This window comes from Pseudorasbora parva, chromosome 3 (assembly GCF_024679245.1).
Source record: "Pseudorasbora parva isolate DD20220531a chromosome 3, ASM2467924v1, whole genome shotgun sequence".
In the NCBI taxonomy this organism is placed as follows: Eukaryota; Metazoa; Chordata; class Actinopteri; order Cypriniformes; family Gobionidae; genus Pseudorasbora; species Pseudorasbora parva.
Window position 1 is genome coordinate 15,009,087 of NC_090174.1, and position 53,169 is coordinate 15,062,255.

At 38.4% G+C, this 53,169-nt stretch overlaps 1 protein-coding gene across 1 annotated transcript; it reads right to left on the bottom strand.

Annotated features, from left to right (window-relative positions):
* Positions 1 to 2,475: 2,475 nt before the first annotated feature.
* LOC137070605 (interleukin-31 receptor subunit alpha) lies at positions 2,476 to 45,241 on the bottom strand. Its single transcript, XM_067437897.1, has 16 exons — positions 45,047 to 45,241; positions 44,885 to 44,920; positions 44,471 to 44,527; positions 43,841 to 43,949; positions 43,495 to 43,655; positions 40,246 to 40,403; positions 36,337 to 36,469; positions 35,938 to 36,035; positions 29,493 to 29,703; positions 29,163 to 29,339; positions 14,766 to 14,894; positions 12,810 to 12,956; positions 7,143 to 7,286; positions 6,893 to 6,986; positions 6,727 to 6,808; positions 2,476 to 3,512 (listed from the first exon to the last, which is right to left on the bottom strand). The coding sequence occupies exons 1-16, from the start codon at positions 45,081 to 45,083 to the stop codon at positions 2,898 to 2,900; spliced, it is 2,388 nt and encodes a 795-aa protein (XP_067293998.1). The 5' UTR covers positions 45,084 to 45,241; the 3' UTR covers positions 2,476 to 2,897.
* Positions 45,242 to 53,169: the final 7,928 nt, after the last annotated feature.

Below are 53,169 nucleotides of genomic sequence, written 5' to 3' on the forward strand. Positions count from 1 at the left end.
ACTCTAAAATGAATGGGAGTCAATGGGATGCTAACAGCAGGTGATGGCTTGGTTAGCAATGGCCGCCCCTATGGGTGGAATGCTTTCCGAGTGCTAGATTACCCCCTTGGTTTCAGCAGCAGTCAGTTCTCACCACATTTTTAAAAAATGCTATAAAAGCTTGCGTGGTTTAGCGGCGGAGTGCAGGGGGGTGAGGGGTGACTGACAGATGACAGCACAGCAACGGCCTTTTCTGATTCAAACAGTTTTATTTCGCTCTCATTAAAAGCATCAAAGCTTTCCTACAAATGCAAGCTGCAAATGACCATTGCATAACATGCAACACAATTGAATGCACAGCCATTCTTCTCTTCTTTGAAAATATATGTGAACAAGCTGTTAACTTTGATAACTTCTGAGGCTTATTCTGTGGTTATATGTGCAGTTTGGTCGGTTAAATAGCCATGAAGAGCGGTTACACTCACAGCACAAAGAATCGTGTGCGTGTGTGAAGACTCGGGATCTATTGAAGAGAACGCAGACACTCATACAAAATGGGAAAAACACTCGTTTTTGATCCATTAATGCATCTCGCTGCTGCGTCAGTCAAGGGAAATGCCTGTCAAACGCGTGCTGTCATGAATAATACGCACGAAATACGAATCTCTACGCACAGTAGAGAAATTACCGTATAGACAGGAGGAGACGCTCAGAAGCAATCTTTTACTGTCTATGAGGCAGTCGGGGGGACGTGGAAACATGAAGTCCAATAAAGTCAAGGGAGAAGAATGGGGAGAAGCCGATAGTGAGCCAAAAGCAACGGGAGATTCAGATTTCACTTTCCACAACTACTAGAAGACCTACAGCTGTCAGACAGGAGGCTCACGTCACATCTACGTCGTCAAGCTCAGTCTAAGCCTGCGCAGTTCGCTCAGCCATCAGGAAGTGAGTGCCTCTGATTGACCTCATTTTTCCGCCGTTGAAGTCAATGGATAGCTCTGTCCATTTCTTTTACTGTCTATAATCGCAACCTATGACGTTGACATGAAGATCAATTTAAACCAGGATTTTTAAATTGTGCAAAAAGGCTTAAAATGAACTACTTGTCTCCCACATTCAAAAATAACAGATAGCATTGACAGGTAACGTTGTCTTCCATGATGTTCAACACATACTTCTGTTAAAATTTGGTTTAGGGTTTCATGAACCTTTAAGTCCCAGAATAAAATGCATGTTTGAGCAGTTTTAACTGAAAGTAACTTGCACTGACATGTCTTAAAATATATCAGTGCCATTGTTTTGTCTCAAGATGCACACCAGTAATGTGTTTTTAGGTAATGTGTCCTACTTAAACTAAGGCCTAATCCTAGCTTAATCTAAATCCTGTCTGAGAAACCAGGCCTATAACTCACAATTGCGACTTTATATCTCGCAATTCTAAAAAAAAAAGTCAGAATTGCAAGACTCAATTATGAAAAGTTACAATTGTCTTTTTTTTCCTTGGTAGAAACAAGCTTCCATACAGGAGCCAGGGTGTGAAGCTAATTTTGGATTCAGACAGTAGATTACAATTTGTAGTCAATTACATGAGTGAAATTGCATTTTATCTATTACATTTGACCCTGGACCACAACACCGTTCATGAGTCGCACGGGTATATCTGTGGCAATAGTGTAAATATTTTGTATAAATAACTAGTTTATATGGGTCAAAAGGATTATTTTCTTTTATGCCAAAAATCAGGATATTAAGTAAAGATCAAGATCCACAAAGATTTTTTGTACATTATAAATATATCAAAAATGTATTAGTAATATGAATTGCTAAGGACTTCATTTGGACAACTTTAAAGGTGATTTTTGTGCACCCTCAGATTCCAGATTTTCCAAATATTCTCCTATCCTAACAATGAAAAGCTTATTTATTTATCTTTAATATGATGTATAAACTTAATATAATCTCAATTTTTAATACCCTTATATCTGGTTTGTGGTCCAGGGTCACATTAGGTAATATCCTCTGATTACTTTTTGATTTTGAATGTGTTTATCACGTTGATTTGAATAGGATAATCTTGTTCCATATTATTAGAAAAATACAAAGAGAATGTATTCCATTCTTTTTCGACAACATGAAATGCATTAAATATCAGGGGTTTCCCAACTGGGGTGTGTGGGGAACTGCAGGGGATTTGTTAGCTGATTCAAAAATTAAAAATAAATATAATAATAAAATAAATAAATCATTTTAAAATCAAATCAAAATAAAACACAAACAAATGATCAAATGTTGCATTTGTTTATGCTGTGAGACCTCTCAATTCTTTGAGACTTGTGGCTGGTCTGTGTGTTCAGTTCCTCAAAACTGGAATTTTGTAGAAAGGAACATAAAAGAGAAAATATATATTTTAGGGAGAATCAATAAATTATGAAACATTTATTGACATTTTGTAAATATGTAAACATGTAATCAATAAAAAAAAGAAACTGTAGTCTCTTAAAAAGTAATACAATCTGTTTATATAATCTTTGATCAGTATACCAGCACCTCAAATAGGATCTGAACAGTTGTAATACACAGTGTGGATAGTCAGTCATATAGATCAAACTCCACTCCAATACACAAAAAAGTGGATTTGGACTGACAGTATGAACCTAGCTTTTGATGGAACATCCCTTTGAGGTACAGCTAGAGCTGTGTCATTGACGTAAGAGCCTTTGTCAGAATTTGGAGCCTTGGGTCCAATCCACTACCATTAAAAGTGATCTATTCCATATTTTATGGGAGGTGTTGAGTAGTGGCTAAAGCTCAGTCTGAAACAGGACAATTAACGTTGTGCCCTAAACGCGGCCTAACCTCGTGCTGCTCCAGAGTGATCGTCTATGTAACTGTTCTGTAAATCTCTGGACAAAAGCATTTCAGAGCACCGCTATTTCTGCGCTCAAAACTTCAGCACCATTACATGCCCCTGATGGGTTATTAGGCTGTCCATTACTTGCAAAATAGGACTGCCGAATGTAATCCTGCCCTGGATTTCCAGGAACAAATACTGCTTTCGCTGTTTGGATGGATGAACCCTGAATCCCACTCATAGTGGCCTGCTGGAAGATCTCCATGGTGGTGTAATCACTCATGAAAACAACAGCAGGTTGGGATGCTGGGATGAAGTCTGATCGTGTCATGTTGGAGATGGTCTCTCCAGAGTCTTTGCTTTCCAAATTTGTGATGTCATTGACAACAGAAGTGCTCGAAGGGAAGTCTGTATTACATAAGTCCACAGGGAAGGTCTCTGTCGAAACAGACTCTCTGTTGGAGATTTGAGTTGGGGTGTCTGGGGGTGTGATCTCCTCCAGGATGAACGGGCTGTCCTCATCTTCACTAAAGAGGAGGATGGTGGGCTTCACACCAGCCTGAGAAATGGGAGGGCTGCTGAGAGGAGTCGCCTCCCTTTTTCTCTCAATGACATACACTGTACTGGAATCACATCCTTCACTCTCCTCTAACCTCTGTATGTTCAGTGGCTCCAGGATACCCTGCAGAAAACGAAAAACACAGGAGTAAGTGACCTAAGGATTTAAAGTCAATATAACTTTTCAAACAGCATGAATTAAATCTAACATTTTAGAAGTCATAAAAGATCTCAACTTACAAAAAAGTTAGATGGGGTGTCCATGGCTTTTTTTTTTGACATTGCAAAACTTGTTTTGGCCAGTTTCATATAAATATCATAGGAACATCATCATAAATCATAATTCATGTGATCTATGTATTAAAAATGCAATTCATACACTACTTTTGAAAATCAAAAGTGACAGTAAAATAACACTAAAAAAGAAAATAAATTATATATATAAATAATTATATACAGTGTTTATTTTATATATATATATATATATATATATATATATATATATATATATATATATATATATATATATATATATAATAAATGCTGTTCTTTTGAACTTTCACAGGTTCCACAAAACTATTAAGCGTCACAAATCTTTTCAACATTGGTAATAATAAATGTTTCTTAATAAATCAGTATTTCTATCATTTCTGAAGGTACATGTGATACTGAATACTGGAGTAATGGGTGCTGAAATTTTACATTCAACTTTGCCATCACAAATATACAATACAAATATTAAACATAAACCATTATTTTATTTTAATCTTTTAAAATATTGTTGGTTTTACAGATTTTTGACCAAATGTAGCCTAGGTGAGCATAAGACTTTAATTCAATTTTTGGCATAATCCTCAAGTATTATGTCTTAGAAAAATATTTTAACAAAACTGCTTTACAACTTATTCATATTTAAACATATATGTGTTACTCTCAATACATTTCTTAAAGGGTTCATGAACTGTTGTTTTATGTTTCCTGGGGTGCACTTATAATGTAAGAATGCTTTTCACATCAAAACTGTCATAATTTATAAATAAAATGCATTTTTCCTACCCTGATTTTAGCCCTCTGCTCTGAACGCTCCGTTTTAAGGGGTATGTCCGCTGGGAGACTTCAGTGTAAACACCCACTGCTGTGATTGGCTAACGTATTTGCATTTAATATAGTATTACTCTCTCATTTAGCACATTTTTACAATTACAGCTCTGGTTAACCAATCGTGAAAAGTGTTGCATTATATTTAGATCTATGGCATTATATTAAGGTCTGTGGGCTTATATTCAGATTGTGGCCTGATAGGTTGCAATGATGATCATTGTAGCCTATCACAGACACATTTTGAGCATGCAAGCAAGCAGCAATCTCGTCACTGCAACTCAGTTTCTGTACACTAACGAATGATTTCATCTTCACTAACAATGCAAACGTAAAATTCGTTGACTAAAACGGCAGTTTTGGCGCGAGTCACTGATAATCTCTCCCTGTTTGATTGACAGCTGAAGCACACACTACTCCAACGATTGCAAAAGGAGTATTCTTTGATCGCTTTCTTTATGGAATTGAATCACTGTTAAATAATTGTACTTTTCATTAATAATTTTCATTCTACTAAGAGAAACAACACAAGTTGACGTTGAGTCACTGGTTTGATTTAGACACAGACAACATCTGACTGCAGGGATTAGAACACTGTTAGAAAAAAAGGTACATTGCTGTCACTGGGGCGGTACCCTAAGGTACAAAACTGAAAAGGTACGAATATGTACCTTTAAAGTACTACTATGTACCTTTAAGGTACTAATTTGCACTCTTAAAGTACTGATATGTACCTTTTAAGGTACTTATATGTACCATTTAGGGGTGAGTAAGGTACAAAGATGTACCTTTTCACTTAGGGTACTGCCCCAGTGACAGCACTGTACCTTTTTTTCTGAGATTGAATGAACACAGTTACTTGCATGGTGCACAATATTTTGTGATTCTCAATGGCATGTTTATTGCTTGGTAGCTCGATCTGGTTTAACACTCAGTGGCGGAGCCAGAGGGGTGTCCAGGGTTGCACTGGACACTCCTGACACCTGACTGGCCACCCTGGGTGCCACCCCAAAATTTAGTTTGCTATTTCCATTTCACCTAGAAAAAAACATCTACGTTGACATGCAGCGGCGCTGCACATTGTTCATGCTATTAACGTTGAATATTAAGAGAATATTAACATTAGTTGTTACCAAACAGATGGGGATCATGCACAAGCGCAAAGTTGTTCAAAATCCTTTAGCACCATTCACATGGTTTTCCATTAAACGGCATTTGCCTTAAAACGTTTTTAAGTGAACTTTTTTTACCTGTATGTTATGTTGACTATATTCACTGTTTTGCATTTCCACCTTGAACATGAGAACACGACGTGTCTTGTGCGCGGCATTTGGCGCTTCATCAATAGTGCGAACACAGAGAGTGTTGTGCTTGAATGGAAATATAGAAGAGCCTATCATAATAAACAAAGTCGGCTATGTCTTAAACGAATATAAGCAGATGAAATCGGATGCGTGTCTTGTATTAGATTCAATATTGTACATTTGGTCTTAAAGTGACCATTAACAGCATAGCCTTTAGCCTACATCCTTGATAAAATAAAATAAAATAAAAAAATCACCAACTGAACTTGTGTCGATATTTAATTTATACAGTGAACATTATGAAATGTAAAATTAGGTTATTGAATTTCTGTAGGCTACTGGCTACCTGAACCTGAAACTTCTTAGCATTGTTCTTACTTTATTACTAACTGTTCACTTGTATTCAATAATTTTTGTAATGTATATTATTAGGCTAGGCTTGTAGTTTTTGCTGTGTAATATCAGCTGAGAATTGTGGAATTTCACTGCTACTATAGTGGTTGCTAATTTATTGTTACATATTTAATGTTACTCAGTCAAGACAATGAAAACAAATAAGTATTACACATGATATTCACAGTCTATGGACCCCCTAAAGTAGAGACATGGCCACCTTATGTATAAAAGTCTAGTTCCGCCACTGTTAACACTAGGCCTATGTTATATGTGTAAATCGGTGGGCAGGGTTAAACAGGCAGGGATGAAGTAGGCGTTGATCATCATCTGCCTCCCTTTGACAAAGATCCCCACTTTGAAAAACCTGTCGTTTTCTGGGCCTGGTGTCAATAAAAGCTTCTATCTACTGGACTAAAAAGGAAGTTTTCAGTTCTGAAAATTACAGGATATTCTTGTAGTATGATGACCTCTTCTGTCAAGAGCTCAAGGAAAGTTTGATTCAAAAAGTATTGTTTGATTTTTATATCATCTCTTGCTTACCAATTCAAGGGCAATTTCAATTTTCTGAACAGCATTGCTATTCTCAGGATTTGGTATACTCGGCCACATCAGTTTCTTGGCTCTGTAAAAATGCACATTGAGTTCTACATTAGTTATTGATTATATAGTGCCAGTCTTTCAGAAAGTGAAGTGCATGTGTCTTTACCTGTGCAGAATCCGACAGCTGACATGAACTGCTAATAAAATAAATATTATTCCCACAACCACCGCAGCTATAATGCTGCTCAAAGTCGTGAATTCTGTAAGAATAAACCCTGTTCTTAGTACACATGTGACTCTTTCAATCCATGTAATTAGAAAAGACAGACACATTTACTGCATTTCATGAACAGGTGTAAACTTTGAATAGCAGCTCAATGACAGACACTAGCATCTTATGAGAAATGTAAATTTACCGGGTGGGTTTGTAACAAAGTGTTTGAAGTCACTGCGCTGTCCTTCTCCGGCAGCTGTAAAGGCAGAGAGCTGCACGTGGTACGCACTGTTGCTTTCAAGATTCAGCAGCTCAAAACTGTTTATGCTGGGATCCACTTTCAAGGCTGTAAATGTCAGATGTAATAGAAAACAGCCAAAATTAATAGACATATCACATTTATAACCATATTATAGAGAATTTCGCTGATTCTTGAGAACTGGGGCAAAAAAAAGGTTTAATTCGTTTGACATTCATTTCATTATTTTTATTTTAAATTTGCTCTAACAAAGAGCGGGAAAACAGTAGTGGAATCGGTGGATCTTTTGCCCTAACACTTAAAACTCTTTGGAAGCATGGACTAAAAGCCAACAGGGCCGAGCACAGACATTTTAAGGGGCAGTGGTCCAAACAGAAAAAAGGCAGCATTTTCATACTGTGAATACAATTGTTATGCTTAGTGCTTTCAGTTTATGTTGTTGTAATTACTCTACCATTCAAATTATTTGATATCAATCTCTTTTTATTACACTCTAGCATATTCAAAATTTAATTGAACTTGTACAATTATTATCTTTATCTTACTTTTTGTCAGCCTGTAACTCATTGGGCTCTCCCTCACCCTTGTGAATGGAAACTATTAGACATTATATTTAAAATGCATTTAATTACACATGCAGAATTTATATCATGTACTATGCTAAGATACAACCCATATAGAATATTTATTGTATATTACCTTTTTTAAGTTATGATTACCTTTTATGACATTGTATTATGCTTAATTTCAAAGTTATTTGTATCTATTTGTTAATGAGAGATTTGGGGAGTAAATGTTATATTTTGAAGTTATTTTGAAGTAAAAAAACAAACAAACATTTAGAGCCTTGGGGTAAGATGACCCAGCCAGAACTGGCCCAGAATTCTCAATGTGGCATGCTGTTACTGGTGTATTTTTAAAATACAATACTTTTGTGATTAATGGGGTTATTTAATATTTTCATGAATTTCAGACATCTTCACTTTCATTAAAACTTAATTGAGGGAATTCTATAATGACAACATCTATTATGTTTCTATTATGACATATCTTAAATAATAAAAGGGGGGCATCTTGCCCCATGTTGCCCTACTATTAATATGGTCTTAACAAAATATTATAAATATGTTGTAGATTATTAACTAAGACAATTGATTATAATTGTAAATATAATTTTCAGGAGTTAAAGTGTGACAAACTGACTTTTTTATTTATTTTGTGTGTGTGTGTGTAAAAAGTGTTTCAACAACAGCACATTTGGTGATATTTATTTTGGATCAGATACAAAAATTAGACAAGAATTCTAATTATCTTTCAATGTGGATATTGTAAAAGTTGTTAGCACTATTAGAAGACCATGAGCAAAACATTACCAACAAAAATACAAAAATACTAACATACTTATTCCACGGATCAACCACTGTTTGTAACGTGGACCTGTTAATGCAATGTCATTCTGGAACTGTCATCTCAGATAGCATGCACAGGCTATGAGAGACGCTGAGATAGAGCGGGAAAACAGTAGAGGAATCGGTGGATCTTTTGCGGAGGGAAAACCGAACACTTTTAGCGGGGATGGGTACTGAGAGGGGCACCTCATCGGATGGCAGTGGCCACCCTCCTTTGGGAATGACCCTGAGCCTCACTTTACTGCAAGCAAAACCAAAGTTCATGGTGTGTTCACACTGGGCATGTTTGGTTCAATTAAAACAAACCCTGGCGATTGCTTTGTTAGTGTGGATCATTTGAATAAGTGTGAATGCTGCATGCCATCCGAAGCCTGGTGCGGACCAAACAAGCAGACAGAAACCATTGAAAAGATTGGTCTTGGTCTGCTACCAAACAAAGTCCCAATCCCATTTCAACCCTTTAGTCCTTCCCTTTCCCCTTTGTTTTGCGCGTTCACGTGAATGGGTAGGGGTGTCTCAATTCTCTTTTGGCTGAAGTTTTAGGGGGAAGGGGAAGGGCCTGATTGCCCTTCAAACGAAGATTTTTCGGGACCACACTACGAACGAAGGGGCATGATGAATTTCCCTTCATACACCAACTACCGTGCTGCTAGAATGCATGTATTGATGTTGTCACTTGGAATCGATCACTTAAGTGTTGTAAGTTTCTCCATAGACAACCATTTGAGTGATGTGAACTAATAATTAATACATTAATAATACAGTTAAAAAATATCTGGCCATCCTTCATAAGGCAGTCAATATTTCTATCATGTTTCGTCTGTAAACTTGTCTCTCCAAAGCAACAACTGACTTGTTTGTATTATATTGCAAAGAGCTCCGTTATCACAGCACCACAGTAGAAAATAAAACCAAACCAATACCGCAAAACAACGTTAGAAGTAAGTAATTTGATATATGTTCTTGCTTCTGATTCCTGTTGGATATAGCCTACGCACTTCTGTGTTGTTCATACTGGTTAAATGTTACAGGACACTAATAATTGAAACAGGGTATGATGACGTGTAAAAGTGTAGTAGTGGTGTCCCATTTCTTAAGAGAATATTTTTTACCCCTAAGCCTTGGCACTCTGTTTCAAGGGGAAGGGGAAGATGAAGGGGTAAAAAAACAGAATTCCAATTGGGCCAAACTCTGGTGTGGTTCGAATTAAATTTGAACACGAACCAAAGACATGTAACCTAACCAAAAACAGGACATGATGTCACAAGGACCCTAAAAAGGACAGAATGCTCAAGCATACCTATTTTTCTTTCTCGTCATAGCTGTGTTGCTGCCCATCTCAGTTCGGTACAGGCATCAGAACCGCATGTCCTCACAGCAGATCTTTGTTCTCCTCAAAGCAGAGGGATTCCTGCTGCTGTTTTGACTGCACATTTTATAAGCTCTTCACAAGTTCTTAGCTGGTCAAAATACCATCATACCATGCCAAAAGTATTGGGACACCCCTCCAAATCATTGTAATTGAGGTGCTCCAATCACTTCCATGGCCAAAGGTGTCTAAAATCAAGCACCTAGGCATGCTGCTTCTACAAACATTTGTGAAAGAATGGATTGATCTCAGGAGCTCAGTGAAATCAAGCAGGTACTGTGATATGTTGCCATATTTGCAATAAGTCCATTCATGAAATTTCCTCAGTACTAAATATTCCACAATCAACTGTTAGTGGTATTATAACAAAGTGGAAACAATTGGGAACAACAGCAACTAAAGTGGTAGGCTACATAAAATCACAGAGCAGGGTCAGTGCATGCTGAGGCATACAGTGTGCTGAAGTTGCCAACTTTCAAGAAGAAGTTCAAATGAAGTTGAAGACTTACATCACCAAGTGCAATGCAAAGCGGCAGATGCAGTGGTGTAAAGCATGTCGCCACTGAAACTTTAATTTTTAAGAGCAGTGGAGACGTGTTCTCCGGAGTGACTGATCGTGCTTCTTTGTCTGGCAATCTGATGGACGAGATATCCCTTAGTTCCAGTGAAAGGAACTCTTAATGCTTTAGCATACCAATCCGGTTCTAGAAGAATGGCCAACATTTCCCATAAACACACTGCTAAACCTTATGGAAAGCCTTCCCAGAAGCTGTTATAGCTGCAAAGGGGGGGGGGGGGGGGGGGGGGGGGGGGGCAACTCCATAATAAACCCTACAAATTAAGGATGGGATGTCATTTAAGTTCATGTGCATGTAAAAGCAGGCGTCCCAAAACTTTTGGCAATAGAGAATGGAAAAAGTTCACTCTGGCTGGTAAACAATATCAAACTACCATTGGACCATGACTATGTTATAGGTAGGTGTGGCTCTGAGACTTCACCTTCTTTTGGAAATTTTCTCCAGTTAATTTCTTCTGTTGAATCCATCAAGGTCAGACATCTGTGTAATTATCTTTTAAAAGCAACAATGATGCTGTTAATATTGTAAAGCTGCTTGGTTTAAAATAAAATATTGTATAAAGTGCTACATAAATAAATGTGACATGACGTTACTTGACTGGAGTGCTGAATTGCAGAGCTTGCGCAAAGATCCACTTTGCTATAATCAGATGTTTTCTTAACTGCTGTTTTCTCCTTGCTTTAATTTTTGTTGTGTGTTTATATTTTGCTGTGTGTAAAGATACACTCACTTAAAGGATTATTAGGTACACCATACTAATACTGTTTTTGACCCCCTTTCACCTTAAGAACTGTCTTAATTCTACGTGGCATTGATTCAACAAGGTGCTGCAAGCATTCTTTAGAAATGTTGGCCCATATTGATAGGATAGCATCTGCAGTTGATGGAGATTTGTGGGATCCACATCCAGGGCACGAAGCTCCCGTTCCACCACATCCCAAAGATACTGAGGTTTGAGACCTGGTGACTTTGGGGGGCATTTTAGTACAGTGAACTCATTGTCATGTTCAAGAAACCAATTTGAAATGATTCAAGCTTTGTAACATGGTGTATTATTCTGCTGGAAGTAGCCATCAGAGGATGGGTACATGGTGGTCATAAAGGGATGGACATGGTCAGAAACAATGCTCAGGTAGGCCGTGGCATTTAAACAATGCCCAGTTGGCACTAAGGGGCTTAAAAATTGCCAAAAAAAAAACATCCCCCACACCATTACAGCACCACCACCAGCCTGCACAGTGGTAACAAGGCATGATGGATCCATGTTCTCATTATGTTTACGCCAAATTTTGCTCTACTCTACCATCTGAATGTCTCAATAGAAATCGAGACTCATTGGACCAGGCAACATTTTTCCAGTCTTCACCAACAACCAGGCCATGCTCCAAATTGCTTAAATCACCTTTCTTTCCCATTCTGAAATTCAGTTTGGAGTTCAGGAGATTGTCTTGACCAGGACCACACCCCTAAATGCATTGAAGCAACTGCCATGTGATTGGTTGCTTAGATAATTGCATTAATGAGAAATTGAACAGTGAGTGTATTTCAAACTTCTTTTTACCCCTAAACAAAAAAAGAACTTTGCAGTAAGTGTATCGGGATCTTGGTAAATCATGCTTTGGTACTATTACAATAGCCATCAAACTTTCCAACTAATAATCAGTGAGCTGTTACCTTAGAATTTTTCAAAAATCTTCTTTTGTGTGTCTTAGAAAAAATTAACTAGATGCTGAATCCCGACACTTGAATGGGAGAATATGTAACATTCTGACCATTTCCCATCCATATAAATACATAAAATACACAGAAATGGATTTTCCAGAGAACATGTATGTATAAAAATCTATATACTTATACAATGCGTAGACCATTGCCAGATCTGATTTGTGTTTTCTTGAAAAAATTCTAGATCTTTCAATGGTGTTTTAGAGCACTGTTGAAAATAAATGCATGGAACTTAATTACATTTTTTAATAAAATTTATAATTTGAAATATACCAGTAATGTGTCTAATATTTAATTTCAAATATTTACATTTTAAATAACTAATTAAACAGTTACATGACACCTGTCACAGCACAGGTTTCCTGGTATACAGTTAGGAAAATGTATCACATTAAATGAAGGTTTAGTTTTAAAGGAAAAGTTTCAATTTCTCAAGAAGCCTGTCATGCTTCATGCTTTGTCCCAGTTCTCAAGAATCTCTGATAAGCATTTTATGATGGTGAAATATATAAAGCTGACTTATACTCACATGTTTCATTATTGTCCTTTGTGTAGTAGATGTTGTAGCCTAATAAGAATCCACGTAAGTCTTCCTCAGACACGGGACTCCACGTGATTACTGAGGAATGCTGGGTAATATTCAAAATGCTTACAATTCTGGGAGCACTAATAGGACCTGAAAGCCCAAAGTGCTTCAATTAAGTCAGACATAAATTAATACTTTATTTTACAGTGTCCTTGTTACATATTTTACATGTACTTACTAGGGATGCAACAATACAGCTAGTCCACGGTTTAATACATACCTTGGTTTTTTACCACGGTTTTCGTTTCGGTTCGGTTTTATGCTATTCTATTCTTAGGCGACAGGAACAGAAATGAATAAGGAGAATTTTTTTTATTGAAATACTTTTTTCTTTAATTCACTTAAAAGACTTGAAAAAACTTACTTAAACTTAAAACTTAAAAACTCTTAAAAAACCCTTTTATACATTCCTAGTGTATTATATAATATAAAATAAATAAAAATAAAGATTTACAGTGGCAGCTCAGAGATCAGCTCAGCTCAGACAGTAGCATTTAAGTATGAAATTGAATGAATAAATTTAGGCTAAAGTTAAAACTACATAGTCTTTAATATACAATATACATTGATTGAAAGCTACTGTATTATTGCTTTATTCAAGAGCAGTGAGTGATTTTTTCTGTCTTTTTCTATTTTAATTCTAATAATACCTCTATAATTTTAGAGGTGAACTGTCCCTTTAAGGAAAAGCGTTCACAATCACTAGTCTGGGCTGCTAAGACCTGTTCATATCTCATACAGACACACGATTTTACTTTCACTTTAGACATAACCGACTGTATTGTGTTTGACAGTATTGGCGCAGTAAGACTACTTAGTCCAGTAATCACGTGTCTGACAGGCGCACACGCTCAGCGCATGTAAAACGGCAATGAAATGTTTAACCGGCAAGGCTATAAAACGCCACTAAACACCCCCTAACTTCAGTGCATATGATTGGATATTTGCTCATACACTGTAAAAAAAATTTGGTTGGTTTTTGATGGTTTAACTTAAAAAGGTAAGTAACCTGGTTGCCTTAAAATTTTGAGTTTATTGAAATTAAAAATTTGAGTTGATACAAGGAAGGACATTTGTTTAATAAATAGAAACTCAAAATATTTTTGTATCTGAACCACATAAAAAAATTGATAAATCATGAAAATGGCACTATTTGGCATGTTTCACTGCATCATCAGAAATAAAGCACACACAATTACCCAAAATACTTACAAAATATTTTAATAATATTTTAATGAAGGTTGTCGAATCTCAAAAAAATGTCATTGTATTAACTCAAAATTTTAATTTCAGTGAACTCAAAATTTTAAGGCAACCAGGTAACTTTTTTTCTAAATAATTTTTTACAGTGTATCAGCACATAGACTCACAGGCACACTCAAACAGAGTCGAAATAAACTGAGATAAATATTTAAAACGAAGAGAAATATAAATAATTAATTAAATGCAAAACGCAATTCAAAAGCACGTATTGAACCGTGAATGCCGTACCGAACGGTTCAATATTATATTGAGTATTGTGGCATCCCTAGTTCTTAGTAATAACTGTAATAATACACAATTGCAACTAACCCTCAAACCAAACCCTGCTCTAAATCTATAATAAATACATGTTTTTATTAATTTTAATTAATATTAATCAGTACTTAAATATATAATTATACACAATGACACTTTAAAATAAAAAAATAAAAACTATTCTGTCAGTATATGCTGTGAATTTTCACCGTTTTACCTTATTTTTTAGCTAGCAAATAACTAGCATAACCAGCACATGCTAGCGAAAAGCACAGATATACTGATCAATCAACTACACTCCCAGCACTAAGCAATATATATCAGACTGAAAATGTATTAGCATTTTTGTATATTAATAGTTTAATGAATATCTGGACTCACTTCCTTCAATGAAATAAGCTTGGGCTGCGCCATATGTCATCTCACTGTTGTTCACATTCTTCAGGTTGCAGGTGTCCATGTACGTTCTGTTGTGCAGGAAGAAATAATATCTCGTATAGGGCTGAAAAACTAAATTTAAAGAAAAACACAAAAAAAGTGTAGAACATTGTTGCACTTCTTAATGCTGTTAATAAATAAAGCTCTTAATCACCCTTGTCTATAATCAAGGTAAAATAAATATGAAAGTAGCTATGATCAAAGTAAAGAATTACATCATATACAATAGTGGTCAAAAGCGATCCATTCTAGGGAAAGTCCAGCCTAGGGAAAATACATTATAAAACGTACTCGGTTACTCTCGTAGTATTGCCTGAGATCTTATACTTTTGTCTGAGTACAACTAACGACATTTGTGTGTTTTTTACATTCAAAAACATCATAACTAATAAGTAATAGGCTATTTTCTACACTGGTTTTGAGGCTGTCTTGTGAACACTTGGTTTGATGGGCGTGCTGTACTGGAGACTTGGAAGTAAACGCCCACAGCTAGGATTGGATAATATTTGCATATTTAATGAGCTTTAGCTCCGCTGTTATATCTAGCCCCTGTCAGTTCAGGTCACATGAGGAGAGATTATTTTGAAAGCGACAACTGCAACTTGTCTTTATCAAACAAACACAATGATTTATTTCTCATCCACCCACGATTGTATTACATGACCCGCACCCGCACCCGCATGATCGGTCGATATAAGCGCAAACCCCGCACAAACACACACACACACACATGGAACGACCCGTGTCCATTAGCTCTTGGAGGAAGGTGAGCAATTTTGTCACCTCACAAGAATGTGCGTCGAGGTTTCGCTCAGTAAACCAGTTAGAGAATACTGACCACTTCAGTGCATAGAGCCGCCTGGTTGTGGGGGCTCTGGCTTCAGAAATAGTGTTCAGAACTCTTTCAGAGAACTCTTTCGTATCCGTTGATGGGCCATACGTGAAGGGCCCATAGATCGGGACTGGATTGCCAGATTTTCCCTTTTGCCTACGTGAGGTCTCTCCTCAGCGGAATAGGGCATGGGGTTGTGTCTGACAGCTGAATCAGCTCAGAGAACCATATCCGGTTCTTCCATAGCGGGGCTATTAAAATCACTGTGGATACTGTTTCTCTGATCTTTTTGATGGCATGTGGCAGCATCGCGATCGGAGGAAAAGCATAGAGAGGGTGTCTGGGCCAAACATGGACCAAAGGAGAAAAATATTGAGCAGTGAGTATTGTCTTCTGAGGAAAAGGAACTTAGATTGTGCTCTGCCCATAAAAGGAGGTGTTTCACCATTGAGTAGGGAGTCTGATTTCAGACCGCCCTAGCGATTTATATTAGATACCACTGACATGTTGTCAGATCGGACTAAGACGTGGTAATTTTTTCATGTGTGGAAGGAAAGCTCTCCGCGATAGAATGACCGCTCTCATCTCTAGACAGTTAACGAGAATCCCGGCTTTGAATGACACCGCCATGCTCTGGACAGAGAGTGCATGCTGTGATGTAAGCCACGCTCTCATGAGTCTTGAGTCTATGACCGTACCCAGAAAAGAAACCTTCTGGGTGGGGGAGAGTGACCTCTTGGAGGTATTGATCCTGAGCCAGGATCTGTGTGTTAACAACTGTGTCTCTGACTGGGCTATTACAAGCCAGTCGTCGAGGTAGTTGAGTATACGCATCCCTCTCTGTCTGGGGCTAAAGCTGCGTCCATGCCAGGAATAACCCAAATGAAAAGGCAGACTTGGCGCGAGCTGAGTAAGGTGATTTCCAATCGTGTCCTCCGGGAAGAAGGGGGGCAGGCTTCTAAGGGGAGGTAAGGTGGCGGCTCTCCAGGAACCAATTGTCCAGCCTACTCTGTGCTGGCTCCTGGGGCTGGGACCACTTGTGTCCGATGTCTCCTACAGCCCTGGTGAGCAAGCAAACCAGCTCTGCGTCTATATTGTTTTTGGCGTTTGTGGCTGTCTGCTTCAAAGTGGAGGGCTCCAGCCATAGAAAGGCTGTCTTCCTCCTCTTCTCATCCTAGTCCACAAAAGGAAACAGAACAGGTTGCTGCGAGGAAGTTGTTTCTCCTGGGTGAACGTGAACGGCGAAGGCGAGGCACATGGGGAGTTCCCCCGGCATGCAGTCACTCAAACGCTCAGGTGGCCTCTGGTCAGAATGTTTTTTCCTGCGTGATCGGGGATCTGGTCAAAGGTGGCGAGGTGAGCCCTGAGGGTCTGCAGCACCATCTCATCACACTCGGGGCAGCCGCCTTATGAGAGCACAAGCTGCGCATGGTCCCGTCCGAGACACACAGGTAATGTGGTCTCCACCGAGTTGTGGGGTTCTGCACGAGCCGCAGTTGCTGCAAGACATTTGGAACAACACTCACTGCTCTTTAAGAAAATGTTGCGGTTGCAACAAGAACATAGAATAAAAAGATATAGCGTCGGATGGCCTAGCTGGAATGGCAGGTATGAAGGTGGAGACCAGGCAGGAATGCAGTAGGCTGCAGTAGTTCTGCTGGTTGCTTGTCAACGGAGGTTTCTTTATTCCGGAGCTCAGCGATGGTATCGCTGAAGGAGATAAAATCTGATACCTATTGCGAAACACGGCCTTTTATAGCTTCAATATGTTAATTAAGAAACCCTTTTTCTGCGTTTTTCCTAGAGACAACCATTGGCTCACTCTCCTAAGCCGCCTTACCATAGATTCCTGCAATTGCCGCAGCACGGCCAATCAGAGCGCACCTCGCTCTGCTCTTTTGCTGTGCAGCAGCACTGCGTTTTACATAGATACTTATATTAATAACATTTTTGCTTCATATTCTCGTGAAACTGAGTTTTTCCCATACGCAGTATGAGAGACCTCTCGATAGGGAACAATAACGGTTTCGTTAGTTAACATTAGTTAATGTATTAACTAACTTGAACTAACCCTGTGCATTTGTTACTGTATTTTTTCATCTGTTCATGTTTTGTTCATGTTAGTTCACAGTGCATTAATGTTAACACACTGTAAACCTGGTTGCCGTCATTTTGAGTTGATAAAATGAAGGAAATTGGTTTAATAAAACTCACAATATTTTTTGTATCTGAACCATATAAAATGTGATTAATCATAAAAATACCACAATTTGGCATATTTCACTGATAATGTTTTACTGATTTTTTTTTTATTGTTTTTTTTTGCCTTTTTAATGTGGTATTTAGTAAAATATTTTTAAAAATCTAGAATATTTTCTTCCTATTTTGATGGTTTATTTGGTGTCACAAAAACAAATATCCCCTCCGATCATAAATTCAGACCACTACTGTATATTAATTTGTCCAATGAATAATACAAATATAATATATACAAATATTTGTCCAAAATAATAAAACAATAATTAATGTTTAATCTCTTCTATAAGTAATATGTTTTTAATGAAAATAATTTTAATGTTATTTGTGGGGTATATATATATATATATATATATATATATATATATATATATATATATATATATATATACACACACACACAGTGGGTATGGAAAGTATTCAGACCCCCCCTTTTCACTCTTTGTTATATTGCAGCCATTTGCTAAAATCTTTTTTAAATCTTTTTCTTTTTAAAATCTCGTTATTTTTTCTCATTTATGTACACACAACACCACCTATTGAAAGAAAAACACAGACTTGTTGACATTTTTGCAGATTTATTAAAAAAGAAAAACTGAAATATCACATGGTCATAGGAATTCAGACTCTTTGCTGTGACACTCATATATTTAACTCAGGTGCTGTCAATTTATTCTGATCATCCTTGACATGGTTCTACACCTTCATTTGAGTCCAGCTGTGTTTGATTATACTGATTGGATTTGTTTGGGAAAGCCACACACCTGTCTATATAAGACTTTAATCTCACAGTGCAGTCAGAGCAAATGAGAATCATGAGGTCAAAGGAACTGCCTGAAGAGCTCAGAAACAGAATTGTGGCAAGGCACAGATATTGCCAAGCTTAACAAAAAATTCTGCTGCACTTAAGGTTCCTAAGAGCACAGTGGCCTCCATAATCCTTAAATGGAAGATGTTTGGGACAGCCAGAACCCTTCCTAGAGCTGGCCAACCAGCACTACAGCCCTCCACCAGTCAGGGCTTTATGGCAGAGTGGCCCGAAGAAAGCTTCTCCTCAGTGCAAGACAAAGTTTTCTAACAAACAGAAATGGTGAGAAAAAAGATTCTCTGGACTGATAAGACCAATATATAACTTTTTGGTTTTATTTCTAAGCGGTATGTGTGGAGAACAATATATCACCTGTCTAATACAGTCCCAACTGTGAAGCATGGTGGTGGCAGCATCTTGCTGTGGGGGTGTTTTTCAGGGACAGGACGACTGTATGCAATCGAGGGAAAGATGAATGTGGCCAAGTACAGGGATATCCTGGATGAAAACCTTCTCCAGAGTGCTCAAGACCTCAGACTGTGCCGAAGGTTCACCTTCCAACAAGACAATGACCCTAAGCACACAGCTAAAATAATGAAGGAGTGGCTTTACAACAACTCTGTTCTTGAATGGCCCAGCCAGAGCCCTGACTTAAATCCAATTGAGCATATCTGGAGAGACCTGAAAATGGCTGTCCACCAACGTTTACCATCCAACCTGACAGAACTGGAGAGGATCAGCAAGGAGGAATGGCAGAGGATCCCCAAATCCAGGTGTGAAAAACGTGTTTCCCAAAAAAGACACATGGCTGTATTAGATCAAAAGGGTTCTTCTACTAAATACTGTGCAAAGGGTCTGAATACTTAGGACCATGTGATATTTGAGTTTTTATTTATTTATATATAAATCTGCAATAATAAATCAACAATTCTGTGATTTTCTGTCATTATGGGGTGCTGTGTGTACATTAATGAGAAAAAAAGACCTTTTTTGTCAAAAGAACTGATTTTAGCAAATGGCTGCAATATAACAGAATGAAAAATATAAGGGGGTCTGAATACTTTCCACACCCACTGTGTATGTATGTATGTATGTATGTATGTATGTATGTATGTATGTATGTATGTATGTATGTATGCATGTATGTATGTATGTATGTGTATATATATCCCTCAGATTTTCCCCTTTTAGTATAATTTTTTGTTATTGTTGTAATTTTAAATAGTAACAAATCAATTAAGATTCTATTTCTATTTGATGCAATCAAACTTTGCGCATTGCCTTCATATTATGCCATGGCATCAAAAGCAGTAGGACGATATCACGTGGTAGGGGAAAACTTGGACTCTATGTCAGGATCTATCATAAAGCTACCCTCTCGCACTCTAAAACATTAGCTGTAGCCATTGCCCTTATAGCACACACGGGAAACAAAGGTGGGATTAAATTAATGGATTTATTAATTTCAGATTTACGCAGCTCAAAATCATGCTGGAGCTCTTATTTATTGAGCTCTAAATGCTGCATTTCCACCTGCAGCTCCAATTTACAGCTCAGCATTTAGATGCACAGCAGCATGGGGAGGGAGGATATTTCTTTCAGCTAGAGCAATGTGAAATTAAGACTTTTTTTTCCAATTTGTATTAAGGTAGGCACTTTAAAATGAGTAGCAATAGAGAACAGATAATTTTAGTGCATTGTTAAAATTTTTCAAGGCTTGGGTTAAACACAAAGTCTTCTAAACTAAATTCTATAATAGGACAGAAGTCAAAACCAGAGAGAAATACGTTTAACAGAAGAAAAAATACGGCGCAAACCTTTGCAAGTCAAAATGCAAAATAACCACACAAGCCAAAATACGCAGCAGAAATAAACCAAAAGAAGAAAGCTGCACTGTGAAGTGGTGACTCAAAATAGTGCAAAATAGCAAACCGGGAGCAAACCAGTGCGCCCCTCTATGTGTCTGCCTAACAAAACCTCACCTGTCTAACTCATTCCCTAATCTTCACACATGTTCTGTGTCGGGTTTTATGCACTGAAAACCAGTAGGTTTGTCAGGCATTCTGCAATAGACAACCATGCAAGCTCCTACGGACGTGTTCCCATTATAACTGCTTTCACAGCTAACAATAACTGAGACAACAATTCCCACGCATCACCCTTGAAGAGGGCAACACCTCTTCAGCCTAACAGTGGAGCAAAGGCCACTATTGTAGTGGACAGCACATTCCAGGACCCAGTTTATGGCCATAACAGTGGACAAAGGTTTGCTACATTTTGACTGGATCTTGTTGACACAAACAAAATGTCAAACCCCATCAGATAAAGATGCTCGGTCAACAGCCAGACACCTCTTTGAGGGCAGGAAGAAAACCTCTGGTACCAAGCCCAGGAAGGACAATTCTAATATCCATAGTCTGGTGCAAAAGATAGATTTTGTTAGGATATGCAAATTCGACAAATTCAGACATTTTTGTTTTATCGGAAGCGTGGGTTTGGCTAAAAAAATCTGTTTTTGGATACAATATATTTTGTGCGGATATTAAGAGTAAGGGAGGAGGCGTGGTTATTTACGTGAAGTCTAAGTATCATACCACTCTATTGAAGACTATCAGTATCACAAAATGTTTTAAACTGCTGGCTATTGATCTGAAATTAGGAACTACCAGTTTGACTGTTGCCCCCGTCAGCTCTTAAGAAACATTATCAACACTCTCAGCTGTGCTTACAGATATTGTAAATCACAAAGAAATAATTCTGCTTTGTGATTAAATTGGGACTGGATGAAAGATGATTCAAAGGACTTAAAGGCTTACTGGGATTCTGTTAATTTTACTACTTAGTAAATACTCCAACTCGCCCAAACACAACAAATCTAAATAAATCCACGTTAATTGATATTATTTTAGTAAACCGACCTGATAAATGTACACAGATTGGTATTTTCCCAAATGACATAAGTGATCACTTTGCTATTGGTATTACAGTTTTTCTCAATTGCTAAAACACTAAAACCCATCGGCTGAACAAATTTCTCAGTTGCCTGAACTCATTTAGCTAATTGTGCAGTCTGTTGTCAATACCTTAAACCATTTCACATGGTAAAACACAATTTACAGATCTCACTTAGACTTTTCAGCAAATCTCTAAACACATTCTCATTGTCAAGACACATACTGCTCTCTAATGCACATGCCATTCATATGGGTTAACACAAGTGGCAACAATCAAATACAAATAGAGAACACAATGTCATTTAATGAACACAATCACTCAAAACTGATTTAACCTGTTTCAAATGATGAGACAACCAATATAAGTACAGTGCATTGTAGGCTGTATACTGTAAAATTAACAAATCTTATTGCCCTGAACATGTTGCTTTCCATTTGTTTACAGTACTGACTGCTCAATAGATTTTGACTGGTTGCAGTTTCATATCAACAAAGAACGAGCTTGTGAGATGCAGAGTACAGTACTGTAAAAATCAGCCTAATCTAATGAAAATGCATATCTATAGCACAAAATTGTATTTATCGTGCGATTTATATGCCAAAATGAGTTTTTATGAGCATATGTTACGCAGTTTTCGTGTGCATATGATATGTACTTCATATTGTGTTATGTGCACGTACTCCAAACAACTCAACCTACCCAATGGGGTGACAATGCAAATCATATGCACATAAAAAATAATTGTGCCGTATAAATCGCACAATAAATACAATTTGTGATGTATATGCATTTCATGAGAATGAGTTGGTAAAAATAGGGCTACAAGCAAGAGGAAGAATAAAAAAAATTGCAAAGCAAAGCAGAATAGTAATAATTTCTGATCAATTTTGAGCTACTATGATGAAACATGTTTTCATTCATCACAAGACAATGACAGAAAAATATGAAATTTGTTTTAAGATTAAAAATTTACTTCTGCCTGAGAACTGTTTTGAACAATGTGTTTTCTATTTTTTGCTGTATTGTTTACTGATTGCTTGATAGTGTTTATCATTTTGATCACTTTGTTTATGATTTGAGAGCAGTGTTTGATTTTGAACACAGGTAAAACTGTTTTGAGGCGAAAGTTTCATTTTGCAAGAGAAGTCAGAGGTTTTGTGAATAGTGCTTGAAGAGGAGGTTTTGTGTTTAATGGTTTCAGAAAATGGAGCAAGGTTTCAGAAATAGTGTTTTAGCAATTGAGAAAAACTGTATTAGGAACTATAAACCTGTGAAAACACCTTCAAGTAATAGTGGAGAAAAGACTCTTTAAGACCTTTGACCAACACGCTTTCATTCATGATATTTATCATTGTGATTGGAATAGAATATCATTCATTCCTGATGTTGATTTGGCATGGACTTATTTTAAGGGTCTATTTATGGGAGTTTTAAATAAACATGCACCCAAGGTTAAAGGGAGGGATAACCCTTGGTTTTCTGATGCATTATCCTCTCTGATACATGAGAGGGACCTGGCCTAGGAGAGGGCAAGGAAATCTGGCTTAGCAAATGATTAGTCCAGCTTCTGATCCCTAAGAAACAAATGTATAGCACAGATATGTAAAGCTAAAGCACAGTTTTATCTAGAAGAGACAACCAGAAATTTGCATAATCCAGCTAAATTTTGGAAAGCTATTAAATCTTTAAACTCTAACTCAAGTTGTCCAAAGCAAATAAGTGTTGATTCTAGACAAATCCCAGATTTAAAAAAAGATAGTGGACTCCTTTAATCAGCACTGCTGGGCATCTTTTCAAGTCAATGTGAAATCAACCCTTGGACACAGAGGTCCTGAATGTTGTAAATGTTAACACTTTCTCTTTTAAGCCATTTACAAGGAAAATAATAATAATAATAATAATAATAATAATAATAATAATAATAATAATAATAATAATAATAATAATAGATTTTATTTATAATGCACTTTTCATTCCGAAGAATCTCAAAGTGCAACAAGGGGGGGGGGGGGGGGGGGAATAACAACAAAAAATGAATAACAAGTAAAAATATAGAATACTACAAACAATCAACCAACACAGAAAACAGAACAGAAACAGAGCTGATGGTGAACAGAAACAGAGCTGATGGTGGACAGAAAACAGAGCTGATGGTGGACAGAAAACAGCTGATGGTGGAAGTCTCTGTTAGCTCCGCAGCACACTGTGGTCCACTCCATGTTTCAGATTTCTCCCAGCGGCAGTGTCCCGATGACATCGCCGAGGCACGACAGCTGAAGACCAGATGATGGGTCTTCTTCATGATGATTCAAACGATGGGGATCGCTGCAGCACCATGCAGGAGGCAGAACATTCCTCCGGGCACTTCTGTGGACACACCGGGGCCGGCGCAGATGTCGCTCCACGGTCGCAATGCAGGACGGAACAGCGGCGCAGCCGAGAAGCAGAACATCCCAACATCATGCCGGACGCCGACGACGAGAGCCCGGATGACGCTAGCCCGGTGCAAACTTCAGCCACCATGCAGCTTAAGCCCAAGGGAGACCACCAGTGAGCACCCGCGGCGAGAAACATCAAATGTCCTCCAAACCAGAAACCAACCGCAGCAATTCAAACGTAAACATTAGAGAAGCGGTTGAAAACGGCGAAACGACGAACAACGACCTCTCAGTGGCTGCCAGCAATCAGCAACAGTCCCAATTGTAGCTCTGACTGTTAGACTAGTCACAAACATAAGGAAATAAAATAAAATGTAAATCTAATAGTACATTAACATGATTTGTTGTGGGTGGAGAAGCGGCGAACAGACAACGCCAGCGTCCTCTCCCCCACGTTGCCTAAAATAGTCCTGTCAAAATTGAAATGTGTAAACTGTAGAAAGTCAGCTGGACCGGATGGGCTTGATCAAACTCAGATTTTTTATATTTCTTTGGAACAAAATGTTATTCCTGAATCCTGGAAAGCAGCACATGTGATACCTCTTTTTAAATGTGGGGACCCCACATCATTGGACAATTATCACCCTATATCTAAATTATCAGTACTGGCTAAGATATTTGAGGAATTAGTCAGTAAACAATTAAAAGAGTTTTAAACCTGTAATTGTATCCTCACCCCCTTTCAGTCAGGCTTCAGGAAGGGGCATAGCACCGTCACGACAGCCACTAAAGTAATTGATGACATTGTGTCTGCCATTGATAGCAAAAACTCATGTGCAGGATTGTTTATTGACCTTTCTATGGCTTTTGATACAGTGGATCACAACATTCTTTTAATGTCTAGTTAAAATTGGGGTGTCCTCAAATACGATAAGTTGGTTAAAAAAATTATCTTATAGGTAGGTTTCAATGTGTTACATGTGATAGTCTTACATCAGGGAAGGCTGCAATTACAAGGCTTCATCTCAGGGCCACTTCTGTTTACCATCTACATAAATTCTATTTCTGAACGTGTAAATGCTAATGTACACCTTTATGCGGATGACACCATCATCTATTTCACTGCACCCTCTCCATGTGAGGTGTTAATAAAACTGCAGGAGGCTTTTACATTCTTGCAAGAAAATGTAAGGAAATTAAAGCTTGTGCTTAATGCTAAAAGAACAAAACAAATATATGTTGTTCACACACTCCAAGTTCAAAGTCAATTCTCTAACTCCAATTGTTACCGCACAGGGACACAGACACTCCTGTTGAGTCTCCCTCGGGAGACAAACAGTACACCAAGTTCTGAGTCTGTCCGGTGAGGAGGAGACTGTGACAGAGCAACCAAATTCTGAGCCTCTGGTTTAACAAGTACTCTTTCTTACAGAAATATTTTTACAACATTTGTAAGAGACTTGATGACTTGCTGTCATGATTATCTACAGTACAGGATTTCTCTTTCTGAAACAAACGTTTGTTTATTCCCATATCTATGATTATAATTGTCATGGCTGGCTAAGGTAAGAATCTAAGTACAAATGGTACTTTAATAATCCTATAACAATATAAATACACAAGATATTGAGGGGTAAAACAATGCACAGGTCGGAGCGATCAATCAACTCATAAGAAACCATAGCAGCCAAGGCTGAGGCGGATCAGGGTGCCATGGTGGAACTGGCAGGGCAGATGACCAGGGCAGAGCAGGAGGAGCAGATCGCCAGAGTGGAGCCGATGGGACTGAATATCTAACATAGTGGAGCAGAAGACCACCGAAACAGAGCAGATGGGACTGAACATCCCCATGATGGAACAGAAAACCACCACAGCAGAACAGACAGAGCTGGTGACTGATCCCCATGGCATAGCTGAGGACCACCAGGACAGATCAGGTGGAATTGTAACAAAAAGCACAGAGAAGTAAGAGCTTGCCCTTAGGGTCCATGTAAAAATGGGCAGAGGGTTTACTATTCACTATGTGAGGCAGGCATGACATTCAGGAGTGATGTATGAGACAAACATAGTCTTCAGTTCCGGCCTCCTTGGCAGAGGCCGGGGAGTTTAGAACAACCAGGGTTGACCTTTGTGGTCATAACAGAACAGATTGAAAGTTCATAGGCAACCTCATTGGCCATGACAGAGGAGAACTGACACCCCGACTGAGTCTGGTTTCTCCCAAGGTTTATTTTTTTCCATTATGCCCTGATGGAGTTTTGGTTCTTTGCCACTGTCACCTTTGGCTTGGCTTTCTCAGTTGGGGACACTAAAATTATGATCCAAATTATTTAACTAAATATACAAATAAAATAAATGAATCAGGTCTTATTTAATTATATAAACTATAATACTGATCTGCCAACATTGTCGCTCTATGATAAATTTAAAAAAGCTGATTACATCCCTGTTTTCTCCTGAACGACTGTACAGCCAAATCTAATTTTGTTGCAATATTGCAATGTTTTTAACACTGAGAAGCTGCTTTGAAATAGTCATCATTGTAAAAGCACTATATAAATAAAGTTGATTGAATGATTGATTGATGACAGGACAAACTGAGAGTTCATAGACTACATCTGTGGTCATGTCAGGGCATAAAGGGAGTTCAGGGATACGCTCTGTGGTCATATCAGGGCAGACAAAGTGTTCATTGCCAGCAGCAATATCACCCTGTAGCCCTAGACTGGTATCCCACTGAAGCTAAGCAGAGATGAGCCTTGTAGGTTCATCAGTACCTTGATTGGAGACCTCCTGGGAAAACTAGGTTGGTGCTGGTAGAGGTGTTAGTGACTAGGGGTGCTCACCCTGTGGTCTGTGTGGGTCCTAATTCCCCGATGGGGACACTGTACTGTAACAAGCACCATCCTTTGGATGAGATGTTAACCAGAGGTCCTGACTCCCTGTGGTCATTAAATATCCCAGGATGTCCTTCAGCATGCGGTCAGTAGCAGCAGCAGTCTCCAAGAAGCATGCGTGGCCCATGCACATAGAATGGCCATTGCCATAACTGGCAGTGCAAGTGATGGTGGAAAAACCTCTGAGACCCGCAGACTCGTTACCACCATATTCGGATGCATTGGACTCAAAGATATAACACTGATATGTCAACTGCTTGCACCAATTACAATGCCTGGTTCACCGAACTAGAAGTCAGTTTCAGATGCCTAGGAACCACCTTATAGGTTAAGGTGCAGTGTTTATGATGGCTGGAGACTCTGGCATGGCGGCATCTGTGGGAATGCTGAACTCCTGGGGCACCAAAGGGTCTTAAAATCTGGAACAAACAGATGAGGCCCTAGGTGGAGAAGGTTCTTAATCTGGAACACGCAGACGAAGGAACCTTGACATGAAGGTTTGCTCACCTGAGCTTAACCTTGTTGCAAATGTCTCTGTGTGTCTTCTGCCTATTTGGGTCAGACACTCAGAACTTGGTCAATCCGCTCTGGTCTCTCTAGCACGGAGACTTGGGACATGCTGTAGTCGTCTCGCTGGACTAAAACTCTGAACATAGTGTTGGTTAATGTCTCTTTCCTCACAGGAAAAGAGAGGAGAGAAAAGAGAGAAAGATACGTTGTCGTATCTGTTGCTGTCTCACAAGCTGTATACTCAGATCCTCGGATCTTGTGTTGTCTCTCTGCACTCAAAAAAATATAAATAATATTTATTAATTTTATCTATAAATTAACTAGTGAAAGTTTAAAAACTAAATAAAAAAATAACTTAATTGTGGGCATGACATCCATCCAATGAATGTGTTTATATGAGTGCCCACAGTCTAAACACAGGCACCACTGTTTTGCATAATGGTAACCATAATTACAGAAACTTCTCTAAATGTCCAACAAAGCCTGCTGGGAACTACAGATCCACTGGCCAGTTTCTTCGTTTCACTCAACAATATTTAGTTGACTGAACAAACACGTATTAAGTAAAGCTGACAATACTCATTTTTAGTAGAAACAACGCAGTAAACTTAAGGTCATTTAGTTACATGAGTTTTTTAAGTAATGTGAACAAGTATAATTTGATTGCAACTAACAACAGTGCAAGTTATTTATTTTTTTGAGTGTAGGTTGGATTGTCAATGGATCTCATATTAATAAGTAACAATATTTAAAAATAATTAAAATAATATAATATAATAGTATTTATTTTACTAAAATAATAAAATAAATAATTATTCATTAAAAACACCCTGGGAAATATGTTTGAAAACTTTCAAAAATAGTGATTAAAGGTCCCGTTCTTCGCGATTCCATCTTTCAAACTTTAGTTAGTGTGTAATGTTGCTGTTAGAGCATAAATAATACCTGTAAAATTATAAAGCTCAAAGTTCAATGCCAAGCGAGATATTTTATTTAACAGAAGTTCCCTATCAAAGCCTACAGCGAACGGCCGGTTTGGACTACAGCAGGAAGTGCAGGGATGTAATGACATCACTAGAACTGTTTGTTGACTAACCCTCCGCCCAAAAGTACACGCAAAAAGGGGGCGTGGTCTTGTTGCTCTCCCACGTGGAGAAGATCGCACATTCAGCGCTTGCATCTCCCCGTTATGGTAAGAGGCGGGACCTTTCCGGTCAAAGTGCGCTAAGCTGCTGTCCAATCACAACAAGGGAAGCGCTGGCCCAATCAGAACTCGTTACGTGTTTCTGAAGGAGGGACTTCATAGAACAAGGAAATCATCAGGCTGTTTTTAGGACAGAGGAAACAGCGGTGTACAGATAATTAAACTGTGTGAAAAATACTGTGTTTTTTTATACGCGAAACATGAACTCATGTTATATTGCACTGTAAACATAATAAAAGCTTCGAAAACACGCAAAGAATGGGACCTTTAAGAAACAAACAGTCCCATGTATTAACATATTTATTACTATATATATATATATATATATATATATATATATATATATATATATATATATATATATATATATATATATATATATATATATATATATATTAAAAATGTTGGACATCTTTGGTGTCCATTTACCCATTATACGAATATACAGTTATGAAGATATTTCATCCTACTTATTATAGGAGAATAAAAAGGATCAGTACTTCTCTTAGTCTCAGTTATTTCTCTGTGAGCCTGCTTTGCGTAGAATGATTGGAAAGCTGGTATCTGTCCTTTGGCCCACCATTCAACAGCGTAACACACGCTAGAGACAGAGCTGTTCCATGACAGACTGAAACTGTTGTTTCTGGTTATGTTAACACTGAACAGCCCAAACAAATCTAAAAAAAAAAAAATATATTAAAAAAATATTAAAAATAATGCACAGCATTTTCAACAGCCGCTTGGCAATTTCCCTCATTAAATGTTCAAATATTTAATGTTTATTAATTGGACATCAATTTCTTTTACAACAAAATATGAAAGCAATGTACCTCTCCACTCGTCCATTTGCTCAATGTCTATACTGGACACAGGAGACGATCCAACACTGTTCAAAGCCCTGACGCTGATGTTGTATGCAGAGTAAGACAGGATCAGAGTGAGAGATTGAGCTTTAGTTTTGAAACTGTCCTGAGTGCCGCGATCTCCAGATACTTTCCTCACGGTCACATTGTAGTCAGCCACAGCCTCACTTTTTGCATTCTGGAAGAAAGGATGATAAACATTGAAAAATAAATCCTTTCAGAACCACTTTATATTAGGTGGCCTTTAGAATTTTCTTCCATCATTAATGAGTAACTACATAGGAAAAAATGAGTAATGCATTATCAGCATTCTAACAACTAATATTAGCTAACAAGAAACCCTGATTAAATAAATAAATAAAACTGAAAAATTAAGAAGTAACAAATCAATCAAAAGCTCTGCTAAAAAGGCGGGTTTTAAGACCACATTTAAAAGCATCTACAGTCTGGGGTCGGCAAGTGGTCAGGGAGAGCATTCCACAGACTGGGGGCTGCTGAGCATCAGACCTGATCTCCCATAGTACGGAGTTTGGTCATGGGAGTTTTAAGAAGATATGTTGAAACCAGAGCGGAGGTTACGTGTGGATGTTTGTGTGGTGAGGAGTTCCTTGAGATAGGTGGGTGTGTCACCATGGATGCACTGGTGAGTAAGGATAGAGATCTTATACTCGATCCTGAGCGAGACAGGAAGCCAGTGGAGTGATTTGAGAATGGGGGTGATATGGTCGTATTTGCGCACCTTCATGAGGATCCTAGTAGCTCTGTTCTGAATATACTGCAGCTTCTGGAGATTTTTGCCAGGGATGAGCATAAGGAGCGCATTGCAGTAGTCCAGCCTGGAGGAGACAAAGATGTGGACAAGCTTTTCTACATCTGCCAGTGTTAGTATAAGATGAAGTTTGGCAATGTTGTGGAAGAAGGAGGTCTTACACAGATGTTTCATGTGAGCTTCAAAAATGAGTTGCGATTCCATTCTGACCCCCAGGTTGGTGACTGATGTAGAAAGCGGAATGTCCTGATGAGAGAAAGCAATGCTAGTGATAACAGAATTCCTGAAGTGAAGTGCTGACTAGGATTGCTTCAGTCTTGGAGCTGTTTAGCTGCAGAAATATGTCAGAATTCTGTTCATAGACTTCAGTTCAGCATTCAACACTATCATCCCTCAACAGCTCATCTACAAACTGATTCAGCTGGGGCTCAACACTTCGCTGTGCAATTGGCTGTTGGACTTTCTGACTGGAAGACCTCAGGCAGTACAGGTCGGCAACAACACATCCAGCACCATCACACTGAACACTAGGGCCCCCCAAGGATGTGTGCTGAGCCCCCTCCTCTTCACTCTGCTGACCCATGACTGCACACCGTCACATAGCTCCAACCTCTTTATCAAGTTTGCAAATGACACAACTGTGGTGGGTCTCATTAGCAAAAAAGATGAGACTAACTACAGGAGTGAGGTGAGCCGCCTGGCCAAGTGGTGCAGTGACAACAATCTGTCTCTGAAAGTGGAGAAGACGAAGGAGATTGTTGTTGACTTCAGGAGAGCACACACTCAGCACATTCCTCTGACCATCAACGGTGCGACTGTGGAGAGAGTGAGCAGCACTAAGTTCCTGGGTGTGCACATCAGAGAGGACCTCTCCTGGACTGAAAACACCGCAGCACTGGCCAAGAAATCACAACAGCGTCTCTACTTCCTCCGCAAACTGAGGAGAGCCAGAGCCCCACCCCCCAATCATGCACACCTTCTACAGAGGCACCATCGAGAGCATTCTGTCGAGCTGCATCAATGTGTGGTATGGCGCCTGCAACGCGTCCTGCCGAAAGACTCTGCAACGCATAGTGAGAGCAGCTGAGAAGATCATTGGTGTCTCTCTCCCCTCCCTCCAGGACATTTATGGTACACGTCTCACCCGCAAAGCCCTCTGCATCACAGGTGATCCCACTCACCCATCATACAGCTTTTTGCGCCTGCTACCATCAGGGAGGAGACTGCGGAGTCTCCAGGCTAGGACCAGCAGACTGAAGGACAGCTTCATCCACCAGGCTGTCAGGAAGTTGAACTCCCTCCCGATTCTGAAAAAAAGTTTTGCTTCATCCACACCTTTATCTAATCCAGGCAAGTGGTCAAAGTGGATGGTGTGAGGTCAGCAGAGGGGGATGAATTTGTCCTAAGGTAAAGTTGAGTGTCATCAGCATAGCAGTGAAAAGAAATACCATGCTGGCTGATGGCACGGCCAAGAGGGATCATGTAGAGTATGAACAGGGTGGGGCCAAGCACTGAGCCTTGAGGGACACTGCAGGTGACATTGTATGACAGGGATGTAGCTTCTCCCAATGCAACATATTCAGTATACCCAGTAAGATAAAAAGGGAAACCAGTTGTGGACAGAGTCAGTGAGACCGATGGTGGAATGTAAACGGTGAAGTAGGATGTTATGATCAACAGTATTGAAAGTTGCAGTTAAGTCCAGGAGGATAAGAAGGGATAGGGAACCAGCATCTGCCGCCATCAGTAGATTGTTTGTGACCCTGACCAAAGCTGTTTCTGTGCTGTCACCTGTGTGGAAACGAGACTGAAATTTCTCATATAAATTGTTTTGTTCCAAATGGACTGAAGCTGTGCAGCAACAACTTTTTCCAGCACCTTAGAGAGGTATGAAGGGTTGGAGATGGGTCTGTAGTTGTGGCTTTTAAGTAGGTTTTTTAAGAAGTGGTCTGATGATAGGAGGGAAGGATTAATGATCTTGTTATAAAGGGACTTAAGACACAGAGGTTAGATTTTACCAAGGCTGTGGGAAAAGGATCCAGTGCACCGGTGGATGGTTTAATTTTTCTGATGATGTCCTCAACCTCGCGCTGTGTGATGATAGAGAAGCAGCAGAGATGTTGGTAGATCCCAGGCTGTGAATCAACAGTCGGGACAGGCAGAGCGAAGGTGCTAGATAGGTGCAAGTGGTTGTTGTCTACTTTGTTCAAGGTCATGAACTTATTGCACCGCTCTTCTGTGGCTTCTGAAAAAGAGTGAGCTTGCGGTTTGAGGATGTGATTTATAGTGGAGAAAAGCTTCTTGGAGTTTCCAGGGTTATGGTTGATGATGCAAAAGTAGAACTGTAACTAAACATCTCTCAAGGAACTTGCGTAGGCCTTCTGATGCGCTCTAAAGGCTTGCCTATGAAAAGTGACTCCTGAGAGCTTGAGACGCCTGTCAAGTACACGCACAATCGTCTTCATTCTCCGGAGTTCGCAGCTATACCGGGGGCTGAGCACGAGAAGATGACCTTTCTAGTTCCGAAGATCTAGTATGTTGCTCAGAGATTGGTTGTAGAAGTCAGAAGAAGGTTGTAGGTTGGAGAATTGCTGGAGGTCTATAGTTAAAGTGTCTTGGTTAATCTTTTTCAGGTTCCTGAATCAAATTTGACGGGTATCTTTGGTATGGGAAGAGGGGCGTGGCAGCTCCATATTGAGATGGCCTGGTGGTCAGACACATCCAGATCATACACACACACAAAAAAAAAACACCAAATCCAGAGTGTGCCCCCTAAAATGAGTGGGTACATCCACATGCTGTTGGAGATTGAGGCAGTCCAATAATTGCAGAAACTCGTCATCTGCCAGGTAGCAGGAGTGGGTATCTACATGAATATTAAAATCTCCTGAATTAAAATGTTGGCCGAAGTATAGCAGAGTGTTGTGAGAATGTCATGCATCTCAGAGATAAAAATAGAATTTGTTTTGGGGACCAATAAATATGGAGCATTGTCAAAGAAAAAGGGGGTTTACATTTAAAAGCAAGGTATTCAAATGATGACACTGTGGGCAGAGGGAGAAAAGACAGCTCCAATATTTGTCTATGAACTTAAGCCACCACCATGACCAGTGTAGCGGGCTTTCTCCAGGTAGCTGTAACCAGGGGGACAGGTATCATTTAGTGCTGAGTAGACTGCAGGCCAATGCCATGTTTCCGTTAAGCACATAAAGTCTATTCTCTTATCCATTATGTGGTCTTGGATGAAAGATGTTTTAATTGTAAGGGATTGTGCATTAAAAAATTCTATTTTGACCGCTGATGGAGTGGTGAATCTCGTTATTGGCCGTAATACACTAAAATCAACTCCGTTTCTGTCATGCTCTGTGCTAAAAGATCTCGCTGTGTTTCCTATGCAGTCCAGCTTAGATTGGTGAGATCTTGCTACCAAAACACTGGTAGATGTGCAATGAGTAGTGACATAACAATGACATAGCCACACCCTACACTGTAAATTGTTGGTTTAACCTAAAAAAAACTAAGTAACCTGGTTGCCTTAAAATTTTGAGTTTATTGAAATTAAAAATTTGAGTTGATACAATGGAAAGGAAATTTGTTTAATAAATAGAAACTCAAAATATTATTGTATCTGAACCACATAAAACAATTAGATAAATCATGAAAATAGCACTATTTGGCATGTTTCACTGGCCCTCATTTATCAAAAGTGCATACACCAAATTTCCAGCGTACACCTTGCGTACACCCAAACCCACGGTGACTTTGAGATTTATCAATATGGACGTTGGCGTACGGCAGGCTCAAATCCTACGCCAGCTCAGGAGGTGGTGTACGCACGTTTGAGTTAGTGGGAAAATGCGCAGAAAAACAATTCCTAACACCACAAAACGCACTGACAAGATATGCTATATTATGACCCACTGTAAAAAAACACAACAACAACATTCAGTGTTTGTTTTTGTGCAACATGAACGTCAATGTTTAATTTGTGTGACTTTACCAAAGCGTTTGATTTGTAGGCATATGTAGCCTATTCCACCAGTCGCGAGCCTGTGCGCTTTATCTGACGTTTCAGGCCCGCCTGGCCCGGCAGCTGCGCACGGACTGGGACTAAAATAATTCAGACTGACAAAATACTAAAAATGACCTTCTTCTTTTAAATAATAATAAAGTCAATAAAAACGACATTCTTCTTCTAAATAACAAGCGTCATTAAGAATAATAATCATAATAATAAGAATCTTACAAATTGTCATGTAATTATTAATGTGAATGAATAGTAGGCTACTCCAGATCACATCATCATCACTTGTACACCCCAATACATGTGCCGTGATACGAAATTAAATGCTAATTGTTTCAAAACGTGCTGTAAAATAATGCATTCTGATGGTAATTTATCATCCAAACAGCTATTTAAACTGCTGGAGTGCGCTTCTCAACCTCCACATTATTAAGAGTACTCAAAATTTGGGTCCATATTTTGTTTTTGTAGGTGCCTTTAATCCCATTCTTTAAACTCCCAAATAAAACAATTTCGGGTTTTTTTCCCACTTCCCTGGTAATTGTCTCGATGGGCGCGTCTCAATCATCTCGTTCAGTAGTCAGAGCACTGATCAGGGAGTCAGCCCATTGACTTCTGTCCTAATCAGTGCCCTGACTAGTGGACTAGTGAGATGATTGAGCGTGCCCGATCTCCACGTCGGAGAAGTTTCGCTTCTTTGCCGTCTTCTGTTTGTCGATGGCGTAAAATGAGGGCGTGGGAGAGGCGGAGACTTGAATATATAGGGGCGTGTTATTCTAATAACGATCGTTTTCAGACGCGGCATTTATCAAGGGCAAGTATTGCGTACACCTGTATTGCAGAGGTACGCACAGCTTCATAAATCAGGCGATGAGAGGAGTGTAAGCATAATCTTACGCCAACATATACACCAGTTTCTACGCAAGATTGATAAACGAGGGCCATTGCGTCATCAAAATTAAAACACAATTACACTGTTACCTGGTTAAAAAAAGTTACCTGGTTGCCTTAAAATTTTGAGTTCATTGAAATTAAAATTTTGAGTTAATACAATGAACATTTTTTGAGATTCAACAACCTTTATTAAAATAATATTAAAAGATTTTGTAAGCTTTTATTTGGTTAATTGTGTGTTTTATTTCTGATGAGTCAGTGAAACATGCCAAATAGTGATATTTTCATGATTTATCACATTTTTTATATGGTTCAGATACAATAACATTTTGAGTTTCTATTTATTAAACAAATTTCCTTCATTGTATCAACTCAAATTTTTTATTTCAATAAACTCAAAATTTTAAGGGAACCAGGTTAGTTACTTTTTTTTAATTAAACCAACAAAAAACAACAAAAAAATGTGTACAGTGTACCCAATATGCTTACAACAATCTTTTAATAATATTTTAATAAAGGTTATCGAATCTCAAAAAAATTTCATTGTATTAACTCAAATTTTTAATTTCAATAAACTCAAAATTTTAAGTTTTTACAGTGTAGGAATCCATAGATATCCATTGAAAAAAAGTGAGAGGGTTGGTTATATATAATAATCATAATAAATAAATAATAATAATCCTGTCAGGTTACCACAGATGGCCTTAGGAAATGACATATCTTACCTTCCACATCACGACCACTTTTCTCTGTCCAGCTGATATAATACGATTGTGTATATGGTTTTTAGCTTCCCATTGGATCGATGGTGCATCTGTGAGTTCTGGAGAAGTAAGATTTTGAAAATACAGTGGTCAATTAAATACTAAAGATAAAGTGTTTCATTTTTCTGCCATCAGCAGCACAAGATAGAATTGTTTATTTGTGCAGAGCAGATGCGAACAACTGGCTCAACTAATGCTGTGAGTTTAGTGTGACTCTACCTGTTTAATCAAACAATGGAACATTTATGTTTGAATGGAAGAAGTGTTTATAACTTGATCTGATTCATGACAGAAATTACACACTTCACTCAAAACTTCACTTGTGTTTAGTCACTTTGAAAGCCCTTGTCCACAACTCACCCTGTGGGACAATGATGATCTCACTGAGCGGACACTGCATGCAATTTGCATTGTGAACACAATGTATTTGCAACTCGTAGGACAGAGAAGACGTCACATTCCACAAAGCATAACTGTTGTTTTTAGACTCTTGCTGCAGAAAAGTACAAAAGTACAAAATTACTAACTTAAAAGAAACCACACATTCACAAAGTAAATTCACATATCTGGTATCAGCAATATTTACTATAGTTTTATGATTGAAAGTACAGTTGAAAAAGTGTTAAAATGGATGGCTATAGATTCAGATAGATTAAGTGTCGTACAGAAAATATTGAGGCTGGAAATGGAGCATTAATATTGAAATGAAGTGTTTTTTAATGTATTTTTGAGTGAAGAGAAACATCTGTTAATGTTTAATAATCAGTTATGTTTGACTTTTGAAAGATTTTCTGTTATGTTCAAGTTTTGATTGATGTGTATATCATTATGCAGACGAGTAGATCTTAAGGTTAGGTTGTGGATAACTGCATGTATACTAATGAAATGATCCATGTTGCTTCGGTCAATGAGCAATAACTTTGCTAATGCCAGTCTAGTACCAGTTTTGTTTCTGCTTTTACTGTGCTAGCAATTTGAGTCGACATCATGACTCAAAGTCAAAAATAAAGAGGTAATTTGCATTCACTGTAATCCACACCCTTTTTCAGAGTCAATTTTTTTTAAAATTTAAAATAAAAAAGCACATTTCACTAAACAATATTGATTTATTTATCTAATAGACTAAATAATGTAGGACATTCAGGTAGATTGCATTAAATAAGTCAAGCCTTAAAAACTACTAAAATATAAAAAGATTTATATGTGTAATACTGTTACCATAATTTAAAGGTGTCATGAACTGGCTTTAAAAAAATAATACTGTTTTCTGAGGTCAACTAATGATGTTTGTGTGGTTTTTACATTCAAAAACATCATAACTAATAAGTAATAGGATATTTTCTACACTGGTTTTGATGCTCTCTCCTGAACGCTGGGTTTTGATGAGACTTGGAATGTAAATACCCACGGCTAGGATTGGAGAAGATTTGCATATGTAATGAGCTTCAGCACCCCTCTCAGTTCAGTTCAGAAGAGGGAGGGATTGTTTTGAAAGCGGCAACCGGAATGATTCTCTCGATCACAGGGAGCAAGTAAACGTCTTTATCAAAAACACAATGATTTATTTCTCATCCACCCGTGATTGATTGGAATATTATTTTTGTATTACTTGGCCCGCCTGATTGGTGGATATAATTGTGTGCTGCGCGCACACACACACACACAAACACGTGCACTCACGCGCACAGATCAAGAAAGGAATATTATTTCACTGTTTTAGATCCACCGAGCTGCCGACAGGCTTAAGCCTAGTTCAGACTGCACGATTTTCAAACTCATCGGGTCACTGCTCTTTTCACACTGCATGACTATCTGGGCTATCATTCAGTCTCTGCTGTGTTCACACTGCACGATGGATCGGCGACAGAGGGTTTCACACTGCATGACTGAACAAGAGGAAGAATCGCCGACAACTCTCTCTCTCTCCGGTGCGCAAACTACGCAAACTACGTTGTAATGTGCTGCTGCTGTGGCTGAATGTGCAAATGTTTGGCCTTTGTTTATGTTTGATAGAATTGTAAATATATCTATTAAAATACTGATTTTCTGCTCTATAACTCCTCCCTGAACCTCCCTCTGCCCTGTATCTCACTCTTTCATTGGCTGTCGGTCATCGCCGATGTAATTTTCAGTCAGAACGCAGTTCACACAGCAGTTTCAATCGCCGACAGGTCCAGATATTTAGCAGGCCAAATATCTCACCGGCGACTCGTCTGCGATTCTCTCTGATCGCGTCTTTGATCATTCACACTGCGTGATTGTCACTCGCGTGCACAAGCAGTCGAGCACCGATTTGCCTATGATCTCGGGCATTTTTCTGCAATTTCGCAAAACTTGTCGGCGACTCAAAATCGGGCCAAAAATCGTGCAGTGTGAACTAGGCTTTACTGTTGCAGAGGATTTAGCGAGGTCTGCACAGAGAGAAAGAGCCGGGAAAGTGATGGTGAGTAAGTAGATCAAGTGCATAATGATGAACACCTGTGTCTCAGCAGTGATTGGCGTGGAGAGACGGTATATAAGCCAGCAGAGAACAGGCAACAGGAAGAGAGACGCATTCTGGAACACTTGTGGCTGGCTGGGACTACAGAGACAAGATTGTTGGTGTACAAGTTATATGAGACTGAGTTTAGTGAGCGCGGTGTGCGCATGTTTATGTTGTGTTTCAAGAGTGATCAAATAAAAGCTACGGGTGCCAGACACGCCGACATTGCCTCCTTCCTCATTACTTACAAGAACTTTTACTACACTTTTTGGTATCCCGTCTGGAAAACACATAGCCCTGGGACTACTATTACATATACAAAAGACGTTTTACTCACATAAGTGTGTTGCATCTATTTCTGTCGGATCCAATATAAAAGGCACAGCCTTGTGTATTAATCTCAATATGTCTGCAAATCCAGCATGAACTGAGACATGTTTACAAACGATTCTGCAGTGAAATGAATCAAACATGCCAACAATGTCTTCCCCACTTGAGCTGGAACTTAATTAAAAATAAATTAGGTATCACACATTCCTAATATTAGGATCCGAAGAAAGATTATTCAGCGGCTGTGTTCTTCATTACAGTTCATTACACAGCGCAATATCTTGCTATCTTCAGCAAGTTTATTGCTGCTGGCTAACGTGATCCGAACAGCTCCGGACAGAGTCGGTGGGCGGAGCTACTGAATTAGATGTGCTTATTATTCTGCAGAGGCGGAGTTTCGCAACAGATGACGTCAAGATGTGCACACAATCTTTTTCTGGGCCTGGTGTCTATAAAAGCTTTTCTTTCACAAACAAGGAAGTGTTCTGCTCTGAAACTTACAGGATATTCTTATATTACCATGACCTTTTATATATCAAAAGCTCAAGGGAAAGTTGATGTCTCAATTCATCAACACTTTATGTAAATAGAATGTAATTTTTTTACAGTGTAGATAGAAAGACAGACAGACAGACAGATAGACAGATAGATAGACAGACAGACAGACAGACAGACAGACAGATAGATAGATAGATAGATAGATAGATAGATAGATAGATAGATAGATAGATAGATAGATAGATAGATAGATAGATAGATAGATAGATAGATAGATAGATAGATAGATAGATAGATAGATAGATAGATAGATAGATAGATAGATAGATAGATAGATAGATAGATAGATAGATAGATAGATAGATAGATACTCACTCATTGCAGTTACGCAGTTACCATTTACACATACTTTTGGGGTTTAACACCAGATAAAGGTTTGTAAATGTGACCACGGATCTTTAACCACAAAGCCACACCACACCCTAGTGGGCAGTATTTTCACACACTTACTGTAAATGCCTGGATCAGGACTTAACCAGTGCTTAAAACAAACACACCCAAATCATGGTTTGAGCTAAACTTTGCAGGACAGTGGACCTCAAGAGCTGGATTTAAGTAACACTGCTTTACACTAATAAGTTAACAAAACGAGTAGCACATTATGATGTCATCTTATTTTACATATGTGGATATGTAGGATTCCAAAAAAAGTGACAATAATTGTAGTGCAATACTCTGAAACTGTAGAGGGGAATTACTAACCTGAGAAGAACACAACTATTTTGTGAGGTGTGGATTTCTTATATGAATTTGTGTGAAATGTACAAAAATATTATTAAAAAAAACTAAGCTTGAATGCACACAGCTAAACCCACCTCTAAACATATCCGTCACTGGGACATAAGCAGAATTAGCCAGGAATTCACTAAAACTTAAAATTTGTTTTGGTTGTTACTGACCTCTTTCCACATTTTAGTGTTGAACGCTCTATACTTTACAGTGAAGGTTTTAATATGTTTTGTTTTTAATATTTCTTCTCTCCAGTCCACTTCAACAGACAAACGGCCTGAGCTTCTTTTAAAAGTTAGATCCTGTTCTGAAGGAGGACCACACTGTGCTGAAATAAAAACAAAAAAAACATAAACATCACATTCTAACTTGCAGAAATTTCTGTCAATTGTCAAGCAACTTTTACTAAATATTAAAACTTCTAGTAATGTCCAAGTAACTGCAAGCAATAAATAAGTATATATTAAGGTCAGATGTTAGACTCACTTAAAGGACAACTCCGGCAAATTTTTAAGTTTATCTTGATTGTTATATCTTTGTGAGTAAAGTCTATAGAAAAACAAAAAACAAAAAACGAATTGGTCCTTGCAACACGGAGCTGTTACAGTTAATGCCCAGAGCCCCCACTCAGCTAAAACGGCAGCTATGGGGGCATAAACGTAAAGGGTGTCTTTGTGCCTCTTAACAGACACAAAATGCAATTAAAATGTCTGTCCAACAAGAACAGGTCCCTTACATGACAACGAGATGTGTTTAGCCACTTAGCCATTGTTTAAATTCATATAAACAGTGTTTTAGACGGCTAGCTTTATCTCGCGCTGAAGTCCTGTGGGAACGCAGTTGTAGCCGGAAAAAAGGCAAATAGTCCAGTTGGGAAGAGCGTCCTGTGTGTAAAGAGGCTCTGCTCATCGGCTCGTCGGTTCTCAGTATTGAACGTGTTCGAAATAAACAGTTTTCGATTCTGTCCTGCTGATCCGAGAACCGCTGCACTTTCAGTTACACGTGCATGCTCATCAGCTGCTCGTGAGTTCATCAGATCTCTCAGCAAAACATGACTCAGTTCAGTGAATGGTTGGAGTTACAACATATAATTCAAGACATTAGTTTATTTCTATTCGGAGGGACTATCACTCATGTCAGAAAGTGAGCAACTAAAAGTAACTTGTGTGGTCAGCGCTGATTTGAGACGCGAACCGTTTAGAATGATTCAGTCCGATTTGGTGAACTGGATCACCCGGTCCACTTAAAAGAACCTTAAAAGAATCGGTTAAAAAGAACGATTCGTTTGTGAACCGGATATCACTAGAGTGATGATCCGATCGGGCTCACAAGTGAAGAAGAAATGGTTCATGTTTGTGCCTTTCCGAATTGTGGCAACAGAATGCGAAAATTTGCAGTGAACACTTTGACAAGGATGACTTACTTACACAGACACAACACAGCGGAGCCAGTTGAAGAAAAATGCCATTCCGTGGTCGAAGACGGGTGCAACCACTGTGGATTTAATGTAACCATTCTTTATCCTTCCATTTGGGCACACACGGCTTGAGGAAAGATGTGCAGTAATGAAACAATTATGCTTTTACACACGCGACGCTCTTCCCAACTGGACTATTTGCCTTTTTTTCCGGCTACAACTGCGTTCCCACGGGACTTAAACGCATCTCGTTGTCGTGTAAGGGACCTCTTCATGTTGGACAGACATTTTAATTGCATGTTGTGTCTGTTAAGAGGCACAAAGACACCCTTTACATGCATGCTCCCAAAGCTGCCGTTTTAGCTGAGGGGGTCTCTGGGCATTAACTGAAACAGCTCCGTGTTGCAAGCACTCACAAAGGTGTACCGATCAAGATAAACTTAAAAATTCCCCCGAGTTGTCCTTTAAAACCTTAATAAACAGAAAATTATTCATATTACAGTTTTTCTCAGTCACTTTGGTACATTTCTCAGATCAGAATTGAAATTCTCAAAACTACCTGTTCAATTCTCACATCATTGTGTCACTTATGCACATCAGAAAAGCAGTTTCTCATTTCTTTGAACAAGTTGCAAATGCTTTGGTACATACATGCCAATGATTATGTACAATTCTCTGTTGTTCCCTACATTTTCAATTGCTTATGTCATGTTGATCAAAATGTATTATATTGGGTCTCTGTTGAATAGTCTCACCCCCCACAACATTTAGGCACAAGCTCATAGCATAAGTCTTTACATGCAAAATGTTTGAACAAGTTATCATAATATGTCAAGCATATTTCTATACTTTCTATATTTCCATTAGACTTTTTTCTAAATTGCTCCCAGGTGAATCTTGACTTTCTCTAACGAAGGTGCTTGTCATGAAACATCAACTAGCAGGTATATATATATATATATATATATATATATATATATATATATATATATATATATATATATATATATATATATATATATATATATATATATATATATATATATATATATATATATATGTATATTTCTACAGCACCGCATGTACAGTTTTTCCTATGTTCACATTTGCTCTTTAGGTTTTTTTTGTGTGCTATCCAGTGCTGTCTTTTCATTTCTGTATCTCAATGACATGTTCTATCAATAAAATACAGCACAAACAGAAGAGTGTAAATTTTTTATCTTTTCCATTCTCTTGCAATTACACACACATACACTAAAGCCCCATTTCCACCAACATTACAAAAAAAATTCTGTCAGGCGCAGTTAAAGTAAAAACTGCCTGGGGCAATATACGCTGTGCAATTATTCCAACATTATCTTCATAAATTCAGAAATAAAAAGTTTACCCCTCAGAAAAATAAACTTTTCTCTCTTGTCAACATGAGCGCGGTGCACGCTGTCACGTCATGTAAGGACGCACACTTAAAAGTAATCGGTCAACAACCTCGCAAGCAGGGCGGTTTGGAGGGGGAAATATTTACCCGGAACTTCATTTAGACCCTGGTTCCTGCGGTCAAAACACACAGAGTACCACCCCAAAGTTCCTGGTTCCTGGGTAAAGTTCCTGCGGTGGAAACGCGGCTTAAGATGTAACTTACAATTGAGAATAATTGTCATCTAAACTTTAGCCATATTTTCATCAGAACATCCCTCCAGAGTAAACTGTTATATTGACAACATGACTAAACATTTTGACTGTCTTATCCGTACACAATGACACAAGGACGTCTGATGGCACTGACATGTTCATTGACACAGATATTTACTTTTGAGAGATGAACTAAGGATTTTGAGTAAGAGAGTGGCTTTTGCAGGTTATCCATGGTGTTTTGCTATTTGTACAAACTGTTTTGAGAAATGCACTTACTGTTTTGCAAATAGTGAGTTTGATTCGAGAAATGTACCAAAGCGACTGAGAAAAACTGTAATTTTAGAAAACTGTAACTGTAAGATTAACGTACTTAACTCAGATGAATTTCCACTGAAATTTTTGTAGGTGCATCTGCCCTGATCTTCACTGGTTGCAATTACATGAGCTGTCATATTCAAACCTATCACAGAAAAGTCACTGGATGTCCATGCAGTTTCAGTGTTATGTACGGGAACACAGGTGCATTTCCTCCTGCACAACAAACAGTGTTGATTGTTTAATATAAGTCTCAGTTATCAAGTGGAGAAGTTGTACATTAACTTTTAAATTTGATAAATATTAACAATCAAATAGCAAGCAAGTATGAAGCTCAGCCTCAGACTGCAAACAGAATAAAGTTGAAATCGTCATATTTCTCACTTCTTACACATACTTACTGTTGTGCGTAGAGTGTGTATGAGGTCGATGAGTCTCCATTTTTCCATTCACAGATGTACCCTTTACTAGATTTCTTATATCTTATGAAGCATGTCAAATCATAGACTCCTAATAAATGAGAAATATTTACTGATAAGCTAAAAAAAAATGATTGTCACATGACAATCATTTTGGTACAAATATACACATACTGGTACAAATTAGGACATGGAACTCTTGAATGAAACAAAGTGCTTAACATTTTGAAAATATTTTTCATCCAATTTAGGAGGCGAGAAGATTTTTTTTTAAAAACAAAAAAACTTCTAAATAGCAAGACTAAAGGCTATTTTCCCTCATTGTAAACAGACAGATGAAAACAGTGATCCTTAAATGGTATAGGCCATCTTAAACTATGGCTCCTCTAAAGAATAGCTGCATATGTTTTATTGAAACAGTGACCTTTTAGATGTTTGCCTTGCCATGTCTTCAACAATTTAGTGGGAATATAAAACCATAAGATGTGTGTCATTTTACACTTATTCCTAATAAATATAAAGAGCACTAAGAGCAAGTATTCTAGTTTTCTCTAATCAACCAAATAAAAAGTCATAGCTTATATATTATTTGTGGAAATAGTCATTTCTTACCTTCTGTGCTGTTACATTTATCTTTTAATACGTTCAAGTTGTTGCAGTTACAGGATCCTGTAAAGTTTAAATGAAAAGCTGTGTTAAGATATTGTCATCTATACTGTGAATCAAGAATATACTAGGCTATTATATATATATATATATATATATATATATATATATATATATATATATATATATATATATATATATATATATATATATATATACACACACACAAACCTTTATATCTCAATAAAAAAAAATCGATGTTCTATTTTTAAAACAGAACTTTAAAAAAAACAGGTTTAAATAGAAAGAGAGAGAGAGAGAGAGAGAGAGAGAGAGAGAGAGAGAGAGAGAGAGAGAGAGAGAGAGAGAGAGAGAGAGAGAGAGAGAAAATTACACATCACTAATGCCCAAAGTACTGACCTGTTGTCGCTTCAGTTGTACAAAGAGATATGAAACCTGAAATATTAATAATAAACCAACTGAAATAACATTACTTCAGCAATAACATCAATGAAATGCTATTATATGAAATATTTCCGTGTAAATGGGCTACTTGCTTAAAAACACAGATAAAGCACATACCCAGAGTGAAGTAAAATGCAGCCGAGCACTTGCGCATTGTCAGGTCCTCTTGATAGTCTGCTCATCGCACCCACTCTGCCTACAAGCTAACGGAAGAGTGAGAGGGTATTCCCGTCACTCATGACACTACAGCGCAACAGGTCCTCTTGAACTCTCATAGGCTGTCCCAGAAGTTAGATGAACTGCCTACCTAGACAGCATATCTAACGTTTAGACGCGCGCAGCATCTTGGGCATAGGCGACTAGGCGTCAAACATGCTGGCAGATAGCCTACTCAGCTGATTCACGACAGCATTCAGGCGCTTATATGTGCTCGTGGGAAAGCGCTCTTTTGTTTATGTCTCAAAACCAGAATGATTTTATACATCATGTCTGTTTATGTATGCCTATATAATAGAGAGAGTTCCATGGCAGAAATACAAATGTATTAATCTTCTTCATTATCAAATTACAATCAAATTGACTTGCACACAATGTGCAGAAAAACAGTTTCACTTCTGCAAACTCAGAATAGAAGTAAGATAACGTTGAACTCTGCTGCTCTTGACACTTGAAATCACTTGAAAACGAATGTTTTCATTAAACTGTTGGTTTATCAACCCTAAAACACGTTTTAGTGTTACATTTAGTTTTTACGCATTTTTATAACAAAAATATTGCCTGGTTTAAGTTGAAAAAATAAATAGTTCAGACCACTCTGGCGACCAAAATGTTCCATCCTAAATCCTTGTGGGGATATTATTTTGGTCCCCATGAGGAAAACAGCTAATAAATCATACTAATATTTTTGGAAATTCTAAAAATGCTGAATATTTTCTGTGATGAGTAGGATAGAATATACAGTTTGTTCATCATAAAAATCATTATGTCTATGGGATGTCCCAATAAAACATTAAAAACCCCACATGCTTGATTTGTAGTGAAAAAGTGATAAGCAACAATTCAGATGATCCAGTTCTGTCATGATTACAGATTTAGGCCAAACATGAACCTACTTTTTATTTATTTTTTTCTTTCATGTAAATATGTTATAATTCCCGAATATTTTATAGTTCCAACCACTAATGAACTAACTAACAAAAATGGAACATACTTCCTTTCTGCACACACACACACACACACACACACACACACACACACACACACACACACACACACACACACACACACACACACACACACACACACACACACACACACACACACACACACACACACATGCACGCACATGTCGTGTTTCCATGTTTTATGGGGACTTTCCATAGGCGTAATGGATTTCATACTGTACAAACTGTACATCCTATCCCCCTACACTGCCCCTGCCCCTAAACCTACCCATCACAGGAAACATTCTGCATTTTTACTTTCTCAAAAAAACTCCTTCTGTGTGATTTATAAGATGTTTTCCTCATGGGGACCTAAAAATGTCCCCACAAGGACAAGGATTTCGGATATTGCCATCTTTGTGGGGACATTCACACACACACACACACACACACACACACACACACACACACACACACACACACACACACACACACACACACACACACACACACACACACACACACACACACACACACACACACACACACACACACACACACACACACACACACAATTTAAGTTATTATAGCTTATATCATATAAACTCTTTATGACTTTGAAAAATGCTATTTTTATCTCATGGTAAAAATTCAGTTGCTGTTTACTATGTTCACAGATGTGAATACGCAGCATAACAAGTTCAAAATGTGTGATGGGAACTTGCTTTTAAGGGAACAATCACTTTTCTTAGATTACCATATAGCCCTTGAAACTTATGAGAAATGAGTGAATGGTTTCACATGACAGATCTCACAAAACCAAAGACGAACTGTGAAGTGAGTTCACTTCTTTCTTTCTGTCAAGCTTTCAAGGAAACATATTTAGAGTGCTAAAAAAAAATCCTATTTTGACCTGAAAGGTCGATGTTACTAATAAACTGCATACAGAAAGCGAACATAGCCCTTTAAGCTTGTAAATATCAGACAACCATATTCTTATCTAAACAAGTCTAGTCCATAAAACAGAAAAAAATCTATTTAAGTTATGTATTTGGCAGTTGTACAGTAACTAGATACTGTACTAGAAAACATGTGGCATGGGAGCTGTAAGATGTTAAATATATGTTTCTTTCTCCTAAGTGCACACAGGAAGTGACATGTTCACACTTCAGAGACTTCAACATTGGGAGGCCCATGATAGGAAACACATTGCAGTGTGATACTTAAAGCTTGTCACTCCTTAACATCATCTACACATTTCAGTTACCAAAACAGAAGCGACATCCAGGCAATACCTATTCCGTGACATCTACACTGTTTCACAATTTCGGCAAGATTCACTGCATAAAGTTGTTGACATCTAACAACTTGCAGCTACAGCTTTCAAGAGTGTTTTCACCTAGCTTGTTGCTAACAGCACATGGAACATGTGACAGCACGAACAACGCCAACCACACGACGATCAAGGAGTTTGATAAAATGTGTAGACGCCAAGAACATACTTTCATTCTGTTTACATAGCGCACCTCATTCTGAGAAATGAATATGAGCAAGAACGAAATAATACATTTCCTTTGCATATTCCAAATTTGTTCCGACATCTTGGTACAACTTCAGAATATGAGTCAGTCATTTGTGTTAGTCTGATTGACAAAAATATTTAGTGCAGTCAAGGGGGCATTTGCAGGAAACCGATTATATATTGAGAGTGGTGTACAGCACAGTTTTAAAATCCCCCACCTGTATGTTCATCTATGCTTTTACTAAACATCGCTTTGATCACCTGATGATAGTCTTGATCCCTGTCTTAGATAAGAGTGTGTGGGCTGATTTTCTTCTTTGTGATGTGTGTTTGGCTGATTTCATGAGGTTTTTTTTTTGTGTGTTGTTGCTGTAAAGGTTGAGGCTGAAGCAACATCTTTTCAGAGGTAGATTGATAGCGTGATGATAATGAAGTGAGACGGAATCAGAAAGTATTCAGACCACTCTGGTTTTTATTTTCTCTCACTTCCCCCCCACACACACACACACATTTTGCTCAGAAATGCATTTTCAGCTGTTTGACGTTATATAGACAGGAGTGTGCAAATCATAGTTGAATTTGCCACAGATGGATTCAAAGATGATCCAGAGAAACAGAATGCTCATGAGCTCATAGCAGTATTAATGCCAATGTGATATTTCAGTTTTGCTTATCAGTAAATTTGCAGTTATCACACATTTGGCTTTTACTTTGTCATTGTGGGGCTGACACATAAGGCTGCAACAACATGTGAAAAATGAAGGGGTCTGAATGCTTTCTGTAATCCACTGTAAATATGCTTTTTAATTTGTGCTTCAAATAAATCTCCCATAAGTTAAATCAAATATTCTTTAATAAAACCTAAACCACCAACCCTTACCTATATGCAAACTATAAATCATTTTAATTGAACTGTATACAAGTTTTAAAGTTTTACATTTTCACGTTTTTCTCCTGTTGTCAACAGAAAAACTGTTGTCATTTTTTTTTTTTTTTTACCGTATCTTATTATTTGGAATAGCACAAACCATTACAGGCATGCAATCAAACTATTGTAGATGAGCGCCATCTGTTGTGAAGTAAGTGTACTAACTAACTTGTAGGCTACGGTTGCTGTTAAATAACACAGTGCACTGTTGCATCCTTTGAATTTGGTGTGGATAATGTTGCTGGCAGTTGTTTTTGCTATATAATGTCCCTAAAATATTATGACTATCTGATTTTAATTTAATCCAGCTCAAGTAGGCTAATCGAATCAAATCAAGTGTCAAATGAAAGCGAGTGTTTAGTTGCTTGATGTGTTTTTGACAGCGTAAATCTATAAATCTTTCACTGATTTATATGTGGCACAGCTGCCATAGTGCTGATAGAAAAAAACACGTCGCTGATTAAGAGATAGCGTTGATAGTGTTGAGATAGCGTTGATTAAGAGATGTCAACGCACCTTCCACTGCTTTTGGAACTTATAAGAAACTTGGTTCTCTTAATACTGTGGGGATCTTAAATCAAAGAAGACGATACGACTTGCTAGAACAGAAAGCAGAGGTTTGACATTTTACCTTGTGGTTTGAGATATAATCCCTTGTTATAACCACAAGAATGATCATCTGAGAGAACAAAACTCCATTTATTAAGTAGGCGTAACAGTGACCACAATAGTGTGTAGCCTACACTCTAAAAAATGCTGGGTTGTTTAACCCAATGTTAAATCAAATATGGACTAACCCAGCAATTGAGTTGTTTTAACAACCCAACTGCTGGGTTAGTCCATTTTTGGCACAACATTGGGTTGTTTTTTACTCAGAATTTTTTAGAGTGTATGATTTGAGCATGTAGGACTACAAAAGATATACAGGTACTCATAGGTCCATGGACCCTATAGGCTTATCCTTTGCCAAATTAGAAAATAGAGGTTTGTATAGCTCTTCTAAGCAGTCATAAAATATATGTTGAGGTGGAAGGATTCTGAGCCTCCTTTCACTATGTGGACTAATGAACACATGAACATGGTTTTTATACATGTCAGTATCACAAAACTTAGTGTATTTACTAGATGCCATACAACAGCCATATCACCCTGTAGCCCAAGACTGGTTTCCCACTGAAGCTACGCAGGGCTGAGCCTGGTCAGTACCTGGATGGGAAACCAACTGGGAAAAGGTTGCTGCTGTTAGAGGTTTTAGTGAGGCCAGCAGGGGGCGCTCACCCTGTGGTCTGTGTGGGTACTATCACCCCAGTATAGTGATGGGGACACTATACTGACAAAAGAGCACCGTCCTTCAGATGAGACGTTAAACCAAGCTTCTAATCATCCCCCTCTCCTGATTGGCTTCATCATTCTGTCTCCTCTCCACCAATCAGCTGGTGTGTGGTGAGCTTTCTGGCGCAATATGGCTGCTGTCGCACATCCAGGTGGGTGCTGCACATTGGTGGTGGTTGAGATTCCCCCCTTCAATGTAAAGAGCTTTGAATGACTTGAAAAGCACTATATAAAATACGGTAGAAGACACGAGCCAGGCTTAAATCCCAGCTGTGCAGGTGGGGCTTGTTGTCACACTGCATTACAATGAGCCCCTATTAGAAATATGATTTTATATACTTTTATGAATTCTTTTGAGAAACCATAAGAAAAAGGTGAATGATGACTGAGAATCAATGATCAGAAAATATGATTTATTATTATGTTTAACTATGTATAGCTGTGTTTCTGTCAGACACAGACGAGGACACAGATGGTTAGTGCAGGTGTATCGTTTATTAAACAGAGGTAACAGACACAGGGAATACTTAAGGTGAATCTTGAAGACGTAAGGAGACACACAGATGATGGACTTTCCTTTGTGATTACAGTAGACGAAGACAGTGATCACAAGGAGGATGGAGACGGAGATGGAGATGGAGATGGGCAGGTAAGCTTCAGGTGCTTCAGGTATCTATATATATATCAGATAACATTTTGACCTCTCATTTGGTCATGTTACAATGTGCCCCTCACATGTTATAATATACCCACTGGGGCATGTTGTCACATTTCACTTTCATTTTTTCAAATTAAGACAAAAGTTTACACTGTATGAAAGAAAATTTATGTAAGATTGTGGCCAAAACTGGTACTGCAATCACTTTCAAATGAAAGTAGAGCGGTGTATCCCCTCTCCCCCTCCCCCTGACTTTTGAACCTGAGGTTGCCAGATAGGCTGCAGGATCCAACAGGAACTGCTGCAGCTGTGGTAACTAGAGCAGATCAGGCAACCCGGATGCTGAAACACTACTGACTTTATGATTGGTCAATAGGAGGAGGGTGGAGCTTCAGGCCAAAACACAACATGTCAACATCAACGTCAGTTGAGGGCTGCAAAAACAACTTTTAAATTACAATATACTGGCCGGACTACCATTGTCAGTGATATCATTATTTTAAATTAACACGAATTCCTAATTTCTAGTGACATATCAGGACCATTTAATGATTAATTGAAATACATTTCTTACATACAGTTCCTTTAATGAAACAAAATCATGTACTAGATTTGTGTAAAATCAATGTGGGAAAAAATAAATAGTGGATTTACATAAACTGAGAAAGTCAAAAAGCATTAGATTGTGCCCCGCTCTCCCTATAAAAGTCAGTATTTTACTGGGGTAACACTGGAGCAACTTCCTCGGGTTGGGGTTTAACAACAGAATAGAATACATAAACCTCATCTGAATATCTGTACAATATTTTTTAATTGTTGGCTCAATAATGCTATAGTAACATGTTAAAACATGCCAGCAATTAGCTAAATTATGCTAAAACAAGCTAGCAATGTGCTTATCGTGCTGGAAATATGCTAAAAACTCACTGAAACAGGTTAGCAATGTTCTAGATTAGAACATGTTAATAACGTTCTATTGACTCCTTAAAATCTTTAAATTTCAAGCTCTAAATTATTAAAAAACTTTCAGACAACAAGACTTTGTCAAGCCATCTTGACAAACTTATCTAGTTTATTTATTTAAATGGATGGCACTCTGGAATTGGGGTGGGATTGGGGTGTGTTATTGTGTGTATGGAAGATCTTTTCTGATTCATATGTTGTAGCTACACTGTAAAAAAATGTTGCTGGTTTTCGTTGGTTTAACTTAAAAAAGTAAGTAACCTGGTTGCCTTAAAATTTTTAGTTTATTGAAATTAAAAATTTGAGTTAATACAATGAAGGACATTTGCTTAAGGGTGGGGGGGGGTGAAACACTCAATTTCAGTCAATCTCGTCAATCTTGAGTACCTATAGAGTAGTATTGCATCCTTCATATCTCCGAAAATTCTTTAGTTTTATTATATTTATAAAAGAAATATAGGCTGTACTGAGTCTTTCCGGAAAAAAACGAGCACCTGGAGGCGTATCGTGTGGGCGGAGCTAAATAATGACGAGCGCAAAGCGGTGACGTCCTCACGCGTGGAGAAACCCATGGCTATCGATCGGATTCAGCATTCAAATAAATTGAACAGGAGAAACAGCAACAGCAGGACATCCGTCTCTGTGGTATGGACTGTATTTAGTGGCCTGTCAACATTTGTGTGTGCTTACTCGCAGTTTATGAGGACATGATTCGGTTTATGGACTATTGTATGCGATTAAACCTTAGCAGTAGCAAGCAAACGGTTTTGCATGTCAGACTAGTGTAACGTTATACATAGAACAACAATGGAGTAACCGTATTTGAATGACGAAGCACGCAATCGTGTCGTTTACTGACGTTTACTCACGTGACAATAGCCAACAACATAGACATTTGAAGCAGTTTTACTCACCGCCTGCTTTCAAAGCAGGACCGAACCTTTATCGCTGGGACCGCTCCGTCAAAAACACACTTCTTTGGTATGATTTGGTGAAGTCCTGTGACAGCAGTGACCGTGGAAATCCACTTTGCGACGCGACTGAAGCGATGTTGTGAAGCTTCCCGTCATTTCTGTGTTCAAATCGGTTCAAATGCAGCGGTGCCTTCCCGGAATGCTGTGAAGCGTTCTCAAATGAAGCGTTGAAGTCGCTTGATGTCACCCATAGGAATATGGGTGGAGCGCGGCTGCATAAGTGGCACAGAACGCAATACTCGTTCCCTCTCTCAGGGAACCGAGGTTACGAAAGTAACCGAGTACATTCCCTTTCGAGAGGTTCCTCGTATTGCGTATGGGAACACAATGTAAAATGCCGTGTGTGCTGACTGACCCAAAATCCCCAACTGAATGAGGGAAAGTCAACAACCTTTAGAGAGACCGACACAGGCGGGCTTCATAAGGAGAATGAAAAGAACCGGAAGAGTTGGTTCGTTTGAATTCCTGACCGGACATAGTCGGATCTATGGTAGAGTGTAATGGTGCTATGAACTATTGAGTATAAGCGGAACGCAATATAAGCAATCGTGTTGTCAGGGCTGCAGATAGAGCCCTAGATGGAGAAAAGCATTGCTTGTAAAGCTGGGACCTCTAAATTGTAGAATCTGATAAAAGTGGCCTCTCCGCCCAGCCTGCCGCCGCACAGATATCTTTAATGGAAGTGCCACATGACCAAGCC

Excerpts from the sequence above, each read along its gene's own strand:
- LOC137070605 (XM_067437897.1), bottom strand. The coding sequence starts at position 45,083 with ATGCGCAAGTGCTCGGCTGCATTTTACTTCACTCTGG. Across the intron at positions 43,656-43,840 it reads TACACACTCTACGCACAACA|GAGGAAATGCACCTGTGTTC; the intron begins GTAAGTATGTGT and ends TTTGTTGTGCAG. Across the intron at positions 36,036-36,336 it reads GATCATCATTGTCCCACAGG|AACTCACAGATGCACCATCG; the intron begins GTGAGTTGTGGA and ends TTACTTCTCCAG.